The following is a 72,089-nucleotide window of genomic DNA, read 5'->3' as shown; positions in this document are numbered from 1 at the left end:
AGGAAGCTCCCCCTCCCGGCCATCTTAACAAGATGGCCGATGAACCTATACAACCAATGGACGATGACTGTCTGCCTACTGATTGCGGCGGCAGTGCTCGCTCGAAGTCAGGCCCTCAGCGGCCTTTGAGGTGACCCCTTCTTGCAACTTCTTTTTCTTTTTCTTCTCACGATGGCACTTATTCTCTGGAATATTCGCAGCATTCGCTCCAACCGAGAGGATTTGAAGATTCTGCTCCGCTTGCACCGTCCGCTCGTCGTAGCCCTCCAGGAAACGAAGCTACGCCCATGCGATCAAATTGCCTTGGCACACTACACCTCTGTGCGTTTTGACCTACCTCCTGTGGCAGGTATTCCGGCTCATGGAGGGGTTATGTTGCTGGTCCGGGATGATATTTACTACGATCCCATCACATTGCACACCGGCCTGCAGGCAGTTGCCGTTCGAATTACTCTCCCCACTTTTACATTTTCCATTTGTACCATTTACACTCCATCGTTGTCTGCCGTTACCAGCGCAGACATGATGCAAATTTTTGCTCAGCTCCCTGTACCATTTTTGTTAACTGGAGACTTTATTGCCCACCATACCCTTTGGGGTCCTCCAGCCTCCTGCCTGAGGGGCTCCCTGTGAGCAGACCTTTTCAACCAGCTCAATCTTGTCTGCCTCAACCTGGCGTCCCTACTTTTCTTTCAGACACATCTCACACATATTCCCATTTAGACCTCTCTATATGTACTAGCCAGCTTGTACGCCGGTTTGAGTGGTATGCACTTTCTGATACATATTCGAGCGACCTCTTCCCGTGTGTTACCCATCTCCTGCAACATACCCCCTCTCCGTGCTCAACTAGTTGGAACACCTCCAAAGCAAACTGGGGGTGCTTCTCTTCCAGGGCGACCTTTCAGGATCAAACCTTCACAAGCTGCGATAGTCAGGTCGCACACCTCACGGAAGTCATTCTCACTGCTGCTGAATATTCCATCTCTCACACTACTTCTTCTTCTTCTCCACGTCGCGTACCGGTCCCCTGGTGGACCGCAGCATGTAGAGGCGCTTTACGTGCTCGTCGACGTGCTTTACGCACCTTTAAACGCCACCCTATAGTGGCTAATTGTATCAATTATAAACGAATACGTGCACAGTGTCGTCGTATTATTAAAGAAAGCAAGAAAGCCAGCTGGGCTGCTTTCACAAGCACCTTCAACGGTTTTACTCCTTCTTCTGTTGTCTGGGGTAGTCTGCGCCGGCTATCTGGCACTAAGGTCCACTCACCAATTTTTGGCTTGACGGTCGCGAATGACGTCCTTATGGCCCCTGAGGATGTCTCCAATGCCTTCAGCCGCTTTTTCGCAGAGATTTCGAGCTCCGCATATTACCCTGCTTTCCTCCCCCGAAAACAAGCAGAGGAGGCTAGGCCACCTAACTTCCGCTCCTCGAATCGTGAAAGTTATAATGCCCCATTCACCAAGTGGGAACTCGATAATGAACTTGCCCGGTCACGGTCCTCCGCTCCAGGGCCTGATTCTATTCATATTCAGATGCTGAAGAACCTTTCTCCTGCGGGTAAAGATTTGCTTCTTCGTACTTATAATCGCATCTGGATTGAGGGACATGTTCCCGCATGCTGGCGCGAGTCTATTGTTGTACCGATTCCTAAGCCGGGGAAGGACAAGCACTTGCCTTCCAGTTATCGATCCATCTCGCTTACCAGCTGTGTCTGTAAGGTGATGGAGCGAACGGTTAACTCTCGTTTGGTTTGGATGCTCGAATCTCGACGCCTACTTACCAACGTACAATGTGGATTTCGTAGGCGCCACTCTCCTGTTGACCATCTGGTTGCCTTGTCGACCTTCTTTATGAATAACTTCTAGCGGAAGCGCCCGACCGCTGCTGTTTTCTTTGATTTGGAGAAGGCTTACGACACCTGTTGGAGGGCGGGCATTCTCCGCACCATGCGTACATGGGGCCTTCGCGGTCGCCTCCCTCTTTTTATTCGTTCCTTTTTACTGGATCGACAGTTCAGGGTACGTGTGGGTTCTGTCCTGTCAGCCACCTTTCGCCAGGAGAATGGGGTGTCACAGGGCTCAGTTTTGAGCGTCGCTCTCTTCGCCATAGCGATCAATCCAATAATGGATTGCCTCCCAACTGATGTATCAGGCTCCCTTTTCGTGGACGATTTTACCATCTATTGCAGCGCGCAGCGTGCATGTTTCCTGGAGCGCTGTCTTGAGCGTTGTCTTGACAGTCTTTACTCCTGGAGTGTCGCCAATGGCTTCCTTTTTTCTGCCGAGAAGACGGTCTGTATTAACTTCAGGCGCTACAAACAGTATCTCTCACCGACCTTACATCTCGGTCCCGTTGCTCTCCCATTCGTGGAGACAACAAAATTTTCAGGTCTTACATTTGACAGGAAACTTAGCTGGTCTCCACATGTGTCATATTTGGCTGCCGTTGTACCCGTTCTCTAAATGTCCTCCTTGTTCTCAGTGGTATGTCGTGGGGAGCGGATCGAACCGTCCTACTTCGCCTATATCAGTCGATCGTCCGCTCAAAGCTGCACGGCCGTCCATCTTACGCCGCCTCAACTCCATACAACATCGGGGTTTACGTCTTGCGATCGGAGCGTTTTATACTAGTCCCGTCGTGAGTCTTCATGCTGAAGCCGGTGAATTGCCACTCACCTACCGGCGCGATATACTGCTTTGTCGGTATGCCTGTCGGCTGCTGTCAATGCCCGACCACCCGTCTTATCGTTCCTTTTTTGACGACTCTCTCGACCGTCAATACGGGTTGTATGTCTCTGCCATGCTACCCCCTGGGGTTCGCTTCCGTCGCCTCCTTCAACACCTCGATTTTTCACTCCCTGCAACCTTTAGAGTGGGCGAGAGCCACACGCAACCTTGGCTCCAGGCTCAGGTTCGCGTTCACCTTGACCTCAGCTCGCTCCCAAAGGAGGTTACCCCCGGTTCGGTATACCACTCCCGTTTTGTCGAACTTCGTTCGAAGTTCATTAATATGACCTTCATTTATACAGATGACTCTAAGACCAATGACGGGGTGTTCTTTTATTGTCGGGGCACAAAGTCTCAAATACCGGCTCCATGGTCATTGTTCGGTCTTCACAGCAGAGCTCTTTGCCCTCTACCAGGCTGTTCTTTACATCTGCCGCCACCGACATTCTGCTTATGACATCTGCTCCGATTCCCTGAGCGCCATCCAGAGCCTCAGTGATCCGCATCCGGTTCACCCTTTAGTGCACCGGATCCAACGCTCTCTACAGGAGCTGGTGGACGACGGTTCTCCGGTTAGCTTTATGTGGGTTCCTGGCCATGTCGGTACCACTGGGAACGAAGCTGCAGATTCCGCGGCCAAGGCTGCGGTCCTCCAGCCTCGGACAGCTTCTTGTTGTGTCCCTTCATCAGATTGCAGCAGGGTCATTTGTCGGCGCATTTTATCGCTGTGGCATGCCGATTGGGCTGCACTTACGGACAACAAGCTTCGGGCCTTGAAACCTCTTCCCACGGCTTGGACGTCCTCCTCACGCCCTTCTCGGCGGGAGGAGGTCGTTTTGGCCCGGTTACGAATTGGACACTGCCGGTTCAGCCGTCGCCATCTGCTGACGGTTGCGCCGGCGCCGTTCTGCCCATGTGGGCAATTGCTGACGGTCCGCCACATTTTAACGTCCTGTCCGGATGTTAATACACTGCGTCTTGATCTTGGCCTGCCATGTACTCTAGATGCCATTTTAGCGGATGACCCGGGAGCAGCTGCTCGCGTTCTTCGTTTTATCAACTTAACAATCCTGTCTAAGGACATTTGATTATGCTGTTTTTTTTAATCCTATGCCTGTCAATCTGTCTTTTATCGTGTTTTCCCTTTTAGGTGCTGTTTTAAACTTGTGCCTCGCGGTGCATTCCGAACCCAGTCTGGGCGCTAATGACCACTGAAGTTGTGGGCCCTAAAACCACAAAATAAAAGCACAGGCCTCTGCTTGCTTCCCACTGTTTAAGAGCAATTCGGGGACTGCATCTTACAAGACGATCGAACACCTGTTCATAATGCACGGCCTGTGCCGGAGTGGTTACACGACAATAACATCCCCGCAATAATTGCCCTGCACAGAGTCCTGACCTGAATCCTAATGAACACCTTTCGGATGTTTTGGAACGCCGAATTCGTGCCATCCCTCACAGACCGACATCGATATCTCTCCTCACTCCAGCACTCCATGAAGAATTTGGCTACCATTTCCCAAGAAACCTGATCGAACGTATGTCTGCGATAGTGGAAGCTGTCATCAAGGCTAAGGGTGGGCCAACACCATACTGAATTCCAGCATTACCGATGGTGGGCGACACGACCTTGGATATCATTTTCAGTCAGGTGTCCGGATACTTTTGATCACATAGTGTATGTGTCTGGGAGAGGGTTCATCGACCCACGATGATAATAATTCTCTATTATTCCTATAACGTACAGCGCGCAGCAAAAAAAAAAAAAAAAAAAATCTATATCATTCCGTCCGAGCTCGGGTTTCCCTTCTTTTGTTATGATGAAAAAAAATTTCTCATTCAGAAGCGAAATTTTGTGAGTATATTCTGCAGCAAGGAAAAGGTCTTCGTTTAAATTATGTCCGCTGCAAATCCTGTATTATTTCAATGATCCTCCTTCCCCTATTTCGTTGTAACGTACAACGTGCTCCCCTTCGTCGAACTATGTCGATGTACTCCGTTAGCCCTATCTGGTGAAGATCCCTCACCGTGCAGCAGCATTTCAAAAGAGGACGGACAAACATAATGTACGCATTCTCTTTAGTAGGTCTGTTAGATTTTCTAAGCGTCCTGCCAATAAAAAGCAGGCTTTGGTTAGCCTTCCCCACAACATGTTCTATGTCTTTCTTCCAGTTAAAGTTGTTCGTAATTTCTAGGTATTTAGTTTAATTTACGGACTTTATACTGGACTGATTTATCATGTCATCGTAATTCAACGGATTCATCTAGCACTAATGTGGGTGGCCCCATTCTTGCCTTACCACGGCAGCTGTCTCTTTTCATTGTCACCATCTGTCCCTGTCTCGTTGTCACTGCACAGATTCTGTCTCTCATCATCATGGGTCTTCTATTTTCTCCTTCTCTTTCTTCCTGTCACACTGGTGCCGTCTCATTCACTCTCTACTTAGCAATATTCTGTCTCTCTCAACTATGTTCCACTGAGTCCGTCTCTTCCTCTCATATTACCATTGTCTCCTTCGCTCCTTACATACCACTACCGCTGTCTGTCTTCCAATGTTATTTCTATTAATTTTGTGACTCTTTCCAAATATCGCTGTATTCTTCTGTCTCAGTATAGAGAACCACGAATATGTTCACACCTCAAAATGTTTGGAACTTTTTTTTTATAAAGGTGGTAAGGAAGCAGAATGAGAAACCTTATACACCAATATTCAGTCAGGATCTTTTAGAACAGGACATTTTAGTCTTATCTGCGCTCTGGTAGGACCATTTCTCTACTGGTTCTCTTCTTTCTTCCAGTTAAACCATATGAAAACTACTTTGTGTCTTCAAAATTGTGATAGTTTACTTATGTGACACTGAAATGCCACAAAACAAATTTTACACATCAGACCAGATTTTATGTGCACAAAATTATTGCACTTGCTTCAGTGGTACAGCAAGGGGTTGCCAAAATCATTGTGAACATGACAGAGATACTTTACCATGTATTTCTCAGTGCTACGTCACTTTAGAAATCAGATTTTCGCTTCGCGCCTAATATTAAGTCCGTATTTTACTTGTACAAGTAAGGAAACTTTGATACTCTACGAGTATCGACACTTCCAAGAATACAAAGGGGTCCTCTTTGTGCACAGAGATTGAAGAACATGATTCGGAAGTTGAAAGTAATCCTTGATTCGGGAATTGCTCCTGGGAGAAGCCAATGGTCAACTGCGCCGCAAACTGCTGAAGAAGCTATTGAGTTATGATAACATGGCTGAGATGCTGAACGTAATGTACGACCTTCAAGCAGTGCACAGGCTGTGCCACATCTGAACTATCCATAATCCACCGTTCGAACAGTGATGCGAACAATTGTAAAATAGTAGGTTTAGCGTCGTCCGAGGCTGTCGTGTGTCCAGGCGATCGTCACACTTAAAAGTACACAAGATGAGGTATAGCGAGGCTGTAAGAATAATTTCAGCTTACATAAAATTTTTCAGATAAACTTTTAAGTAAACTTCCATTTCGGAAAGTAGCAACACTTCTATGGTTTCACCTATCGTATCTGTGAAAGATGGTTGTACAAAACTCTCAAACTTTTATGTTATGCTGCTTTTCAAAAGACCCTCTCAAATGAGCGAAGTAGAATTTGAGTGAGGCTATTCAGGTAGTGGTCGCGACTGTTTGAATAGGGTTAATTATGGAGAAGTAACAATGTTATTACAAGTATTTTCGTCTGTAAAGAGTGCTACTTTCCATTTAATACTGATTATACCTAATGACACAACAATTATTAACATTAAGAGGAATTAACCTTTAAGAAATGTTGCTATTCTCGTACGAGTTACCTGCAAGGTCGTATGGAACCTAAATGCGACCTTTTGTACAAACACAGTATTCGTGATACCAGGTGGTACACTTTTGACGTTGTATCCATTCAAAAAATGGTTCAAATGGCTCTGAGCACTTTGGGACGTTACTGCTGAGGTCATCAGTCCCCTAGAACTTAGAACTACTTAAAACTAACTAACCTAAGGACATCACACACATCCATGTCCGAGGCAGGATTCGAGCCTGCGACCGTAGCGGCCGCACGGTTCCAGACCGTAGCGCCTAGAACCACTCGGTCACTCCGGCCGGCTGTATCCATTTACTTTAAGTTCTTCTGCAGCACTTGACTGTTTTTCCTGGCCGAACCTATGTTTCAGTCTCCATCCCCTCTACCCCATAATCATTTAGAGGCACAATATCGTCGAAAATGCAATCTGATTTTCTCAAAGAAAGGCTGTTTCTTTTGCAGAATGAAACACACAAATTTTCGCCAGCTGTATCTTTCCAGAACTGTTTGATGTTCTGGACAGCTAGTTTCAAGACAGAAATATGGACATCTTTCTGTATGAGTTGAAATCCTCTCCGAAATACATTACTGCATTGCCAGGAGAGGTTTCCTAATCACTAAAAATATTTTGTGTGTGCAGGAGGGTTACAGATACGTATTTTTGGTCAAATAGGAATAAATCCAATAACGTTATGTCTTTCCTTTTGATAACGTTGGCACAATGTCTTAAATTCGATCACAAACCGTTTGCTGGTTTCTAATACTGGCCTCCAGTTTGCTGTTGTGGTCTTCCGTCCAAAGACTAATTTGATGTAGCTATCCATGCTACCCTATCCTGTGCCAAGGTTCTTCTACTGCAGCCTACATCCTTCTGAATCTGCTTAGTGTATTCATCTCTTGGTCTGCCTCTACGATTTTCACCCTCCACGCTGCCCTCCAATATTAAATTGCTGATCACTTGATGCCTTAGAATATGCCCTACCAACCGATCCCTTCTTTAAGTTGTGCCACAAATTTCTCTTCTCTCCTATTCTATATCTCCTCATTAGTTATGTGATCTACCTATCTAATCTTCAGCATTCTTCTGCAGCACCACGTTTCGAAAGCTTCTATTCTCTTCTTGTCTACACTATTTATCATCCACGTGTCACTTCCATACATGGCTACACTCCATACAAATTCTTGCAGAAACGACTTCCTGACACTTAAATCTATACTTGATGTTAACAAAATTCTCTTATGAGAAATGCTTTCCTTGCCATTGCCAGTCTACATTTTATATCCTCTCTACTTCGACCATCATCAGTTATTTTGCTTCCGAAATAGCTAAAGCTATTTCCTTCCTTGAATCCACGTCGCATTCCATTGTGCCTTCTTTCCCTTTATAGGTCATCACCATCTGAAATGTGTGAAGTAATGTTTACTGTGGTGTTACAATATAGGAAATGTTTTGTAAACCTCAAAATCGACAAGTTTTACACTAGCTATTCTAATAGCCCCATTCTCAGTTGTTCATACAACTCCAAAGTTCTCGTATATTTAAATGCCATCATGGCGTTGTTCCTCAACAGAGTAACAGGCGGTAGCGCCAACCACTAGTATAGAGTAGGAAGGACATTGGCTTCATGTACCTCATTTCATTGTTCATTGGAGAGCAACAAGAAACAATTCTATGAAGCCACAGCCTCTATTTAAAACGTAGAAATAGATGAAAGCCTGCTACTTCTCAATGGAAGGATGCAATTTAAGCAGTATACACAAAAGAAATGTAGACCTTCTGGTACTAAAATTTTCGTTCTTTGTGATGTAAAAAGTAATTAATTTCTATATTACATTGTCACCACTGGTGCCACCATGGAAGACTGACTGGGTAAAATCAGTTGATGTTGTTTTGAATTTATTACCATACACCAACAAACGACATTAAGTTTATTTAGACAAGTGTTATTCGGGCCCCGAATTATTCCTATGGTTCCAAGACAAATGTACTAATGCCGGGGGAACAGTACGCAAAAACAGCACATATTTGCCATCATTGCCTGACAAAATGAAAAACGGAAAATACCATTTAAATCCAGTGGAACATTAAAAAGGCTGGAAAACAAATAAGTCTGGATGCTTTAAACCGTAAATGGACAACAATGCGTTTAAAAAAGGTCAAAATATACTGAAACAGCCTTATATTATGCATTTTGGTTGGAGAACACGGCACCTGTTTCCATGAAATACGCTGTAGGTAGTACTGCAACCAACCACAAGTTTTGCTGAAGTGCTTTTATTAAATCATTACTCGTTTCAGGCCCAGGCCCATCATTGATTGGTAACGTTGACTTCTTTTGTATTTGTGTCCTATGAGGTAACAAAATTTTTATGATAAATAGTTCTATTCGAAAAATCTGAAGGGTTTATTATTTCTCATTCACATTTTTCAAGCAAGGTTCGTCTGAAAAATTTGAATGCAAAATAATGAACCCCTCAGCGCGAAAACTTCGACTGCACCCAAAGATTCTCAAAGAACATTATCCTATAGGTTCGATTGTGACCTCGCAAAATGATAGTAAAAATTTTAATTAGATCCACAACAAAGCCTTTAACTCTGAAAATAGTTTTTGTGTGAACAACGGCTGTGACCTGCCAACTAACTTCAAAGATATTGCCAGACCAAATACAGCCAGATTCGCATCCTTCGATTCGGTTGACCTGTATACAAATATACCAGTAAAAGGAACAATTTCAGTAATTAAAAATAACTTGTTGGGACATACAATGAGCAGTCTACCACAAATTTATGAGCTCGTTGAAATGCTGACCTTTGTGCAGTCACGTAACTATTCGAGTGTTAACAGCAAATTTTATGAAGAAAGTGATGACTTTGCAATTAGCAGTTGCCTAGCTAGCCTGCTAGCCAACATTTACATAAATCATTTAGAAAAACACTTTTTCAGTGCCACTTCGACAATAAAGAAAAAGTAATATATTACAAATGCTATGTGGATATCACACTTTTCTTATAGTGGGTGAAATTGAACAGTTTGCAAATGAGCTTAATAAACTCCAACAGTACATAAAGTTTTTGTTGAACATGAAACAGATGATGCCACAAATTTCTTGGTTCTAAACATTAGTAAATGCAATGCTAAAGATGAACTTAAAATATACGCGAAAACCTCTAAATCAGATACCAAAAAGAACACCTCATCATGTCATCCTGAGGTACACAAAACATCATATTGTAGGACAATACTCAACAAAATGACAAAAGTCCCTTTTGAGTGTGAAAATAAGCTACAGGAACTAAAAAAGCGACTAGCCCACAACAATTGTTACAGCTCTGACACTATCAATAAACGTCATTGCAGAATTAAAAACAAATACAGTAACAAAAGTGGACCTAATTCCAAAACAAACAGCACTTTGGCACAAATAGCTCCTCAAAACTCTATAAAATATGTCTGCATACCATTCACTGATAAAGTGTCATATCAGATTGCAACCCATTTCTGTGCCAAAAATATTTAACTCAGATTTTCCACAAAGAATGAAATGATACGCAACATTGTTCACAGCATAAATTTAAAAACCGAAGTGTACCAGAGTTCTGGGATTCATGAACTTAAACGTTCTGTGTGCTCCAAAATCACATTGACCAAACTGGTATCAGTTTCAACATACGATTCCGTAAGCATGGATACTCGAAGGTTCAACAGCTTAAGTGAGTCAATTTTCGCTATTCATTTGGCCCAACACAGAGGCAAAGACAAGAGCAACGAAGAAAACTTTGAAATATTACATTTTGTCAAAGAAAGTGTATACATGAATTTGTTAAAGGAATTCGAAAATTGAGCTGCATCCGCAATAAACCTGACGGTAGACTGAATGATAGTTACAATTCTGAAACCAAATTTACATTGAAAATTTCGTACAGCTCCCATAATTTGAAACTACAGAAACAATAATAAATTGACAGAGAGGAAATTCTTCATTGGCCTTCGCCAGTTTCTTTGAAACCTAAAATATTAATCTTTTAACCGCATAAAATGATTTGCAATATGTATAAGGATCTTTGAAGTAACTCCTGAACTGCAAGATGTCTGCTGCATATCACGTTCTTTGGCATATTAAATCAGCAGCCGAGGTAATCAAATGTATCTACCATGTTGCTTTTAGTTGAGTCCATTGATCAGCATAGATTGGAAAAGAAAACCAATCCTCTGTCGTATAACTTGTGAAGTGGGTCTTTCAAATATGTAAGGAGAATGTGTAGAACATATAAGAGCAGAAAACTATCTTACCACGAAAAATTTGTTAAATTTTAGGATGCAAATGTAAAATCTTTTGTAAACTATGCACAACAAAAACTTGTTGCATTTTAGGACATAAATGTAAAAGAAGTCAACGATACCATCTGACGATGCGATCAGGCCCGAAACTAGTAGCAGTATAATAAAAGCATTTCAAGGAGACTTGTGGCTGATTGCAGTATTTCCTACAGTGCAATTTGAAATCATCTTGTGTAGTGAGCTACCATAAGGAAATAGATTCTGTTCATAAAAGAGATATGAAGTTAAGTTCTGTACAGCGCATTCCTAAGTCAATGAAGTGGTAGTATAAGGTATTCTTCCATTTGACTGACTCTTGTGTCTGAATGAAAAAGCAGTGTTTGAAATCAAATGGCATTGGTGAATTTTCATTTGGAAGTAAACCACCTGTTTCTGGAAAAAGTTCATCTACAGTCATTTAGAACTGAGTTCTCACGGACAGCAAAGCAAGGAACTCCATTTAGACTGAAAAGAATTATCCAAGGTTCCTTGAAACAATGGCTAAACAGGAGGTTCTCCAGATATGATGTGTAGTACGTGCTGCTAGTATACAGCGAAAATCGACGCGCTTAAGATGCAGAAAGTGCGATGATTCCTTTTTCATGGTGCCCTGTTTTGAAATATATCACAGGCTGAGGGAGTATTAAATGGTTTCAGTACGTATGTATGTTTTAAGGAAAGGAAGCTAAAAATAATTTAATTAAAAAGGAAAAAAAAACAAAAAGAAATTTTTAACTGCGTCAAAAGTGAAGGTGGTAAACCATAGAACTAAATCGGACTCATCGTGACGTACGAAAGAGAAAACAGGGAGAAGGAAACTGGTGGAATCTTAACGTCGAAATTTGATTAGAGCATCGAGTTTAGGTTCTAATTATAAACGAGTCAACAGACTTATTGTAAATTGAGTTATACTAAATTATCCCTTTCTTTCTGCATTAGGCTTTGTGAGACAATTTGCTCTGAAAGTTCATTAATCATTACTTGTTTATGATCAGAGTAAGAATTGTTTGTCAGAGTTTTGGGCGCCTTCGCTACGAACTAGACGCCTTTAAAACTATATACTTTGAAACTCGTTTATCCAATATTAACGAAGCTATACAAGGCTATAGGCAAATGTGTCGGTAGCGCTAATATGCAGTTGCAGAATCTTTCAATAATGAACACAGAAGTTTTTATCGTTTTTGTAAGGTACTATATTCTCAGCTAAGGTTAAACGTATAACAGATTGAGTGTTAGTTTTGATGTTCTTCTTCGTAATTATCAGAATGTGCTTACAGTGTGATACTGATTTTATAAAGTGTACCACTGAAGAGTGGTTGTAAGGGCGATTAAGTGGCAGTGGCGTGTTCCCTGACCGCCCCTTAGATATTTTCCATCTTTTCAAATGAGCTCAGGAACTCTACAGCTGTCTTAACGGGAGGATCTAAACAAGCCATTCTCTTGATTGCTCTGATCTTTTTCTTGGTCGTGTTCTCAAGGCCCTGCTGCTTCGAGAATTTAATTCCTTCGACAATGAACTACATGCAAGCTTGCGGCAGTGGAGTAGATGAGACGTTCTTCAAGTGCTAAATTCCTTGTCTGTCCCGATTCTCTGAGTACCCTTTACTCGACAACGTTTGTAACCAGCAAGTTATGTAGTCCAGAATATCCAGAATTTCCTCCTCCAACTACGACTAGGGAAGAAGGTTGCTTGCTGCTGGGCACCAGGAGACATTGGTATTTAGGGGAACGACAGAGGGGATCCAGGGTCCAAGGAGGGGTGTAGCCACCCTCAGTTATTTCAGGGTACTACCGTTGCCCATGCTCGGTGTTGAAATCCCGAGTCTTGCGCCGGTGGAAGGATGACTGGTCGGAAGTGACAGGCAATGAGCTTCGTCTAGCAAAGCCCACAACGCAGCTGTCACGTGCGCCTTCCAGCCACATCGACGGAAGGAGGTCCTCCTTACTAAAGTTCGCATCATGCTGGAAGGCGTCCAAGATTTCAGCCGTTCTGCGCATGCCCCTCCACTAGCCACTGGCAGCCGATAATATTCATTCACTTTTCGAACGGGTAGCAGCGAGTTACAGCTGGACAGCGACAACCTCGCTCCTGCATGCTGCACTGTTGCGGTACTTGGCGACAGCCGAATAACAAGAGGTGACCGAGACGTGTAACCAATGGCACCCCATACCCTACACCCCTGGTGATACGCCAGTATGGCGATGACGAATACACGCTTCGAATGTGCGTTGACCGCGATGTCTCCAGACGCGGATGCGACCATCATGATGTTGTAAACAGATCCTGAATTCATCCGACAAATGACGATTTGTCATTCGTGCACCCAGGTTCGTAATTGAGTACACCATCGCAGGCGCTCCTGTCTGTGATGCAGCGTCAAGGGTAACGGCCGCCATGGTCTCCGAGCTCATAGTCCATGCTGCTGCAAACGTCATCGAACTGTTCGTGCAGATGGTTGTTGTGTAGCAAACGCCCTCATGTGTTGACTCAGGGATCGAGATATGGCTGCACGATCCGTTACAGCCATGCGGATAAGATGCCTGTCACCTCGACTTCTAGTGATACGAGGCCGTTGGGATCCAGCACGGAGATCCGTATTACCGTCCTGAACCCACCGACTTCATATTCTGCTAACAGTCATTGGATCTCGACCAACGCGAGCAGCAATGTCGCGATACGATAAACCGCAATCGCGATAGGCTACAATCCGACCTTTATCAAAGTCGGAAACACGATGGTACGCCTATCTCCTCCTTACACGAGGCATCACAACAACGTTTCACCAGGCAATGCCGGTCAACTGCTGTTTGTGTATGGGAATTCGGTTGGAAACTTTCCTCTTGTTAGCAGGTTGTAGATGTCGCCAACCTCGTATGAATGTTCTGAAAAGCTAATCATTTGCATATCACCGCATCTTACTCCTGTCGGTTAAATTTCGCGTCTGTAGCACGTCATCTTCGTGGTGTAGCAATTTTAATGGCCAGTAGTGTAATATTTCTCTCGTGACGACTGATCGAAATTCGTTTTCATATTTACTATTTCCCTCATAGATTTGAACGTATAATAAGGTGTACCATAGCCAAATGAGCCCGATTACTGCCTTCAGCAATGCAGTTCGGCAGTGTGGACTTTGTTTGCCCGCCCTCTGCTGCCGCGCATGCGTAGTTCTCCTCCCATCTCCGCACTGCCGGCATGCGCGGAAGCGTTGTCTTATGTGATGGGAGCTTTAGTCCACAGTCCTCTGATTTAACCCTTTTGTTTTCTTCGAAATGACTTCTTTTGTTTATTTTTAATTGACTGCCTTAAATAAATTCTTTTAAGGGAGAAAAAAAGCAGTCCTATGTCACGTAATTTTTTACTTCGGTGAGAGAACTCTGTACGCCACATTTTACTGGACTGTGTTTTGTTTTGCGATCAACGGACCGCGGCGGATTTGCCGACGAGTCTGTCCTCTATTTTAGGTAATGTGTAACGTTCAAACAAATGTGGTCAGCCTGTGACTTTTCCCAGTGCTTTTCTTTTAGCTCCTTTTTCATTTTTCTTTTGCTTTAATCTCATGTATAGTACCTTTTACTCTTTCTCCATTGTCTCGGCGCATCTGAGATAGAGTGGTTGTATGATCAATTCTAGTGGGGTGGGAGAGAGTGTACGAGCGTAATTTTGTAAATTTCCTCCTCCGTGTGTGTAAAATTTTTAGAGATTTTCTTCATATTCGTTTGTTCTAATGAGTGTAAGGACGCCGATAACCTCACAGCTGAGCGCCCACAAGCTCCAAACACACACACACACACACACACACACACACACACAAACACACGCACTCATTCACCTTATGACGGTACTGTGAACAATTGTAACATTGTGTATCTAGTGCTCTACCAGCCTGTCGTGGGCCCTGATGATCAACGTGCGTAGCCTGGAATTTAAACATCGTACGGTACAGCGGGATGTAAGAATATTTTCGGCTTACATAAAATTTTTCAGGAAGATTAAGAACTAAACCATGTTTTAGGTATTTAGTAATACTTCTATGGGCTTACCTTTCCCACTTGTGAAACGTGGTTGTACAAACTATCAAACATATGTTATGCTGCTATTCAATGTACCATCTCGATTGGGCAAAATCGCATTTGCCTGAGGCTTTTTGGGTAGTGGCCGGGATATTTGAATAAGGTTAATTGTGGGAAGGTATACAACTGTATTTCACGTATTTTTCAATTGGAACTAATGTTAATTTCTATTTAATACTGATTAGACATAATGACATAACAATAATTTCACACCAACAAAATGCCCATGATACCAGGTGTTACACTTTTGGCATTGTATCCACTTACTTTATAGTCTCTTGCAACACCTTTCTATTTTCCATGGCTGAACCTACATTTCGATTTCCATGACCTCTTTCTCAGAATCATTTAGGGGCACAAAATCGTCCAAAATGCAACGTGATTTTTTCGAAGCACCTACTGAATATTTAGCAATAGATGCCTGTCTGCAACGTTACAAAGAAAGGGTGCTATTTAAGCAGTATGTAACAAAGGAATACAGAGGTTTTGGTGTTAAAATTTTTATTCTTTGTGACGTACAAAGTGATTATACTCTAGATTGTATTGTTTACACTAGTGCGGCCACGGAAATAGGATCCGGTAATGTTGACACGTGAAAATCAGTTGATGTTGTCGTGAGTTTGTTACTGTCGAACCTCAACAAAGGTTATTTCATTTATTAAACTATACACGTTTAGATGCGGCATGGCTTTAAATTCTTGGACTTCTATCAGTTGTAAGCGTCACTGGTGATAAGAGAAATACTTGTCGATCTAATTAGATCTCGTGATTCATTGCTCTTATTACAGCTATGTAGCCTTCACAGGAATATGATGTATACACAGATTATAATAGTTATTAAATTGAAATCTGTAGTAAAGTTAGATTGTAGCAGAACTCGTTCTCGGAACCGCGTGACTGCAATGGTCGCAGGTTCGAAATGTGCCTCGGGCTTGGATGTGTGTGATGTCCTTAGGTTAGTTACGTTTAAGTAGTTCTAAGTTCTAGGGGACTGATGACCTCAGAACCATTTTTGAGATCTCGTTCTATTAAAATTGTGTTGGTTACCACCTCACGTATTCAAAAAAAAAATTTGGATTGGTTTCGCTCATACGGCTTTTACATGTGTCCTCTTTTCACCTATAGTGATAACTATTAAAATACCATGATACCTAGAAACAATAACCTGACCATCGGTCACGTTGTGATAGCACTTTTGATATTGGCCATCTAAAGAGAATATCACCTGAGAATAGTAATCGGACTATAGTATAAATGTACGAAGGATTAGTAATACGAAAACACAAGTTAATTTTAAGAGCAGTAACAATCCCAGGTGGGTTCATAATTTTGTTACAAACAATCCTGTTGGAAGAACACCAACTGAGCATTATAGCAGATGTTGAAAATACCGCTTCAGCTGTACATTTCTTTATTTCCACAGGACCGGTTTCGGACTGCTATAAACCCATCCTCAGGTGTCGTAGTTGTGCTGTGATCCCCGAGCGCCGCGTGTAGCAGGCGCGGTGTGCTGCCTGTGAGCGCAGAACTCCCTGTTCTGCGCACATTGGCAGCACACCGCGCCTGCTACACGCGGCGCTCGGGGATCAGAGCACCACCACGACACCTGAGGATGGATTTTTAACAGTCCGAAACCGGTCGTGTGAAAATAAAGAAATTTACAACTTAAGCGGTATTTTCAACCTCTGCGCATAACGGAACGAATTTACCTAGACATCGGGAGACGATGCTGTATATGGATGCCGGGTTCCGAGCTATCACCTAGACGTGCCCTCAGGGGCTCAACATCCTCTTGCTGGCTAATAACTTGGCGACGCCGGGGTTACTTAGCTGGCGACTGGTAAGGGTCGTCAGTCCCCTGTCACTGTGAGCTCAGGGCATGCTACTGCGACCATTGTAAGGCGTGGCATTGGAACGTTATGTGTTACAGGGTAAAATTGTAAATTTGTGGTAAAATCATATGGGACAAATTGCTTACGTCATCAGTCCCTATACGTTACAGGGAACAGAGATCTCGGCTTGACCGCCAAAGTGCTGCACCCTGATAAAGCGCATTGCTGTTGAGATGGAACAGTCGTTAGCGGGCAACTTCTGAGGATCCAGCCACAAGTCAGTTGCTTATGGCTTACCTGGCCACGCGGGGTCTGTCTAGGTGGACTTTTATATCCTTAGTTGCTCGTGGGACCGATAGGGCACACTCCAAATTACTTTTTCCTTCTCTCAGAGGTAAGGGTGGGTCGCCGGTAGGTACTAACAGCGAATCATATAAGAGGGCTCTTGTAGCGAGTCCTCCTGACTGAGGAGTAAAACCTAAATATTTCGGTCCTAGTAACAGAACACATCCTGGGAGTCAGAATATGTTTTTGATAGTGAAAAGGTAAGAGAACAGCTTCGAGAAAGTTTCGCCTTTCTATATGCACAAAGGGTTAGAAGGCACTACTGCCACTTTAAAGTCAGTTAACCGATTGCATAATAGGACACCGTTGGTGGAAACGTGTAGTTCGCAACAAGATAAGAAGTTTCAGAAAGCGCAATGCCTTCGATTATATGCCATCGAAACTGAGATAATTACCACCTTGAATTACAGCAAAGGCTTTTGACATGACAGGATCTGACAGACATTTGCAAGGAAGAACTGAAAGATCAGTGGACACCAGACGGTATAGTTGAAGTGGAAAATATCGTGAAGAGGGTGGATGGGAAACTTTTAAAGTCCGACTCCTTTACCCTGATGTTTAATGGCACGAAACTTCCTAAGCGTGTTGGTGTGGCGATTGCACACTCTAACCTTGTATACCAGTAACACAACCAGTTTGTAGTTGCAACACATACACATGAATTCATCAGCAGTAGTAATCAATGAACAAAATTTGCATATCAAGGCCCTATCCACAATTAGTATTTACAATATTAACCGTCACACTTGTGACAACGGCCCCTTTACGTGCCGTTAACAACAACCAAAATAATTGATGAAATAGATAACCAAATGTTTACAATGTCGGCTAACGCCTTTCTCACACAGTTTTACACATACAGAAGAGGTGAAATTAATCTGATGCTATCTGACCTGAAGGGTGCTATTAATTGTTCTGTTACACTTAGCATTCTACTACACTCAACATCTGGAAGATTTTAGACTTTATGCAATCTTAAGGCAAAACGTCAATTTGGTGAACATGTGATGCACTCGAGCAAACGTTAATCTACTACAATTTCACGAACACACGATCCAAAGGGTGAACTTATACTCAACTTTGGGCAGTAGAAAATCTTCTGCCTAAAACAAGCCTCTCGTTGAATGGAATAGAGAAATCGCGCGTTAACGGGGACCGGACGACCCGGAGTTCAAATCCTGAGGTTACCGTCACAATGCAAGCTCGCAGGGCGAGGTTTGCTCGCGTCGACCACTATACACGTTTCTGAAAACAGGAAAACATGAGCGGCAGACACTCTGTGAAACGTCCCCTTAGAACAATTTTAGAATTACTGTGCTGATAAACCTCTTACATTATTTGCTTTTCAAACAGCTGAGCAAAACTGAATGTACTCAAACATTCACTAAAGTGACACAAAATATTTCTTAGCGCAACGCAATCTGACTTTCAATAATCCCTACAAAAGAATGGCCCTGACTAACATTAACCTATACCTTTCACAAATCACTTACCTCACAAAAATCGTCGTTACTCGAACTACTGCAATACAGAGAGCGCCACTACTGCCAGCTAAATAACAGATTCAAACTACGGAAGGCACTAACTACTAGTAGGCATAGTTAGCAAATGAAAGATTTTAATAGAGAACAAACAATGTATTTACCTTAATAGTCATCAAAAGTCATAATATATACAGCAGTTCATGACATCCATTTTTACAAATTTCAAAACTCCGCCATTTCTCTCCCCACATCCGCCACTGCTGGCGGCTCACCTCCAACTGCGCAACGCTACGCGCTGTTTCACATCCAGCTGCCGCTGCCCACACTACAATGGCATACAATAATGCAAACTAGCCACAGACTGCACACAGCACAGCCAGTGATTTTCATACCGAGCGCTACGTAACGTTGCCAATAAGAAAACCCAAACAGCCTAGTTACATAGCCGCCATGCTCCCCACAAAAAATTTTACAAATTGTTTTGGGCAGTGGCCAATAATGATTTGATAAAATTTTTCATAATTACAATAACAAAGAAATCAAATGCACACACTTATTAATACAATGTTGGTCAAAGGCTAAAATTTTCTCACAGTCCATAAAGACAGTCCTGATAATTCATCACATAAAAATTGCAGTGTTTTTCTCAAAGTCTGAGCAGTAAAAGAGAATGCACACGGAAGTAGTTGATTTCCATGCAGTCTTGAAGAAGTAGTGTTGTCCTTCCATCGGAAAGTCAGTGCTGACTCTTGACATGCAATCAGGTAATGCGCCACAACAGAGCAAACCCACAGCAGAGTCAGTCGAAGGTTTGAAGAATATTGGTAGGTAGGTCATCGCAGAGCAGACCCACTGTAGTCCTGGTAGAGAGTATGGTATTGGTGGGCCACCAGAGCTGCAGACCCACTGCAGTCCTTGTAGAAATTGTGGACAGGCCCACTGTAGTCCTGGTAGAGATTGTGGTATTGGTTGGCCACCAGAGGTGCAGACCCACTGTAGTCCTTGTAGAGATAATGGTATTGGTGGGTCATCAAAGAAGCAGACCCACTGTAGTCCTTGTAGAGATAGCTAGCAGCCATCTGTTGCGACTGTGCAGGTGCACAATCACCATCGAAGAGCCTTGCAGAGAATATAGCAAGTCCATAAACCACCACTTGTACACTCACAAAGTTTTTGGAATTGTCCTTAGAACCAGCAATGCTGTTATCCAGTCCCTTGCTGAATTGTTAACACACGTGCAAACACTAACAGTCCCTACTTCTCACATATTGTCCATATAATATGACCAACAGAAATGTGTGCAGTGAAATGGAACTTACAAGTTAATAATATGATGAACTGGTGTCAATTACAATTTTATAACATAAGAATACAGTTACAAAGGTACAAAATACATCATTAAAGAACGTAACAATACAGATAACATTTGTAGTAATAGGGGCTTTACAAAAGAATAGAAATAACATATACATCAGTGTTAAAGGAATTATGACATAAGTACATACATAAAAGAGCAGAATAGCTTTTGAAACATCAACTTTACACATGAGCATTAAAACAAAACAGAATAAATAATGTCTAAGCATATTTACAAGGTAAATAACATATTATTAATGCCAATTATATTTGAGGATAACAGTATTCCTCATCATAGTGAATGTAGCTTAGTATTAGAAGAAGAAAAAATACTATGAAACTACACAGAGACAGGAAGAAAACAAATACACAAGGGTACACAAACACATAGTGGGATAACACAAAAGGAAAGGGCAGGGTATGTTTTCAGTGTAACATTTGGTACTGCAGTCCAACCCAAAACTTCATTCCATAGATTTTTCGTCTTATTTCAACATTTGGTTCCACCAAAAAAAATCCTATCCAAGCATGCTTTCTGTATTTATGTGTTCACACATTTCTTACCTCATTATTTATTTTCCATTATCTTACCTCATCATTTATTTCCAAGAAAAGCCTACCTATACCTGCTTTCTGTAGTATTTTCGTATAACTTCTCAATGCATTTCTTCCAATTCATCCCAACTCATTCTCTTATATAGTATACCCCCTCTAACTTAAATCTACTGAGCTCAGATGCTAAACTAAGGGACGAGGCAATGCGGCAGCACAAAACAAATAACAGAAACAGCAAAGACTACAAAAAAATGGAAAATTTCAAAGCAAGCTACAGTAAATCTAAATTACCAAGCAATGCAACATTACAACTAATATGAGCCAATGTGCAGCAACAAGAAAAATAAATCAGTAGTAAAACTAGCTTAACAGAGTAATACAAAGTGAAATTTAGTAGCCCTATGCCTGGCAAACAGCAGCAGCAAATGCAATAACTTATATCTAAACATGACAAAGCTCAAGAAGAAGAAATATTACATTAAAAATGGCCATGTTTAATACCTATGTCACATCTTAAAACTAGGGTGATTCATCACCTTAAATTATACTACTATATAAGTTACCCAGTCATTGACAAAAATTATGTATGCAATTCCTGTGAAGGGAAATGTCTTTTTGTGCTCCCTCGTTTTTTGATGTAGATTATAAAATGGTTATTTACTGGATCTGTAGGCATAAAATATCTATATTAGTACATCTATTAAATTTTATTTTAACCAATGCTGCAGTGCAGCTAGAAACTAGATATTAAACAAAATAGGCAAAGCATGGCATGAAATGTCATTTACTAGCCATGTGGCATTTCATAACGCAGTAAACAATTTTTCAACTAGCAAGACAATAGACATGAAATGTTTCTCATCGTTTCATTAGGCATTTTAGTAAATATCATAAATTAAGAACTCCACAGTATAATCATATGTTTTCAAGTTTGAGCGTGTCCTATTTGCGATGCTTTCTACAAAGGAATGTCAATAGCGATGATAATGGCCTCCCTTTTTTTTTCTACCTGTGCCTCTGGAAAGGCACCCACTAATGGCTGTTTCTCCAGCCGTCTGACACAGCTGGGTGCCCACGACGCATTACGTGCAGGTGGTCACTTAACTTTCTTATGGAAATATTTATGACAGCAGTTTCTGCTACAGTGACAGTATCATATAAAAATATTTCACAGGCCAAGAATTTGCGTTACAAATCTGTGGAAACAAAATCCTATTGATATAACAGTGTCCAAAAAATTTTCGTTGGCATTGTGATACATTCACGCATTTACATACATTTCATAACTCTTAAAGTACGATTCTTGGTTTCCAACAACCTTTTTCACAAACCAGAGTCCCTAACCACTACTCATTATTCCTTACCTTATTCGTCGACACTTCTTCAATATTTCATCATAACAGATATGTAGCATAATCAAATTCCTCATATAGCATCAGCTTATTTATCATAAACATACCGCAACAGCATAATACACATAGTCATCGTAATAATAACATCATAACACCTCAGTCAAACCTCAAAAACGTCGTAGATTTCTGCAATAATTTCAAAACCTAAAGAAAATTCTCTGCTCATTTCAATAGTGTCATCTACCTCAAACGTACTTTAAAAAATCATGATCTCATACCAAATGCATCATTCAAAGCTCTCATAGTATCACAATGGTTCTGAAAAATTTGAACAGTTCACAAAGTACAGACAAAATACAATTTCATAAGTGTGAAGCTACCCAACTGTGTAATTGCGTAAACATGTGTCACTGATGTAGAAAAGAAATGTTTATCTCTCAGTTAAATGATCAGATAGCTGTCTAATTTGTGTGCTAGAGAAATATGGTACCGATGTGTAAAGTTGTATAAGCAAATACCATATTAGCTAGGGCTCCTTGTGCTTGCCAAACACATGGTACACAAAGTAGGTGTGAACCTCCTGAGGATTAATGTAATTATACCCCCAGGTGTTACAGATTACAACAATGGAATGAAATGTATTACGGAAAACCTTTGTATCATTGTACTTCAAATATCTTTAAAAATAAATGTTTTAAGTAAAAAATTAATCACTCAAATACGTGTATTGTAGCCCTAAACTGTGCGTCTTGTAGTAAGATAATCTCTGTGGAAGTGTCGTCGTTATTGTCCTCCAAAAGCTATGTTCTGCAGAAGCCAATGTACTTACCTCATGATAAACAAAAGTGAACTGCTTTGCGTATAGATATCTTAGTTATTACGCTTATTGCCGTGATGAAGAAAGTACTGTGCTGTAACGTATTGTTGTGCTTCGGAAAAGGCTGTCTCCTTGTAGCTATACCACAAAAGTTACTACTAAATCATGTTTTACTTTCCAGAATAATACAGAAAGACTGTGCAGGTATAAAACAGATACACCACAAAAGCAACAATGTAAATTGTATCACATATTAGTAGCATCGTGATATGATTGTGTAGCTATCAAATAAACTAACCACTGTGTCATCTGGTATCTCACAGAAAGTACTTTAAATCCAGAATGTATTTTCAAGTAAACCCAAATGTTGCATTAAAATCTCATTAGCAGTACTGGTTAATGTTCTAAGTATGTGAGCCTTATAGTTGTTATGTAATCGAGCAACTAACAAGCAAGAATGTACAAATAACAACATTGTGTTGTCTGTTCACTATAACAATGCATTCATAATTTCTGTTGAAATAAGTTCTCTTGGTTCTTGACTGGATATTTAACTTCAAACATTGTTGCATGTTAACAGATTCTAAGTCTGACAAGGCATACTAGCAACGTAAAGTGAAAAGTTATATGGCAAAGACAAAGTTAAAAAGCAGATTATCTCTCAATAAACCGTTTTACATGTGAAATGTACTGTAAACCTTTACTCTTTCTAGTACACAGAGTTTCAACTTGAACGCAATTATAATACGGTATACGTCGGTAAAGAATACTGGAATTTTTCTCAATGTTAGCGTCTATGTTATTTTTCTCTGAGCCAGCTGGCGCACATGGCTGCCTGCGGTGCGAGTCATTGTCTGTCTCTTTGTTGGCGCGCGTCGTTACTGGGATTAGGAGACTTAACTTCTACAAATTCACCTTGCCCAGAGGGCCTAGTCCTGTTTAAATCCCGCCAGTTCTGATGAAATTCATATCTGTCGTTATGTCGGTAGTTGACATAGTTTCTTATTTGTCGGTCATGTGGTGGAGAATTTCTCCCGGAATCGTAACTGTGCGCTGAACTGTTGCGTCTGAAGTTATTCTGTCTCCCTTGATAATAATTGTTTTTGTTCCCATATTGCCTGTTTCTATGGTAATCTCTGTCATATTCATTACTACGGAAATGCGATCTTTCTCTGTAACTATTATTACTCTGCCAGTGGTTGTCATATGGGTGGTGTCTGTTTTGGTCACGATTTGCGTTGTGGGAATAGACTTATTGTGTCCAGTTATTAGTTCTTTCGTCGCGGAATTGTGACGGATGAGACGTGTAATTTTTGTGTTCCTGTTTTCACGTTCCGCGATTGTCAGTGTCAATTTCTAATTCTTGTAAGAGTCCCTGAAAAGCTTCAATGTCGTCTTTGCAACGTCCTGCCAAAATAATATGTCGTAAATGTTCAGGTAATTTGATTAAGCAAATGCGGATGAGTTCTGAGGGGCTGTATGGGTTTGACAGGTACTGATTCTTGTGCAACATGTCTTCAAAATATTTCACAAGACTGGAAAATTCAGATTGTTCGAAATGTTTCATCATTATGATGCTATGTTTTACTCCGTCTTGTGTAGTTTGAGACCAATATGCTGAGAGGAAGGCATGATAAAATTCTCCTTCACTGTGGCAATCGTGAATGACAGATCGCATTCTTACAGCTGGTTTATTCTGTAAATAGCCACACATAAATTCTAATCTGTGCTCTAATGACCAGTTGGGAGGAAAACAATGAGAGAATTTATGGAGCCACGCTTGTGGATGAATGTCGTTGCCAGAATTCTTAAATGTTTTAAATCTATGTGTAGTAATGAACAGCTTATAGTCAAAATCATCATGTCGGCGAGTCGCATATCGGTCATTGTTACGTCGTTTCGGCGGTTCCATTTCAAAATTCGGTGCACCTTGCCAATTTCTTTCATAATTTCCGAAATGTGTTATTATTTTGTGGCTGTTCCGTATTTCTATGTCCCACTTCCCGTATCGGGGCGCGAGTGTCCTCTGAAATACGTAATTCTTGTATTACCTGTGCCAGCCGATCTTGTTCTTCCCGGATTTCTCTTTGGTGTTGCGTATTTATTTGATTCTGATTTTGTTTGAATCTCCTAATTTGTTGGCACTCTCCTGTATCATTAAAGACTACCGGTTTTGTGTCATTCAGTTTATCATCTACCTTCGTAGATAAATTATTTAGCTGATCCGAAAGTTCAACTACTTTCTCTGATAATGAACTAATTTCCTCCATGAGTCTTTCTGAACCAATTTTTAGAGTATCTACTGTGTCCTTTAAGTTTTCCTGAGTTTTTGCAAGTTGCGTAACCGAATCGGTAGATGCAACTGAGTCAATTTTAATTTGCAAGGTCTCATGATTATCATGAACAATAGTTTGCAGTTCTTTTATGGCTGCTTCGTGATTCTGTAATGCATTTTCATGACGCGAAAAAATAGGTTGGAAATGCTCACAAATTTGTGTTTTTACGTCATTACAGACTTTTTGACATTTCGATTCAATGTTATGTAACTCAGAAGTTAAAGCTTCACCAGTTTGTTCGAGAGTTTGTTCCAATGAATCTAACTTTTGAAGCTTTTGCTGAGTTTGTCTCTGATTTTGTTCCATTGTGTCTAACTGTTGCTGTGTTTGTCTCTGATTTTGTTCCATTGTGTCTAACTTTTGAAGCTTTTGCTGTGTTTGTCTCTGATTATGTTCCATTTGTGGCATTAATTACAATAATAATGTATTAGTGTCTGGAATCTGTTTCTCTATGCTTTTTGGCAGTGCATTTTCACCAAAACCTAAGTCTACAGTATTTGCAATATTGTGTTCTGTCATTTCGGATTCCTGAGGCGAGCTGTTGCCGACCGATTGATCGATAATGCAACCCTGTTCACTACCTGTTTCACTGTCTACACCATTATTTGCCACCCGCTCCATTTCCCTATGCACAATTACTACTTGGAATGTCTGTTAATTCACTACACAGTGGTGCTGATAAGCTACGCTCGTCGTCACTATTATTTCTCAGTTTACTTTGGAGCCTAGTGTTACGTTTTTCACACGCCATTATTGTCACAATATTTCACACGATAACACAGAAAAGCACAATTTGAAGAACAAAAATAGTAGAACACATTAACGTAGCACTGAAAATAATATCTTGTTAATTGCAGCTGCGAAATACTTGGTGCAAATCTACATGCATGCCACAACTGTTTTACTGTATCACAATGAAAGACTGCAACTACAAAGGATATTTTCTCTACAATTACGCGCTAGCAATAAACAAAAGCTACACTAGTTACACAAACTACAAGAAAAAATCAAAAGATTCCAGTGAGTTATCCTCGGCTAAGGGTCGACATATGAAACATCCCCTTAGAAAAATTATACATGACTGTGCTTAAACTGACACACAATATTTTTTAGCGCAACGCAATCAGACTTTCAATAATCCCTACAAAAGAGTGGTCCTGACTAACATTAACCTATACCTTTCACAAATCATTTACCTCACAAAAATCTTCGTTACTCCAACTACTGCAATACAGCCAGCGCCACTACTGCCAGCTAAATAACTGATTCAAACTACGGAAGGCACTAACTACTAGTAGGCATAATTAGCAAATGAAAGATTTTAATAGAGAACAATCGATGTATTTACCTTAATAGTCATCAAAAGTCATAATATATACAGCAGTTCATGACATCCATTTTTACAAATTTCAAAACTCCGCCATTTCTCTCCCCACATCCACCACTGCTGGCGGCTCACCTCCAACTGCGCAACGCTACGCGCTGTTTCACATCCAGCTGCCACTGCCCAACACTACAATGGCAGACAACAATGCAAACTAGCCACAGACTGCACACAGCACAGCCAGTGATTTTCATACCGAGCGCTACGTAACGTTGCCAATAAGAAAACATAAACACCCTAGTTACATCTGTAGTATACAAAAGTTACACAAATATATGTACAGGAAAGCAATACCTTAATGTAAACATATTACAAGTTAACCAATGAGGAGAATTAAGTAGCTTAGCTTCCTCTGACCAAAAAAAAAAATCTAGATACTATGTGAAAAGATGTGTCAGTCCACACCCTTACAAGATAATCTGTCTTTGCTGAATGGCTGACATCACATAAATCAAACGTGCAGTCCCTAGCGTGACAATCGACCTTCAGATAGGTATTTGAAATTGCAATAGAAAACTAATGTCATTTCAATAGGTCGCTAATGCAATAAGCATGGCCTCTATGGCCACAGACCAAAATACACACGGCCTCTATCCGACCACAAAACACAATGTGACCTATATTTATCATGGGGGTCAATATAAGTAATAATGACGAGGTAACCACGCTAGCAACAATGACTGATTCGTACTGTCGAGCATCTGGAGCCAATACAAACGAAAAAGAAGTAAGGTGTTAAATCTCAGAGGTTTTGATAATATCAACGTCGAGAAGGCCAAATTAGTCCGAGAACATAAAACACTTGGGATCACCCTGACAGCATGCCCCATGAAAGTGACTGCTTCATATAGGAAAGTTGCAGCAGACAAAGTGCAAGGAGCCATTATAGAGAATTTAACTCGATATATGAACCAAGTTCAAAGAACAAAGTATATTAACTCATGCATCCTTGCTAAAGCTTATTATACTGCGCAGGTGTTCCCAATGCTGAGAGTGATAGCGAGAAGAATAATGTCCTAAATTACCAACTTTTTGTGGAGAGGTGAAGTGTTCAGAGTACCTGCTACAGTAGCAACTTAAGATCCTACTAATGGTGGACTAGGATTAAATGATATAACGGAAAAAGCCTGTGCACTTAGTATCAAACGTCAAATTAATTTAATAAGAGACTCGCGAGAAAGCATAACCAGCCAACTGTTCGAGATCATTGAACCTCGAAGCCTGCCCCCTACTGACGTGCAGAATATCAACAGTCGTTCACAGCATGTAAGGATTTTCTGTGTTAAGTTATGTGAGTGTCGAACTCAGGCAGCCACGACACTTGTTCATGCATGAAAACTTTCTGATTGTCGTTTAATTCCATTACAGCCTTACGGAGTATGTTGAGTCTTGCCTCAAGAGTTTGAAATTTCATATTGGTGTAGATGCGAGCATTTTGTCCATGTAAACCTAACTTGTCAGACTGAGCGGCCGACATGCGTGCGAACTTGTCTATTGTGTAGAGTTTACTGATGCATTCACCTATTTTGTATGACTGTATATGGAGAAACTCCTAGAAGTTCCGACTGTACCTACAATCAATCAGTTTTCGAGTTTTATCAATAACGAGCAACCCGTATTGTTAGTGATTCCACCAATCTCCACCTATCTTTACAAATTCATTGTAGGACACGTCTGTCCCCACATGAGTCTGATAAATGTGTTTTAAATTGAAATTGTCTTGTATGAGTGCTATAACGAGGTTGGCTTTAACTCTGACCAACTTTTTGGGATCCTGGAATATGTTTGACTTAGATAAAATAGGCCAACATATGATGACCAAAGCAGAAATATCTACGGATCTGCACCTGATTTTCGACAGCTACATCGTCAAATATGAAGAACATGTTTGGCTTTACTTCTTCTGATGGAGGGAGGTCTTCGCTTTCACTGAATGCTCTGTATGTTACACCATTTGCGCCATCTAATATTCTCAGCAGTAACTTACACTTGGGCTGAAATAGTTTTTTGAGGCTATGCAGACATGCTTGAAGCGAACTCCACCAATATCTGTTAGCAGAGCGATGAGACGATTTGTCTTGACGCAGTTGGTGGGATCTACAATTATAGCACGTATGCGGTTGGGGAGGAGGACTCCATTCTTCTTAGTCTTCTTCTCCGTATCTTCATCGTCGCAGGACCAGTCTCCGACAACAAAGTCCTTGTGATGAGGATGTTTCAACAACCCTTCCATGATACTAACTACACCAGGTACTGACAAGTAGTTGGCATATATAGAAAGATATACTTGAAGGGAGGATAAGCGCATGTGTAGCCGCTATAGCTGCATAGAGAGTTTACAAGATCATTTTATGAAGAGTCTGTGCTCGGCAATCAACGATTCAGTCTCTCCAATGCAAGATGTACCACACATGGTATACAGTACTCACACACTGTTGTAATAGTGTCACACCAGTAAGGCGAATGTCTGGGGGAGAACTAGATCGATAATACTCTGTACTCATCTGCTGATTGATGTTGCACTCTGCACAACATATTTCGTCCCAGTCGAACTCATAAATTGGCACTTTAACACCCTTCGATGCATTTTCACTTTCCATTCTCCGATGCAACCCCCGGACATGATGTGCCTCTATGCTAATGTTTACATATTTCATTCCACTGGGAGTTAAATTGTATGTGGAACTGAAAAGCATGGGTGCAGTACACGCCTTCTTATCCACAGCGTCTGCTCTCTGTGACTGCACTAGTACAGGGATGTTCTGCTGGGATTGGTCATATGTTGGTGAACAGTACTGTCCTCCATCTTGCTGTTGTTTAGGACACCAGCAGCGTTCGATGTGTTCGGAGCAGATCGCGTGTCCTCATGACATAAATCAATGAGAGGAACAGACCACAACAGCTCCTTGTCCTGATCTAGAAAGTGGGCTATGAGCGCTGCAGGATCCCACGTGGTCGCTACATTTTCAGACGTGGTGGAGGCTGTTGCTGCCGCAGCTATAGACGTCGTTACAGGTCTCGACAAGACGGCAGCCGAGGTTGTTACAGGTCTGGACGTGGCAGAGATAGGCATGTTGGCACTCGACGCAGTGGGCTTGGAGGCGGCGAGGGCTACTGCTGAACAAAGATGAGGAAGCATTACAAATGGACCAAGACGCGAAAAGAATTAATAATAATAATAATTCTAACCACAGAGAAAGATGTGAAATGGGATACTTACTTTTCAACTTCTTCCTGTTCTGCATGGCTGTGCTGCATTTCAACTGCTGTTGACACTTCATGGTTCTTGTTCTTCTTCTGCTGCTGCTGATGCTGGTTACCAGATACCACCATCCTACTGGCTGAAGTCTAACACATGACTGGATTAAGGATTCGTATTGGTTACAACTCCCTGAACCACCATCTTGGATTACGTCACGGGAGGGATAACAGCTCCCTCTCGTCCTAAATTCGAAATTCCTGCCATCTTGGATAACGGTACTCACATCATCCACTGACGTCATGGCAGGTGTCTTGGATAACGGTACTTGCGTCACCAGCTGACGTCTCGTCCACCATCTCGGATAACGGTACTTTGGGGTGGCGCCGCCCTTGGTGTGACGGCCACCATCTAGGATGGCGGAACTTGTGGTGACACATAGGTTGCTCGACAGCAGGACACCAAGTTGAAAGGAGCTTACACAACAGATATAGTAAATTATACGATAATGCTTCTATTCATTCACAGAGTTCTTTGACTCTATATTCTGGCGAGTGATCATAACCCAGTCTTTTGGCAAACCATAGCAATTTATTTACAAACTTGCTGACGAGGGCAAAAGGTGAATAATCTCTCCGGCCTCAATACGTCGATATTGTAATGGCCGCTGAGTAAATTATCCGTTATGAGTCCCAGAGGTGATCCAGTGGCATCCTATATCATGAAGCCAGTTTCTGCGTCCATTTGTTAATGAAGAAAGCAATCTACCGTCGTTTTCTTCACTTCGGAGCCTGAAAACACAGATACACTCAACCATGACTTGTGGACTCTTCTGAAATGATTATGTTGGAAACACAACTATTGGCATAATGGCACAGTTGCCGTCTCAAGCGAAAAGGAATGAAAGTATAAATTTGCGGAGTTACGTTTGGTTTTCAGGGACATGGCCAGTGATGGCATAAGTTGCTAATTACATCTCGAAAGTACTCGGAAACATAGAACTGAAAAACATTAAATTGTCAAAAACCGACATTGAAAACAACAAACTGGATGCTTGAGTTTAATTAGTGGTAAGTTCCTGTAGGATCAAACTGCTGAGATCATCGGTCGGTAGGCTTACAAACTACATACTCTAACTTAAACTAACAGACGCTAAGGACAACACACACACACGCCAGAGGGAGGACTCGAACCTCCGGCGGGGAGAACTGCGCGAACCGTAGCAAGGCGCCCTTGACCACTGGGCTATACTGCGTGGCGCCCTCTGAAACGAAGCCGCAGCAGTGCTGCGCCTACTATTTACATAGAGGACCAAAGATAAGATGCGAGGAACGTGTTAGTGTCGACATTAGGAAAACTTGAATTCAGAATTGGAGCAGGTCGCTGCTAGGCAAGAAATAATGTTATGTCCTCTACAGGAGGCCAAGGGTAAATAGTAAATAGTGTAGTAGCGTAATTCCTCATGGCTGAGCACACTATTCGTTAGTCCCGTCTGGTGCACCTCACGTGGGGCCATGGACGTTGTGAAAGGAGCTGATTAGGGCCCATCACCAGTTTCGCGATACCCTTGGCCTCCTGTAGAGGACATAACATTATTTCTTGCCTAGCAGCGACCTGCTCCAATTCTGAATTCAAGTTTTCCTAATGTCGACAGTAACACGTTCATCGCATCTTATCTTTGGTCCTCTATGTTTCCTGCTTCCTTCAGGCAGTGCGTCGACTATTTTCTTAACCACTCTGTTTATATCTGCCCCACGTTTCGTGGCAACATTGGGAGACACGAACTTGTCAGCTGGAGAAAAGGCGGTATATTGCGGAATAATCAATGATGTAACAGCTGTCGCAATTCCAAAAACCGGCGAAGCTTTAGCAGAATCCATTTATATTACAAAATAAAGTACCTCACCGCGATTTACTGTCCATATGTAAAGTACGAGGGTTACTCCAAAAGAAGTGCACACTATTCTGCATGTGTCAAAGTTTTACAGTGTGTAGATACATCCTTCCCACTTGTTTTAAAACTTAGTTCAACCTGTTTCCGTGAGTGGAGCCGTCACAGCATGTCTTCAAGATGGCTGCCACACTTGACGTTCGTCAGAAGCAACGTGCTGTCATAGAATTCCTGTGCTGTGAAAACGAGACAGTGGGAAACATCCACAAGAGGCTGAAAAATGTGTATGGAGATGGTGCTGTCGATCGCAGTGCAGTTAGTCGATGGGCAAGCAAGTTACGTGATGAAAGCGGGCACGGCAATATTGAGAATTGTCCTTGCAGTGGCAGGCCTCGTACTGCACACACTCCAGACAATGTGGAGAGAGTTAACGAATTGGTGACTGCTGACAGACACATCACAGTGAACGAATTGTCACGCTACATTGGGATAGGGGAAGGAAGTGTTTGGAGAATACTGAAAGTGTTGGCGTTCAAAAAGGTGTGTGCCAGGTGGGTTCCCAGGATGTTGACAGTGGCTCACAAAGAAACAAGAAAAACGTTATGCAGTGAACTTTTGGAACAGTACGAGAATGGTGGAGATGAATTTCTTGGAAGAATTGTGACAGGTAATGAAACATGGGTCCATCATTTTTCACCAGAGATGAAGAGGCAATCAATGGAGTGGCATCATGAAAATTCATCCAAGAAAAAAAATTCAAAACCACACCTTCTGCTGGAAATGTTATGGCTAAGGTGTTTTTCGATTCCGAAGTACTCTTACTTGTAGTCATCATGCCAAGTGGAACCACCATAAATTCTGATGCATATGTGGCGACACTGAAGGAACTTCAAGCTCGACTGTGTCGTGTTCGACCACATCGGCAAAAACAGGGTGTTTTTCTGTTGCATGACAATGCACGGCCACATGTCAGGCAAAAAACCATGGAAGCGATCACAAAACTCGGACGGACGACTCTGAAACAGCCGCCTCACAGTCCTGACATGGCTCCATGTGACTATCATCTCTTTGGGAAACTAAAAGACTCTCTTCGTGGAACAAGGTTTGAAGATGATGACTCCCTCGTGCACGCTGCCAAGCAGTGACTCCCAGAGATCGGTGCAGAATTTTACCGTGCGGGTACACAGGCGCTGGTTCCAAGATGGAGTAAGGCAGTTTAACCGGATGCAAATTATTTGGAGAAATGAAAATATTATTCCTAAAGGATGTATCTACACACTTTAAAACTTTCTAGAATAAAAGATGGATTTAATAAAAATAGTGTGCATTTCTTTTGGAGTGACACTCGTATAACGTCAGAAATTACAGTCCTCGTAAGGAGGCTGCAGACAGTCGTCTACCGTTGCATCCATTTGCGAACGAAATATGAAAGGTAATGGCTAGCAATAATAATACGAGAGGCATTCAACAAGTAATGAAACGCGTTTTTAGCTCGAAGCAAGTACACTCCTGGAAATTGAAATAAGAACACCGTGAATTCATTGTCCCAGGAAGGGGAAACTTTATTGACACATTCCTGGGGTCAGATACATCACATGATCACACTGACAGAACCACAGGCACATAGACACAAACAACAGAGCATGCACAATGTCGGCACTAGTACAGTGTATATCCACCTTTCGCAGCAATGCAGGCTGCTATTCTCCCATGGAGACGATCGTAGAGATGCTGGATGTAGTCCTGTGCAACGGCTTGCCATGCCATTTCCACCAGGCGCCTCAGTTGGACCAGCGTTCGTGCTGGACGTGCAGACCGCGTGAGACGACGCTTCATCCAGTCCCAAACATGCTCAATGGGGGACAGATCCGGAGATCTTGCTGGCCAGGGTAGTTGACTTACACCTTCTAGAGCACGTTGGGTGGCACAGGATACATGCGGACGTGCATTGTCCTGTTGGAACAGCAAGTTCCCTTGCCGGTCTAGGAATGGTAGAACGATGGGTTCGATGACGGTTTGGATGTACCGTGCGTTATTCAGTGTCCCCTCGACGATCACCAGTGGTGTACGGCCAGTGTAGGAGATCGCACCCCACACCATGATGCCGGGTGTTGGCCCTGTGTGCCTCGGTCGTATGCAGTCCTGATTGTGGCGCTCACCTGTACGGCGCCAAACACGCATACGACCATCATCGGCACCAAGGCAGAAGCGACTCTCATCGCTGAAGACGACACGTCTCCATTCGTCCCTCCATTCACGCCTGTCGCGACACCACTGGAGGCGGGCTGCACGATGTTGGGGCGTGAGCGGAAGACCGCCTAACGGTGTGCGGGACCGTAGCCCAGCTTCATGGAGACGGTTGCGAATGGTCCTCGCCGATACCCCAGGAGCAACAGTGTCCCTAATTTGCTGGGAAGTGGCGGTGCGGTCCCATACGGCACTGCGTAGGATCCTACGGTCTTGGCGTGCATCCGTGCGTCGCTGCGGTCCGCTCCCAGGTCGACGGGCACGTGCACCTTCCGCCGACCACTGGCGACAACATCGATGTACTGTGGAGACCTCACGCACCACGTGTTGAGCAATTCGGCGGTACGTCCACCCGGCCTCCCGCACGCCCACTATACGCCCTCGCTCAAAGTCCGTCAACTGCACATACGGTTCATGTCCACGCTGTCGCGGCATGCTACCAGTGTTAAAGACTGCGATGGAGCTCCGTATGCCACGGCAAACTGGCTGACACTGACGGCGGCGGTGCACAAATGCTGCGCAGCTAGCGCCATTCGACGGCCAACACCGCGGTTCCTGGTGTGTCCGCTGTGCCGTGCGTGTGATCATTGCTTGTACAGCCCTCTCGCAGTGTCCGGAGCAAGTATGGTGGGTCTGACACACCGGTGTCAGTGTGCTCTTTTTTCCATTTCCAGGAGTGTATATTTTATTTCGGTTTCCAATTGACCATCTTTCGGATACACAACCCTGCTATTCAACATAATTTCCGTTGACTGTGACGGCTTCACAAATCTTATACGAAGGAACTATGTGCCCGCATGGTACACCTCAACTGGTCAACGCCGTAGCCATCATCTTGCTGCATCAATAACCTCCCAAAAACCCATGTACTGCTTCCCGGGGAGCGCATCGTTCATCGGACCACACTCATGGAAGTAGGAAGTTGCGAGATCCCGGATTTGGGTGTATGAGGAAGAACAGTCCAGTGTAAATTTGTGAGCTCCACCCGGGTAAGCAAACTGTGCGAGTCTTAGCGTTGTCATGGAAAAGGAGAAATTCGTTTCCATTTTGTGGCAACTAATACGCTGAAGTCGTTTCTTCGGTTTCCTGAGGGTAAAATGGTACACTTCAGAGATCATTGTTACATCATGAGGGAGGATAACACTATCACCAAAGAGCAGCGATGTGTTTAATTGTGATTCGTCGATCACGTCGAACGAGAGTGTCTGTACATTCCAGCATTGCGGCAGTCACAGCTGTGTGCGGGTGACGACACACGGGAGATTGGACTGGTTTGCGCGACCTTGTTTCGATAAGGATGCCTCGGTCAACGATTCACCGTGGTTTTCTTGACTTTCAGGTCTCCCTGGACATTCTGCAAACGCCTATGAAAATCTGTGATGCTCTGGTTTTCCGCCAGAAGAATCTCAGTGACAGATGTCTGCTTGGAACGCATCTCCGTTACAGACGTCTCTTTGAAGTCTACGTATAGCACCGCTAGAAACAGGAACTTCAGGAAATTGTAGGGGCTGATGCGGGAATATTCCACGATGTCTCACAGGAAATTCTCCATTTTTTTCAACTACAACTAGCGGAAAAATGTGTAGAGTTTCTTATTGAACGCCCGTTATACATGGTAACCTCCAACACACACGACGTTCCGGTTTGCGGAGTATGTACATGGATGATGGTGTAAATGAAAAAGAGTACATCTTTCACTAGTAGATGAACTGACTCACCAATAATGTGTATGCATCTCTATAGAAATTATAAATTAAAGTCATCCGCAGCCTATCTCTGTTGGTGTGTGGTAGTTCATCTCAGGAACTACTGTGAAAATTTTATGACGTTCGGTAAGAGATAGTCTCACGAAGAATGCTAGTGTACACATTGATGAGCCAAAGCATTATCACCACTGAAATTCCTGGCAGATTTAAACTGTGTGCCGGACCGAGACTCGAACTCGGGACCTTTGCGTTTCGCGGGCAAGAGCTCTACCATCTGAGCTACCCAAGCACGACTCACGCCCCGTCCTCACAGCTCACAGAAGTTTGGAAGATAGGAGACGAGATACTGGCAGAATTGAAGCTTTGAGGACGGGGCGTGAGTCGTTCTTGGGTAGCTCAGACGATAGAGAACTTGCCCGCGAACAGGAAAAGGTCCCGAGTTCGAGTCTCGGTCCGCCACACAGTTTTAATATGCCTGAAAGTTTCATATCAGCGCACACTCCGCTGCAGAGTAAAAACCTCATTCTGGATTATCACCACTGCCCACCGTGGCGTTGAATTCAACCTTGTGGTGTTGCGGGCAAGTGACGTAGCAAGGAAAGACTAAGCCGAAGAGAGTCAAATGATGTGTTGGCAAATTTGCCAACACCTTGTAGATAGAGGAGGCCGAAATGCACGCTATAATCTAACGCAGACGGGCGTGAGGTCTGGAACAGGATACGTAATGAATGCTATAAAGAAAAGTACGTAGCTGCTGGAATACTTAATTTTTAATCCATCATTTGTATACAGCATTCTTGATGATACAAGTGAGACTCTCTATAGAAATGGTTAATGGCGCCTTGCTAGGTCGTAGCCATGGACTTAGCTGAAGGCTATTCTATCTCTCGGCAAATGAGAGAAAGGCTTCGTCATTGTAGTCGCTAGCAAAGTCGTCGTACAACTGGGGCGAGTGCTCGTACGTCTCTCTAAACCTGCCGTGTGGTGGCGCTCGGTCTGCAATTACTGACAGTGGCGACACGCGGGTCCGACATGTACTAATGGACCGCGGCCAATTTAAAGCTACCACCTAGCAAGTGTGGTGTCTGGCGGTGACACCACATTCCTCCCCCGCAAATCGGCGAACGGTCGTGTTATAAGGCTTCCGCCCGCCGTGGGGAGGGCCCCATGTTGACGTATGCGATGAGGTGGGGAGCCTAACAACAGGCGAGGCTGTGCCATCCCCACCCGGCCATTCGGTCCGAGGGGAGCTAGGAAACGCTTGGAAACCTAGTCCAGGGTGCACGTCAACATGCGGTGTATGCGCCCGTAAAGAGACAGGAGGGGCCGAAGGGTCGACCTCCATTGCGTCGGGGTATCCGACGCGCGATGACGCCATGTGGTCCGGAGCGGGCAAGAGTTCCATGGCTGAGGACAGCTGGTCACGGGAAGCGATCAGCGGCGCGCGACCCAGGGAGGCGTCCGGCGGCTGCAGCGAAGCGTCCACTGCGGGCGGCGCCGGCGGGGAACAGGCGGCGGCGGCGGCGGCGCGTCGCCATGGGGCAAAATGGAAGGCATCGTCGGTAACACCTGGGGATGAGGCGAGCCAGTAGATGGGTCCCCAGGGCGCTGACCGGACGGCACCGTCGCTGAAAGCAGACGGGGAGCGGCAGGACCCGTGCGACGACATAGGCGCAGCTGATTGAGATGCCGACGCACCTCACCAGAGGCCCCCAAAACCAAATACATCGCGCGGCCGAGGCAGCGAAGAATGCGCCCTGCGAGCCAACGCCGTGAACCGCGATAGTTTCGATAGAATACAACGTCGCCTGGAGCAAAAGCAGGAGTCTGCCGTTGCACAGGAACCTGACGCGGTGGATGCAGCAAAGACATCAAGGTTCGATGAGGACGACCGTGGAGCAACGCAGCCGGCGAGCGACCATCTCGGGGCTGAGAGCGATACGAAGACAAAAAAAGCAACAACGCGTCCTCCCGAGAATGCGACTCTTTCAATGTCAACATCTGTGACTTGAAATTCTGGACCAATCGTTCAGCGGCACCGTTGGACTGAGGCGAAAACGGCGCGGGCGTCAGATGTTGAATACCATTGGCCCTGCAGAATGACTGAAATTCTACGGACATGAATTGTGGGCCATTGTCGGAAACAATAGCCTGTGGTAGACCTTCAATGCAAAAGATAGCGGACAACGCATGGATTGTGGCAGATGACGTCGTGGAAGACATCCGAACAACAAATGGAAAATTACTGAATGAATCGACAACAACCAACCATCGAGCATTCCAGAATGGACCAGCAAAATCTGTGTGTAAGCGTTGCCAAGGGGAAGTGGCTTTCGGCCATGCAAAGAATTTCCGCGGCGGTGCGGATTGTTATTCGGCACACGCCATGCAAGAAGAGCACATATGCGTAATCGCAGCATCGATTCCGAACCAAGTACAGTGCCGACGAGCAAGTTGTTTCGTTCGCACTATACCCCAATGTCCTTGGTGGAGAAGCTATAAGACACAGGACTGTAACGAACGTGGGACCACGACCCTAGACTGATCATTATCAGAACGCAACAGCAAAACACCACGTCGTACAAAAAGTCTCTCCCTGTGAGAAAAAAATCGGCGAACCAACGGATCCTCGATCCGTGACTTTGACAAGGGCCATTGCGTAGCAACAAAACGCAAAACTGTAGCAAGGACAGGGTCAGCTGCTGTGGCTGCAGCTACACGACGAAAATCAATCGGAAACGATTCGACCACGTCATCGGTTTCCGCATCAATGAACAGTCAAGCAAGTTCGGAAGAATCGAATGCTTTATCCTCAGCAACAGGCAAACGGGACAACGCATCGGCGTTTCCGTGCTTAGCAGTGGACCGATATAAGATATCGTAGCGGTACTGCGAGAGGAAAATAGACCAGCGAATGAATTTCTGCGCTGTACGCGGAGGTACAGGCTTGGTCGGATGAAAAAGCGATGTCAAAGGTTTGTGGTCTGTGATGATGGTAAAGTGACGACCATACAAGAAATCATGAAACTTTGTAACACCAAACACGAGAGCCAAAGCTTCTTTCTCTATCTGGGAATAATTTCTTTGCGCAGACGACAGCAATTTGGACGCAAAGGCAATAGGGTGATCATGCCAACCATCTTTGTGCGCAAGCACAGCACCGATCCCGAAATCCGATGCATCTACCATCAACAAAAGGGGTTTCTGGGGATCGAATGGCGTAAGGCAAGTATTTGAAAGCAACGCCGATTTCAACGGTCGAAAAGCGCGTTCGCATTCCGTCGACCAGACGAACGGAACACCGTTACGGCGTAAGCGATGAAGCGGAGCTGAAATGGAAGAGGCATGCGGTACAAAGTTATGATAGTAGTTAATTTTTCCCAACACACTCTGTAGCCCCCCCTGTGAACCATAGACCTTGCCGTTGGTGGGGAGGCTTGCGTGCCTCAGTGCTACAGATAGCCGTACCGTAGGTACAACCACAACGGAGGGGTATCCCTTGAGAGGCCAGAAAAACGTGTGGTTCCTGAAGAGGGGCAGCAGCCTTTTCAGTAGTTGTAAGGGCAACAGTCTGGATGATTGACTGATCTGGCCTTGTAACAATAACCAAATCGGCCTTGCTGTGCTGGTACTGCGAACGGCTGAAAGCAAGGGGAAACTACGGCCGTTATTTTTCCCGAGGGCATGCAGCTTTACTGTATGATAAAATGATGATGGCGTCCTCTTGGGTAAAATATTCCGGAGGTAAAATAGTCCCCCATTCGGATCTCCGGGCGGGGACTACTCAAGAGGATGTCGTTATCAGGAGAAAGAAAACTGGCGTTCTACGGATCCGAGCGTGGAATGTCAGATCCCTTAATCGGGCAGGTAGGTTAGAAAATTTAAAAAAGGAAATGGATAGGTTAAAGGTAGATATAGTGGGAATTAGTGAAGTTCGGTGGCAGGAGGAACAAGACTTCTGGTCAGGTGACTACAGGGTTATAAACACAAAATCAAATAGGGGTAATGCAGGAGTAGGTTTAATAATGAATAGGAAAACAGGAATGCGGGTAAGCTACTACAAACAGCATAGTGAACGCATTATTGTGGCCAAGATAGATACGAATCCCACACCTACTACAGTAGTACAAGTTTATATGCCAACTAGCTCTGCAGATGACGAAGAAATTGAAGAAATGTATGATGAAATAAAAGAAATTATTCAGATAGTGAAGGTAGACGAAAATTTAATAGTCATGGGTGACTGGCATTCGAGTGTAGGAAAAGGGAGAGAAGGAAACGTAGTAGGTGATTATGGATTGGGGGTAAGAAATGAAAGAGGAAGCCGGCTGGTAGAATTTTGCACAGAGCTCAACATAATCATAGCTAACACTTGGTTTAAGAATCATGATAGAAAGTTGTATACATGGAAGAACCCTGGAGATACTAAAAGGTATCAGATAGATTATATAATGGTAAGACAGAGATTTAGGAACCAGGTTTTAAATTGTAGGACATTTCCAGGGGCAGATGTGGACTCTGACCACAATCTATTGGTTGTGACCTGTAGATTAAAACTGAAGAAACTGCAAAAAGGTGGGAATTTAAGGAGATGGGACCTGGATAAACTGAAAGAACCAGAGGTTGTACAGAGTTTCAGGGAGATCATAAGGGAACACTTGACAGGAATGGGGGAAAGAAATACAGTAGAAGAAGAATGGGTAGCTTTGAGGGATGAAGTAGTGAAGGCAGCAGAGGATCAAGTAGGTAAAAAGACGAGGGCTAGTAGAAATCCTTGGGTAACAGAAGAAATATTGAATTTAATTGATGAAAGGAGAAAATATAAAAATGCAGTAAATGAAGCAGGCAAAAAGGAATACAAACGTCTCAAAAATGAGATAGACAGGAAGTGCAAAATGGCGAAGCAGGGATGGCTAGAGGACAAATGTAAGGATGTAGAGGCTTATCTCACTAGGGGTAAGATGGATACTGCCTGCAGGAAAATTAAAGAGACCTTTGGAGATAAGAGATCCACTTGTATGAACATAAAGAGCTCAGATGGAAACCCAGTTCTAAGCAAAGAAGGGAAAGCAGAAAGGTGGAAGGAGTATTTAGAGGGTCTATACAAGGGCGATGTACTTGACGACAATATTTTGGAAATGGAAGAGGATGTACACTCCTGGAAATGGAAAAAAGAACATATTGACACCGGTGTGTCAGACCCACCACACTTGCTCCTGACACTGCGAGAGGGTTGTACAAGCAATGATTACACGCACGGCACAGCGGACACACCAGGAACCGCGGTGTTGGCCGTCGAATGGCGCTAGCTGCGCAGCATTTGTGCACCGCCGCCGTCAGTGTCAGCCAGATTGCCGTGGCATACGGAGCTCCATCGCAGTCTTTAACACTGGTAGCATGCCGCGACAGCGTGGACGTGAACCGTATGTGCAGTTGACGGACTTTGAGCGAGGGCGTATAGTGGGCATGCGGGAGGCCGGGTGGACGTACCACCGAATTGCTCAACACGTGGGGCGTGAGGTCTCCACAGTACATCGATGTTGTCGCCAGTGGTCGGCGGAAGGTGCACGTGCCCGTCGACCTGGGACCGGACTGCAGCGACGCACGGATGCACGCCAAGACCGTAGGATCCTACGCAGTGCCGTAGGGGACTGCACCGCCACTTCCCAGCAAATTAGGGACACTGTTGCTCCTGGGGTATCGGCGAGGACCATTCGCAACCGTCTCCATGAAGCTGGGCTACGGTCCCGCACACTGTTAGGCCGTCTTCCGCTCACGCCCCAACATCGTGCAGCCCGCCTCCAGTGGTGTCGCGACAGGCGTGAATGGAGGGACGAATGGAGACGTTTCGTCTTCAGCGATGAGAGTCGCTTCTGCCTTGGTGCCAATGATGGTCGTATGCGTGTTTGGCGCCGTGCAGGTGAGCGCCACAATCAGGACTGCATACGACCGAGGCACACAGGGCCAACACCCGGCATCATGGTGTGGAGAGCAATCTCCTACACTGACCGTACACCACTGGTGATCGTCGAGGGGACACTGAATAGTGCACGGTACATCCAAACCGTCATCGAACCCATCGTTCTACCATTCCTAGACCGGCAAGGGAACTTGCTGTTCCAACAGGACAATGCACGTCCGCAAGTATCCTGTGCCACCCAACGTGCTCTAGAAGGTGTAAGTCAACTACCCTGGCCAGCAAGATCTCCGGATCTGTCCCCCATTGAGCATGTTTGGGACTGGATGAAGCGTCGTCTCACGCGGACTGCACGTCCAGCACGAACGCTGGTCCAACTGAGGCGCCAGCTGGAAATGGCATGGCAAGCCGTTCCACAGGACTACATCCAGCATCTCTACGATCGTCTCCATGGGAGAATAGCAGCCTGCATTGCTGCGAAAGGTGGATATACACTGTACTAGTGCCGACATTGTGCATGCTCTGTTGCCTGTGTCTATGTGCCTGTGGTTCTGTCAGTGTGATCATGTGATGTATCTGACCCCAGGAATGTGTCAACAAAGTTTCCCCTTCCTTGACAATGAATTCACAGTGTTCCTTTTTCAATTTCCAGGAGTGTAGATGAAGATGAGAGGGGAGATACGATATTGCGTGAAGAGTTTGACAGAGCACTGAAAGACCTGAGTCGAAACAAGGCCCCCGGAGTAGACAACATTCCATTGGAACTACTGACGGCCTTGGGAGAGCCAGTCCTGACAAAACTCTACCATCTGGTGACGAAGATGTATGAAACAGGCGAAATACCCTCAGACTCCAAGAATAATATAATACTTCCAATCCCAAAGAAAGCAGGTGTGGACAGATGTGAAAATTACCGAACAATCAGTTTAATAAGCCACAGCTGCAAAAGACTAACACGAATTCTTTACAGACGAATGGAAAAACTAGTAGAAGCCGACCTCGGGGAAGATCAGTTTGGATTCCGTAGAAATACTGGAACACGTGAGGCAATACTGACCTTACGACTTATCTTAGAAGAAAGATTAAGGGAAGGCAAAGCTAAGTTTCTAGCATTTGTAGACTTAGAGAAAGCTTTTGACAATGTTGACTGGAATACTCTCTTTCAAATTCTAAAGCTGGCAGGGGTAAAATACAGGGAGCGAAAGGCTATTTACAATTTGTACAGAAACCAGATGACAGTTATAAGAGTCGAGGGACATGAAAGGGAAGCAGTGGTTGGGAAGGGAGTAAGACAGGGCTGTAGCCTCTCCCCGATGTTATTCAATATGTATATTGAGCAAGCAGTAAAGGAAACAAAAGAAAAATTCGGAGTAGGTATTAAAATCCATGGAGAAGAAATAAAAACTTTGAGGTTCGCTGATGACATTGTAATTCTGTCAGAGACAGCAAAGGACTTGGAAGAGCAGTTGAACGGAATGGATGGTGTCTTGAAGGGAGGATATAAGATGAACATCATCAAAAGCAAAACGAGGATAATGGAATGTAGTCGAACTAAATCGGATGATGTTGAGAGTATTAGATTAGGAAATGAGACACTTAAAGTAGTAGAGGAGTTTTGCTATTTGGGGAGCAAAATAACTGATGATGGTCGAAGTAGAGAGGATATAAAATGTAGACTGGCAATGGCGAGGAAAGCGTTTCTGAAGAAGAGAAGTTTGTTAACATCGAGTATAGATTTAAGTGTCAGGAAGTCATTACTGAAAGTATTTGTATGGAGTGTAGCCATGTATGGAAGTGAAACCTGGACGGTAAATAGTTTGGACAAGAAGAGAATAGAAGCTTTCGAAATGTGGTGCTACAGAAGAATGCTGAAGATTAGATGGGTAGATCACATAACTAATGAGGAAGTATTGAATAGGATTGGGGAGAAGAGAAGTTTGTGGCACAACTTGACCAGAAGAAGGGATCGGTTGATAGAACATGTTCTGAGGCATCAAGGGATCACCAATTTAGTATTGGAGGGCAGTGTGGAGGGTAAAAATCGTAGGGGGAGAGCAAGAGATGAATACACTAAGCAGATTCAGATGGATGTAGGTTGCAGTAGGTACTGGGAGATGAAGAAGCTTGTACAGGTTAGAGTAGCATGGAGAGCTGTGTCAAACCAGTCTCAGTACTGAAGACCACAACAACAACAACACTGTAGCTGCTTCAAATTCTGCGGCGAAGACAAGTCCTGTATGGCACGGAGGTGCTCTGGACTAGGATGTATGCCTTGGGCATTGATTACATGTCCCAGAGAAGGTGAGTCACGAGCAAGAAACACACATTTGTCCTTCCTCAAACGAAGACCATTTTGTCGCAAGACCTGAAATAATGTTCGGAGGTTGGCGAAATGGTCTTCTGCTGTCTTGCCAGAGATCACAATATCGTCTAGATAGTTTGCAGCAGTAGGAACCGACGCACAAACAGTTTGCAAATATTGCTGAAACAAGGCAGGGGCGGATGAACACCCGAATGGCAGTCTTTTGAATCGGTACAAATCAAGATGCGTGTTAAACACCAAGAAGTGCTGGGATTCGTCGTCCACCGGTATTTGCAAGTACGCATCTGCTAGGTCCAACTTTGAAAAATATTTTCCCGGGCACAGTTTGTCAAAAAGATCTTCCGGACGGGGCAAAGGAAAAGTAGCAGTCACTAGTTGTGGATTCACTGTGGCCTTGAAGTCTACGCAAAGTCTCAATTTTCCGGAAGGTTTTTGGTAAATTACTAAGGGTGAGGCCCAGAGAGAAGCCTGCACACGTTCAATTACACCTTGTGATTCTAAATCATTTAATGTTCTTGCGACCTCATCACGCAATGCGTGGGGAACATTGCGCGGTCTGAAACATTTCGGTTGCGCGTTCACTTTGAGTTCCAAATGTGCTTCATAGTTTTTAGCGCAACCGAGGCCCGGTGCAAAAATGTCTGCAAAATCTTCACATAGACGAGAAACACTGGCGGAAGGCACAGTCTGGCTCACTGATAGGACCTGATTTACGATAGACAAGTTAAACAACTGAAATAATCTAAACCAAACAAGTTCACTGCAGAAGAAGAACGAAGAACGTAAAATGACACAAGTTTTGTTTGTCCCTTGTATGTGGCAAGAAGGCTGCACTGTCCTAACACAAGGATATGCTGTCCTGAATAACTAGTGAGCTGAACATTTGCGGCACGCAACGGAGGTGCGCCCAGTTGTTTGTACGTGGCGTGATTGAGCAATGAACCTGCAGCTCCGGTATCGAGCTGGAATGGTATCACTTGTCCGGCAAAGTCCAAATCTACAAAAAGTTTATTGTCCTGCTGACGACAAGAGCGACTGTTTTGTGCAACTTGAACAGACACTTGTACAGAATCACTTGCGACGTGACGGGATTTCCGTCGACGTCGACGCACACTTTTTGTGGGACGAACACAGTCACTGTTAGAGAGAGTAGCACAGGGCGGAGTGGCATTAACTACATGAATGTCCATGGGTGAAGGTTCACGAGCCTGAGTGGCCTTGGTTCGATTCCGGCGCGAAGCAAAGGGCCTGGAATGGTTGTGAGTGCCCGATCTAAGCTTCTTCTGGCAAACACTTTGAACATGTCCTTTTTTATTACAGAAAAAGCAAATAGCTTGGCGTGACGGGCAATTTTCACGCGAATGTCTAGTTGCATACCGCAGGCATGATTTCAGCACTGCATTGGCTTGCTTGCGCGACACACGTGGTGGTGCGGACGTGCGCGAAGGCTGTTTACAGTTCCGTGCAGCGCGCCTGGCGGGCCGGTTAATGTGACACACAGCTGGCGAAGTTTCAAATGATTCCTGAGCAAAGTCAAGTGTGTCTTCCCTATCCAATATGTCTATCACTTGTTGAAGGGAGGGAGTGACTAGTTTCAAAATCTGTTCCCGTATGCGAACATCAGAAACGTTCTGTGCTATTACATCACGCACCATAGTATCTGAATAAGGGAGTCCACATTCACACTCAAAAGCACAATCCCTTGTAAGGCCTTGCAATGTTGCAACCCACTCCCGATTAGTTTGACCGGCCGTACGTTTTGTACAAAAGAACATATATCTTTTTGCAACGACATTGACTGTTTCTTTGAAATAGGCATCTAAAGCAGACAAAATTTCTTCGTATGACAGAGTTGCTGCGTCGCGTCGGGGAAACAATTTCACTATCACACGGTACGTCTGCACTCCGACGGATGCTAACAAAAAAGGCTGCCGCTCGTTACCTTGAATTCTGTAGGCGGCGAGATGGAATCCAAATTGGCGTGACCACTCCGTCCAGCTTACTACATCCGGGGCAAATGGCCAGAACGAGGGTGCAACAGCATGTTGTGGCTGCAGTAGCGGTGAAGCGGCGGCTGCCGCATCGTTTTGCATTGCACGTTGATCCTGAACGAGCTGTCCAAGGGCATCCAATAACGCCTGCGTCTGCTGACTCTGCAAGCGATAAAATTCGGACAGTACATCTGGAGATTGTGGCGAAGCCATGACTCAAGCAATTTAGGGCAAGTTACTATCAAAATGAATGAAACGTGGGCGCATCACCAATCCTCGTCGCCAATGATGTGTTGGCAAATGTGCCAACACCTTGTAGATAGAGGAGGCCGAAATGCACGCTATAATCTAACGCAGACGGGCGTGAGGTCTGGAACAGGATACGTAATGAATGCTATAAAGAAAAGTACGTAGCTGCTGGAATACTTAATTTTTAATCCATCATTTGTATACAGCAATCTTGATGATACAAGTGAGACTCTCTATAGAAATGGTTAATGGCGCCTTGCTAGGTCGTAGCCATGGACTTAGCTGAAGGATATTCTAACTATCTCTCGGCAAATGAGAGAAAGGCTTCGTCATTGTAGTCGCTAACAAAGTCGTCGTACAACTGGGGCGAGTACTAGTACGTCTCTCTAGACCTGCCGTGTGGTGGCGCTCGGTCTGCAATTACTGACAGTGGCGACACGCGGGTCCGACATGTACTATTGGACCGAGGCCGATTTAAAGCTACCACCTAGCAAGTGTGGTGTCTGGCGGTGATACCACATCAAATGGGCAGTCATTGTAGCGAAGATACGGGCCGCAATTACGGAAATCCACTGATATAAGGGGTTTTGACAGAAACCATGTTGTTGAGGCGCTGCTGCTGGAAACGAGAATCTGTTGAAACGGTGAAGATGGTCTCTTGTTGGCATACTACTGTCGTGAGCACCTATGAAAAATGGTGCAATAACGAATTGGTCGTATGGTATTGGACGATCCCGTCTCATTTCGAAACGAAGAGGTCTAAGTATCCCCCACTGTGTAATCCAGAATAGGCAGCGAACTGGGGCAGATGGACGACAGAGTACAATGCTGGTGCAGGCACAAGGGTTTCATAGCACACCGCTGTATATCCATTGTTGAACATGGTGCACCACATTGCACGGCCCCTAATTGTTCCTGTCTTGACCCAACGACATCATTAGTTATGATTGCAGTGAGCACAATATCACTGAGTTTTCACCATGGATCAAAGGAAACGTGTCACCTGCCGAATGTGTCGCATTTCTTGTTACACCACGTCGATGGGTGGGTGTTTATACGGCGTCATCCAGGTGAATGGTTCAAATGGCTCTGAGCACTATGGGACTTAACTTCTGAGGTCATCAGTCCCCTAGATCTTAGAACTACTTAAACCTAACTACCCTAAGAACGTCACACACATCCATGCCCGAGGCAGGATTCGAACCTGTGACCGTAGCGGTCGCGCGGTTCCAGACTGTAGCGCCTAGAACCGCTCGGCCACTCTGGCCGGCGCCAGGCGAATGGCTGCTCGAAACATTCACCGTGCCACAGGTGCAGGCCGGTGAGGGAAGAATTATGCTATGGGGTACAATATGTTGGGCTCCCGTAGCATCTGTGGTGGTAATCGAAAGCATCGTAACAGCAGTGAACTGCTCCGAACCACCTGCGTCACTTTACGGTAGACGTGTCCCTCTACGGTGGTGACATCTGGCAGCAAGGTAAATGTCCGTGTTGCAAGGTGGGAATCGGGTTACCGTGGTTTGAGGGACATTATACTGAACTCACATTGATGTCTGCACCACCAAATGGGCCTGATCTGCACCAACTGGAACACATATTGGAAGCCAGCTGCATACCCGTAAACCACCATCCCGTAATTTGTGAGCCGGCCGCTGTGGCCGAGCGGTTCTAGGCGCTTCAGTCTGGAACCGTGCGAACGCTACGGTCGCAGGTTCAAATCCTGCCTCGGGCATGGATGTGTGTGATGTCCTCAGGGTAGTTCGTTTTACGTAGTTCTAAGTTCTAGGGGGCTGATGACCTCAGATGTTAAGTCCCATAGTGCTCAGAGCCATTTGAACCATTTGAACCGTAATTTGTGGAAACTGATTGACCTGTGGGCAGACATCTGGCGCCACATTCTTCTGGAGTCCTGTCAGGGACTTTTAGAATCCATGCCAAACATGAGGCGTACTGTGTGTGAAAAATGGAACAACACACTATTAAACAGGTGGTCATAATGTTTTGAATGAAGACGATGTCGTGTGGCTAGGGCCTCCCGACGGGTACACCGTTCGCTGGGTGCAAGTCTTTCGATTTGACGCCACTTCGGCGACTTGCGCGTCAATGGGTATGAAATGATGATGATTAGGACAACACAACACCCAGGCCCTGAGCGGAGAAAATCTCCGATCCACCCGGGAATCAAACCCGGGCCCTTACGATTGACATTCTGTCGCGCTGACCATTCAGCTACCGGGGGCGGACAATTATTTTGGATCACCTGTGTATAACTACAAAAAAATGCTTCAAATGGCTCTGAGCACTATGGGACTTAACATCTGAGGTCATCAGTCCCCTAGAACTTAGAACTACTTAAACCTAACTAACCTAAGGACATCACACACATCCATGCCCGAGGCAGGATTCGTACCTGCGACCGAAGCGGTCGAGCGGTTCCAGACTGAAGAGCCTTTAACCGCGTGGCCACAGTGGCCGGCGTATAACTACATTTAACCAACAAATCGTCCAGAAAGATGGGCGAGTTCCTAGCGTTATGTATGTCATAGTTGAATCTTCTCGTCCTAACACCATAGTCATCCACTGACCCAAGATCTGGTCTCAGTATCATTCTTTCAAGTTTGCCCAGTTGCTTTCCATGGAAATTTGTGAAGGTCAGTGTTTTAGAGCTGTATCTTAGTATCATCTTTATTATTGTAAACTTCGTTTTTCTTAAGAGCGGCATAGATTTCGTACATTTGCTGAAGCTGAGGCAATGGTGTAGATGGAGGGGGGTGGACAAAAATATGGAATAACTATAAACAATAAACATCTCAACACCTAATACAAGCCAGCCTCCGTGGCCGAGCGGTTGTAGGCACTTCAGTCCGGAACCGCGCTGCTGCTACGGTCGTAGGTTCGAATCCTGCCTCAGGCATGGATGTGTGTGATGTTCTTAGGTTAGTTAGGTTTAAATAGGTCTACGTCTAGAGGACTGATGACCTCAGCTGTTAAGTCCCACAGTGCTCAGAGCCATTTGAACCATTTGAACTTAATACAAAGTAGAAAAATTCGTAGCCATGAATACAGCTCCCAGTCTTTTCATAATGGATAAATACAGTTTCTATAAGATTTTCCCGTCTTATACAACTCCTTGTGCAAAAATGGGCTAGATGTCGTGATGACGATGGATGTGGATAGCAACCACACACCCTTCTCTCTAATACCGAGACCTTGTGACTGGTGACCAAGGGAGAGGAGACAATCCTTTTACTGACAAAACCAGTCCCTTGCGACGAGAGCAATGGGCCTAATCGTCTTGGAACACAGCATCACCATAGGGGAACAAACGTTATACCATGGACGGACCTGACAGCGCAAAAGGTAACATCTTCCTTAGGCGTAAAGCGATCTTGCAGAGTAAGCATTGCACCCATGGAGTACTACGACATGGCTTCTGAAAAGTTCATCTAATGTACTCAAATCATCTCATCTCCCATAAGCGGCCACTTTACCTTTTTGTGTTCAACAGGCTTGCAAAACTGCAACTTAATGACGTGGCTATTAGAAAAAATATTTAATTTATCGTTCAATCTAGAATGAATATTGGATGTGCCTAAGGCCATTTCCGTGCAATGGGAGATAAAATTCTGAACAGATCAACACGGCCTGCTGTACCGTTTATTGCGAAGACCAAATTTGCTTCGATATGGTACTGTGGCGCTGTCTATATAGAAATAGGCTGTAACTCATATGATAATAGTTTGTGGTGAGTTTAATTTACCCTCGATATGTTGGTGAAAATACATCTTTAATTATTCCAGAGGTTTGCATAAAATATCATCCGAAATTGAGCTAAACGCATTCTCTGAAAATTATTTCGAGCAGTTAGTTCATGATCCCACGTGAATAGGAAACGGTTGTCAAAACACACTTGACCTCTTAGCAACAAATAATCCTGAGTTATTAACGAGCATCAAAACCGATTCAGGGATTAGTAAACACAGATTGGTCGTAGGGAGACGGAATATTGTAATCCCCAGACTCTTGAAAAATAAGCGAAAAATACGCCTATACAAAAAAAAGATTAAAATTCATTTGCGCCTTCCTAAGAGACAATCTCCACTGATTCCAAATTAATAATATAAATGTAGACCAGATGTGCCTTGGATTCAAAGAAATAGTATCAATGGCAATTGAGAGATTTATACCAAATAAATTAACAAACGACGGAGCTGATCCTCCTTGGTACACAAAACGGGTAGGAACACTGTTGTAGAAACAACGAAACAAACACGCCAAATTTAAACAAACGCTAAATCCTTAAGATTGGCGTTCTCTTACAGAAGCTCGAAATTAAGCGCGGACTTCAGGGCGAGATGCTTGTAACAGTTTCCACAACGAAACTTTGTCTCGGAACCTGGCAGAAAATCCAAAGTGATTCTGGTCGTATGTGAAGTATGTCAGCAGCAAGAAACAATCAATGCCTTCTCTGCCCGATAGCAGTGGAGGTACTATCGAAGACAGTGTTTTCAAAGCAGAGTTACTAAACACAGCCTTCCGAAATGCCTTCACAAAAGAAGACGAAGTAAATATTCCAGAATTCGAATCGAGAACAGCTGCCAGCATGCGTAACGTAGAAGTAAATATCCTAGGAGTAGTGAAGCAACTTAAATCTCTTAATAAAAGCAAGTCTTCTGGACCAGACTGTATAATAATTAGGTTCCTTTCGGAGTATGCTGATGCATTAGCTCCATACTTAACAATCATATACAACCGTTCGTTCGACGAAAGATCCATACCCAAAGACTGGAAAGTTACACAGATCACACCAATATTCAAGAAAGGTAGTGGGAGTAAACCACTAAATTACAGGCCCATATCGTTAACGTCGATAGGCAGAAGAATCTTAGAACATATCTTGAGTTCGAACATTATGAATTACCACGAATGGAACGGTCTACTGACACACAGCCAACGTGGGTTTAGGAAACATCGTTCCTGTGAAACGCAACAAGCTCTTATTCACATGAACTGCTCAGTGAAATTGACAAGGGATTTGAGATCGATTTCGTATTCCTGGATTTACTGGTATCCTTACCAGATATGAATGACGGACTACATCGAAAAAGCTCAAAGAAAGGCAGCACGTTTTGTAATATCGCGAAATATGGGAGAGAGTGTCCCAAAAATGATGTAGGATTTGGGCTGGAAAGCATTAACAGAAAGGCGTTTTTCGTTGCGACGGAAGCTTCTCACGAAATTCCAATCACCATCTTTCTCCTCCGAATGCGAAAATATTTGTTTTACACCGACCAACATAGGGAGGAACGATCACCACGATAAAATAAGGGAAATCAGAGCTCGTATGGAACGATATAGGTGTTCATTCTTTCCTTCCGCTATACCTCATTGAAATAATAGAGAATTGTGAAGGTGGTTCGATGAACCCTCTGTCAAGCATTTGAACGTGATTTGCAGAGTATCCATGTAGATGTAGATGTAGAATTTCAAGAAGGCCATTGAAGAAATAGGTCTTCGGTCCCAAAAAAATGTTGAGTTATTTTTGCATCATTACCTTGATAGCATGACAGACAAATTTTAAAATTCTGGAGTATACTCGTATTAAATGAACTGTGACTCATGTGACAGCGTTAACATAGGGCAGACAGAATGGGATTTTGCCACAAGTTTTAGAGAACACGCGTACAAATACAGCAGCACTCGCGGGTCACATTTACATGATGAAGGCCACGTTCTATCGTCGGCTATTTGCAAATGTGAAATCCCGCATATTGAACCCAAAGGACACGATTTGGGGATTATGAGGAGCTTGAAACTCATATTCATCGTTCTCATAGATCTTCTGCTGTTGTTAAAGAACAAACAGGATCGGCTCATCGATGTACAACGTTTGATGGCCTCTTGGTTACGTAGATTATTCCCAGGTTCCATTACGTGCCCCGCTTGTTATGTTTCCTGCATACGTGGTTCTTGTGCACCTTGTGGTCCTCCCCTTTCCCTGCATTTTTAGTATGATGTGCGATACGCTTTAGTTTTCATTTACATTTTTCCGGTTAATTTCTTAACTTTATGGGTGTTCATTTGTTGTCCTATGACACCGATTTCCTTATTTCCTACCCATGTTGTTCTTCCCTCTAGTTTTCCTAGAAGAAAATTTTATGCCCCTATCCGCCTCCCCCCTCCTTCTTTAATTCTCCATCCCCCTACTCCCAGTTTTTATGTTTAATCTGTACTGAGATAAATATCACTGAAAAATTATATACTCAGCCTATGTCAAACCTGTCTGAACATATCATTTTGCTATTGTGCATACATTTTCAAAGGTGTCTTTCAAGCAGCACTTTGACAGTAGTTTGCCCTCACTCAAAATTTGGCATTATATTATTCCTAATGTAAAAAGTTTTTCTCATGAAGCTCGGAAATATAGTTACGTACACATTTCTTATGTTTTCCATAATTGGTATTTATTATTAAAATTATGATACTATACTAATATGTTAGTCACCGTTTATGAGTAAATGTAATAAGTAAGGATTATCAGTCTTCTCCTCTTCACATTGTAAAGTTTGCCCATCCGATCTTTATTTCAGCAGTGCAGCTTATTATGAATCTGTCTTTTGTAAAATGTAATGAACACGTAATTCCTCTTTTAGTGCAACGCGACACATAACTATTTCACCACCTAGCTTTCATTTGCTTTTATCCCACCCTCGCCCCTTACCTTAGATTCAGGTATTATTTTTTGTTGTAATTCTCTTCTTTTCGATGTATTCTAAAGATGTATTTATGGTCTTTGCTGTATAACATCCCAATTGATATTCTTGACTTTGAGTACTTTTCCTCCTGTATTGCGGATTGCTGAATGTGTTCATCGCTGCGTTGTGCTACTAACCACGCCACCAGGTGATTATGTTTGTTAATTGTACGTAATACCATATTTTCTCAGTCAGTTGTGTTCTGAAGTTTGAATTTGTACATGACGCCATACATTGTGTATGAAGCTTCCTACCTACTTTGGTATATTCATTTTAATTTATGTTGCTTTTTAACATTTGTCAGTTTTATTATTTTGTAATTACTTCAAATATCTTTGTTATCTGTGACTTCTGTAACCTTTCTCCACATATTCTGAAGGTGAGTGTACTCGAAACGTGTCAATAAAATCGAGTTGCTGAACATCAAGTGTCCAAATTGTCCTCTAGCACCCATAACAGGAATGTATAAATATAGCTCCATATCCATGCTATTTCGTCTCGAGATCCATAAGACATTCTTTTTGTCTTCCTTTTCACAAAACCAGTGAACAAGTGATCCTTCTTTGGCCACGTTTAAAATATCCAGTGATCTTTCTTCTCTATCGCTCCCTGTCTTAACCATATCAAATCTTGATCGGCTGTAATATGCAACCACTACTGACCCAGTAGAGAATTACGGGATCAGAATCTCAAATCCGTCAGACGTCTGCTACTTCGTCATAAACAGGTCAGGTTGGCTACTCCTTCATTACATTTAATACTTCCTGAATTTTGTGGGCTGGGTTGACAGTGCAACGCAAACGCCAGAGGCCCTGGGGCATGTTTTCTGCTGGGATTGATTCCCTTAGCTGGCTGGCACCATTTCAAGCGACAGGAATGCGTTGTCTCTCCCCTGCAGGACCTAACCCTGTGCCCGTGGCCCAGAGGCCATAGCGTGGACGTGTATGCATCAGACTAGAAAGGAACGCGTGACATTTCCTGTGCTTTATTGGCACTTCCCACTAGCAGCGTATGCACCCACAGTGGCACATATCTCCCTTTGATCTCCTGGCCATTGAATCTCTCGGATCCATATTAGCGTTACAGTCGTGGAGTACAGACAATACCGCGGAGCCCTGAATTTAATTCAAAGGGGAAATTCTGGTGATGTTGAATGCTTCTTCCCTGCTCTTTTAAGTTTACGAAAACACGGTAAATTCTTTGCATCACAACGAATAGTGCAACGCAAGTGATAAATTTAAAGCAGGAGTTAGTTCGTCTAGTAAATATCTGTTCAATGAATTCTCAGAAATATCTCAGATATGAATACTGATGAGAAATTAAAATGGAAAACGTAGTTATTTTAGAGCTTCTTAACCATTTGTGAAGGGACATCCTCCTCTAGCATTAATTTTCCTTAACGGTAGTGGTCGATACCAGTAATATTTTATGTATTTTGGACAGGTTAGTATTATCTAAGCTGCTTTTCTGAGAAGTTTCATCTAATTATATACAGGATGAAATGGGATTACTTTATTTTCGCTGTTAACAATTGGTATGTGCTAGCTCTGAATGTACAGTTAATATTTTTAAGAAACATTTGAAATTACGAAATATTTAGCACACTTAAAATTTCTATTATTAATTACGCAACTTTTGTACTGTTTATTTTGTTTATTTCTGGATTAATTTACAAAATAATAATGTGAACTAATAGAAATTCATCCGTCAAGAAAAAACTGTAAACCGTTTGGAATATTGTTATTTCCATTGAGGAGTAGTAAGCATACTGCGGATATGATCCGACGCATTCTTGTACCTGTATTTTAGACGAACAATGTTATTTCGGCTTTGAAAATATGAAAATTCAAAAGACAGTGTAATATGGAACAATGTGAGACAGTAAATTATCGTACAAACAAAAATTCTGCAGCGACATTCTTCAAAATTATTTAGATCAATTGAACCATGAAAATCTACAATGTGAGAATTGCAGCTTCTAGAATTAGACTCCTAGACATGAAGAACTGGAGCTAACTGTACGAGAAAAGATAGGTAAAAAGGTTATTTTAAATCTTACTCCTCTCGAAACTTCTGAAATTACTTTACCATAGTGCACAGTAACAACATTACAGTATACTTTCGCGCTTCTTATCATTGCAAATCAGTGTCTCAACTTACTTTTTTGTTTTAATTAATTTATGCAACACTTAAGAGTGTTGTGGCGTAACTCCTCTTTAGTAAAGAATGTCTTTATGCCACAAAAACCTGCCATGATAATGATATCTTGTCCTCTCTCTTGTTGATCTAGTAAATATCTGTTCAGTGAATTAGGTGTACGAACTGCTGCATCATATAAGCAAATTCTAGATTAAAGTCCCTTGTCACGTTCTTCTGTCTGGATGAAAACGCTAATCTCAAGGACAACTGCAGAGATTTTTATACGGTTTTCGGTAACAAATAGACTAATTCACGAGAAGGGTTTGTTTAAACAATTTATTATTGCTATGCCAGACAAGCCGTCTCGCTGTAGGTACTTACAAGGCATAACTTGAGTGTGAGGACGCAAATTCAGTCTTTAGTAAAGCTCATTTAAAATGACGACAAAAAATATTAGCTGCTAACGACACACCATATGCATTAAGAGAGTGACAGAAAATGTTCAAATGGTTAAAATGGCTCTGAGCACTATGGGACTTAACTTCTGAGGTCATCAGTCCCCTAGAACTTTGAACTACTTAAACCTAACTAAACTAAGGACATCACACACATCCATGTCCGAGGCAGGATTCGAACCTGCGACCGTAACGGTGGCGCGGTTCCAGACTGTAGCACCTAGAACCGCTCGTCCACCCCGGCCGGCACAGAAAATGTGTGCCAGGGGGGGTCCTGATGTATGTATTACACTTCACAATGAGGACATTGTCGACATTAAAGAAATTTTCAAAACAAGCCATTAACATGCACCATAAACACCAAATGAAAAGTGGCGTACCACATTAATCACAATGGTTCGCAGCATCGAGATCGAAGGCGAACTGCTTGGGAGTTACAAACTTTTGTAAACCCTCGCTGCTAGTTTTGTAAAGGCCTCGTCGCTACAGCTGTGGAGGCCGAGTTACCATTGGTGTTACGGTAGGCTGAGTTTGTTTAAACAATTTCGAGAAACCGCTTCTGGTGCAGTACACCGCTAAGACAATTTCATCCTGCTACTATTACACAGCTATGCCCCAGGGCTAGGTAACAAGATAGGAGAACGATGGTTCTACAACACTCTAACAAATTAGTAACAAAATCACACAAATGAGTTAAAAATGTTTGCTTATCCCTGTGGCTAGTCGAATAATAAAATCTGCAATACTGCATGTAGTATAACACAAAAAGGCTCTCAGTCCCTAAGTGCAAAACTTCATGGTACATAGGAAACGCAACTTACAGCAACTGTCGGTTCACTTCCAAAAGTTCACTAAACGATGTTCCCTGTCTAAGTCAGCCCTGGACAATGCCGTATAACCAAGTAAGCCAAAGCTGCTCTTCTATTTTTCGAGTAGGCTTCTGTCCGTTTGTGTCCGGTTATTATCGGATTCTACTCGGCCGGCAATTGGCCCAGGCGAAGTCTATATCTTCATTTTCAGCACGGCCCGTGGCGCTGGTGTAATTTGCGCAAGTGGAGAGTCTCTATGGCACTGGCACCAGTTCGCATCTTTGCGCCAGTGATGCTTTTACCCTGGCTGCGTCTTGTTCGGACGACACAGCAGAGAGCGAGCACGACATTCAGTTAGGCAACCAGAATTAAGGAATGCATATAGAATCATATTTATGTAACTGCGTGATGAGAGCTGATGGAATGTTATGGCATGCGACTGAATGTGGAAAAGTGTTGGGGAATTTATTATCAAACTGGCTGCAGACAATCCGATAATACGTTTCATAGTCACGTAAAAAACAAACATTTTGTGGGTGAACTTGTCAAATGGTTGCAGGTGTTATGAACTGCAATGTCACATACTTTTCACCAGTCGGCTGGGGTGGCCGAGCGGTTCTAGGCGCTACAGTCTGGAACCGCGCGACCGCTACTGTCGCAAGTTCGAATCCTGCCTCGGACATGGATGTGTGTGATGTCCTTAGGTTAGTTAGGTTTCAGTGGTTGTGAGTTCTGGGGGACTGATGACATCAGAAGTTAAGTCCCATGCTGCTCAGAGCCATTTGAACTTTTCACGAAGGATAGTTGCCTCGAAAGGCGTACGATTTTTATATGCAGACCAGGAATCAAGCACAAGCAAGTTACTTTCACCAGTTCTTGGTCAAAAGCATTTCTCATACCTGTAGTTCTCTTACGCCCATTTTCCCACTCTTGCTTGCTTTGACGTAAATGTTCCCTGCTACCCTTGCAAGATCACGCTTACGAGAAGGGTTGAAGGGGCCAGAGCACCTCTTTCTTGCTGCACGATAAATAATTCCAGCCCGTGTACTGTCTAGTTGATCAGCCGGCATAATTGTGTATGAATGCATTAAGACATTCATGCTAGATGCTCTTAATAGAGCTCTTGAAACGTGCAATCACCAGTTATTGTCAGATGAGCACTTTCATTATCTGTAATTTCTCTTATGCGCTGCACACACGTATTGCTGTGAACTGTTCGTCGCCTAAGCTGTTGAACTAGGTTTCGAAATGTGTGTGAAATCTTATGGGACTTAACTGTTAAGGTCATCAGTCCCTAAGATTACGCACTACTTAACCTAAATTAGCCTAAGGACAAACACACACACCCATGCCCGAGGGAAGACTCGAACCTCCGCCGGGACCAGCCGCACAGTCCATGACTGCAGCGCCCTAGGCCGCTCTTGTAATCCCGCGCGAAGAACTAGGTTCCGTAGCCTCATGCTGTATTCACTACAGATGGGCGATCCACTCTTGAAATGCTTCTGAAAGCCAGATGCTTCGAAGGACTGAGTGATAAGTGACTCAGAAGAAAGGAGCGTTTGCTCCTATGATCAGAAATGTCTCTGTGGACACATTACTTAGCGTAACGAATATTCTTCGGCAGGCTCTTACAACAGTGCTCCACATCATATGCGGAAGGAAACGTTTCTGAAGCTGCAATAAGAAAAAGGAGTCGATGTAGACCATCTGCATGTACAGATTTTGATGGCTTACTAAACTGTCTCAATACAAAATACTGCATTGACACAGAAAACACTTTGCACCTTGTACTGGGTGTACGAGATAACAATTTACAACGTACCACAGTGGTGTTGAGGAAGTTGAGATGCAGCAGTTTTATAATCTCATACTGGCATACAAAAATTTTCTAATATACAGCACATGCACATCACGCAGCTCACTCTGTCTGCGAAAAATTACCTTCTTTATAGTAATTTAGTGTAGTTTAATTTTGTTCTGGGACACTTTTCCGCTAGAGGCGACATTTGTCATGTTATTCAAGAAATATGTAAAAAAGTTACTTTTAAAAGGACCTCAACCCCAACTGTCATTCCTCAACGGTCAGTGTTTATAGTACTTTGTTGGTGGCACTCCCTCATACAAGTGTACAAAACTAGATGATTTATTTCCAATATTCGACCGTTTTTGTCTTCATGGACTGGGCTGATACACCACCAGCTTAACCATACATTTTCAAATTGTACACTGGACCTTTGTGTACATTGTACCTCACACTTTTGTGATTAGACAGCATAACATTAACAATTAAATCGTTTTGCCTGCCATAAGCATCACTGGTATTTTGCGATTTCGTACCGATAGGGTTCCCTGTTAGTGATACACTTGTAAGGCCTGGGCAGGTAGCTAGTGGTTCATGATTTCACTTATGAAATATGTTGTAAATAATACATAGGAACTCAGGAGGAATAATGACACCTATTAATACAGTACTAGAAATGACAGCCATTACTCTTCTTTCTTGCTTTAGTTCAGAGAGCGGTGAATAGTCCTACTATTTCTAGAACGATATTCAATGCCTAACAAAAAGAAAGGCTGAATTAGAAGGTAAACAGAGAACATTTGCTCCTATTCCATAGAAGAATACTTTGTTACAAGCTTGTACTTTATTTAGTGTAAAATTGTAACATATTTACTTGTGTTATGAAACTATATATTCTTTATGGTGTGGCAGTGTCTGCATTTTAAACTGTCCGTTTGGTTCGGACATGCATGAATGTCCGAAGGAATAGAAATGCTGTCGACTGACAGCCGTATTAAGTTACGAAGTATGAGGAGAACATAAAATTTGTATAAGAGCACAGTAACATGTTGACAACGCCATGTAGACGCTGGAACATATCGGGGTGTGGTCTTAAGTCACACACGGACGACTAAAGCAGTTAAGGCGAGTGCTTGCGTAAAGCCGGAAATTCTGCTTCGAGTCCCGGATCAGCACAAACTTTTACATGTTGCTAGTAAATCATTCATCAGCCGTACAAACGTATTTGCAATTTGTGAATACATTTAATAATACTATGTATTGTTATCTGTGATGTGAACTCGTCTGCAAATGCTGAGCATGCAGATATGTTTACTTGCCTGTTAAGTAAATATTCTGTAAACTGACCTACCACGATATTACCATATAACATGCAAAGTTGCCCACGAAAGATATAAATTACGAGGTACAAATTTCGCATTCAGAACTGCAGCGGATGGATGACCATCTAATAAAAATGTTCAGATGTGTTTGAAATCTTATGGGACTTATCTCCTAAGGTCATGAGTCCCTAGGCTTACACACTACTTAACCTAAATTACCCTAAGGACAAACACACACACCCATGCCCGAGGGAGGACTCGAACCTCCGCCGGGACCAGCCGCGATCATTTAATATTTGTAAACTGTCTTACGCAGATGAGATTGTTGGAAAATGTATGACTGGTGTGTTTGCAATGAAGTTAAAAATTTATAGATCTCTGTGTAGGCGTTTACATACAATCTAACCCCGCCCGCCAACTTCATCCAGCCCCTCAGACCCACAGAACACAGATTAAATCTTTATATGGACTACTGCACTTATATGTAGTACATACATTTAATATATGTTTCTTGACCACTTCATTTATCAATAACCATTAATTATACACCTGTAAAACACTAGTTTAAACTATCTGCGACTTTCATCCACAGTAACCCTGAAAGTATCAGTCCCAAAAAAAATTTGTGACTTTTCCTGTAGGATATTTAGTGTAGTTTAAACTTACACTGGGAAACGTTTTCGCCACAAACCGTGATTTACGAGATATGAAAGAAAAACAGAAAACTGAGTTTTAAACATCCCTCCCGCCCAACGATGTAGCGCAAACGGTCAGGAAATTAAGTATGTTGTTCATGAAACTCTACCCAGCTACTACTCTACAAAAATTCGCGATTGTTCGAATCTTTCCCTCCAGTCTACCTTTTTATTCATGAGGACGACGGTTCAATCTCCCGTTCGATCATCCTGATTTAAGTTTTCCGTAAATTTCCCTAAATAGTCCCAGGCAAATTCTGGGATGTTTCCTTTGAAAGGGCACGGCCGACTTCCTTCCCTAATCAGAAGAGACTGATGACCTAGCTGTTTTGTCACTTCCCCAAATCAACCCAACCTCTTCGTTGATTGGAATATTGCATTCGCTCCTGTTCTTCAGTGTTCCGCTGGTTGTTGAACTTTTAGTGAATTATTAAAGGTAGTTCGCTTCAAATTCGCTTCAGAGCTAGCATTGAAAAAAGGTATGGTCATCTTATCCACTTTTGTTACTGTAGACATGAGCCGCAGAAGCAGTGGAATGGTATGAATAAAATGCAATGTTGATAATAAAAGAATGTAGGTGTCGGACGTGCTTCTGGGATGAAACAGGCTCACAACCCAAAATTCCGAAGGAAATGTAGTCGACAGAAGGAAATGTAGTTGACAGAAAATTTACGAAGCTATTTGAGTTCCTTCACGGGACGCAAGAAAGACGATCATTTCATTAGATGCTTGCATTACGAGGAAACTGAGTGAATAAAGACTATCTTGGTATTACTGTTTGTTGAAAAAGGACATGACAAATATCCTTGAAAGCAAAAAGTGTGAATGTCTACTATAAAGCTAATTGAAATTGAAAGTATTTCAAATAACTTATCATTTTGGTTCCTTAAGTGTATGGCATTCGTCTTTATGTTGATGGTCACCTAGGATCACGCTCTCTACCCACTAACAATCCATATAGCACATTTTATCAACTTGATCATGTGACAGGTAGCATGTACATTTCACATTTTATTAATGATATATTCCTGACGTTATCTTCCTCATAAATATTTTAGTACAATCGTCCAAATGGCTCGTGTATGTTATCAGAAACCATCTGATGTACAGCAACTACTGAAATACAAAAGAATCACTAACGTAAATATCACTGAGTGCTAATGAACGCTAACTTTTCTTCTGATTAATTCAACTATCCATAATTAGTATACCTTTTTTTTTAATTTCCTGCACACTTGCAGTGAGAATGTGCACAGTTTTGGGCTAATGGAGAACCATCAGGTCAGCGTTAAGGTGAGTTAGAAAGGGGAATTTTTTTTAATATTTTCGGATTTTTATCTCATTATCAAGTTTGCAATTTTCTTAATAAATTGATTACTATATCCCTTATAAACCCACATGGGAAGTATTTTATTTTATTTTTTAAATATAATATACACTGCTTGAGAATGGTAAAATTTTTACGTGCATTACTTCAAGATCTAACAAAATTGATAATTTCGTATATACACTACTGGAAATTGAAATAAGAACACCGTGAATTCATTGTCCCAGGAAGGGGAAACTTTATTGACCCATTCCTGGGGTCAGATACATCACATGATCACACTGACAGAACCACAGGCACATAGACACAGGCAACAGAGCATGCACAATGTCGGCACTAGTACAGTGTATATCCACCTTTCGCAGCAATGCAGGCTGCTATTCTCCCATGGAGACGATCGTAGAGATGCTGGATGTAGTCCTGTGGAACGGCTTGCCATGCCATTTCCACCTGGCGCCTCAGTTGGACCAGCGTTCGTGCTGGACGTGCAGACCGCGTGAGACGACGCTTCACCCAGTCCCAAACATGCTCAATGGGGGACAGATCCGGAGATCTTGCTGGCCAGGGTAGTTGACTTACACCTTCTAGAGCACGTTGGGTGGCACGGGATACATGCGGACGTGCATTGTCCTGTTGGAACAGCAAGTTCCCTTGCCGGTCTAGGAATGGTAGAACGATGGGTTCGATGACGGTTTGGATGTACCGTGCACTATTCAGTGTCCCCTCGACGATCACCAGTGGTGTACGGCCAGTGTAGGAGATCGCTCCCCACACCATGATGCCGGGTGTTGGCCCTGTGTGCCTCGGTCGTATGCAGTCCTGATTGTGGCGCTCACCTGCACGGCGCCAAACACGCATACGACCATCATTGGCACCAAGGCAGAAGCGACTCTCATCGCTGAAGACGACACGTCTCCATTCGTCCCTCCATTCACGCCTGTCGCGACACCACTGGAGGCGGGCTGCACGATGTTGGGGCGTGAGCGGAAGACGGCGTAACGGTGTGCGGGACCGTAACCCAGCTTCATGGAGACGGTTGCGAATGGTCCTCGCCGATACCCCAGGAGCAACAGTGTCCCTAATTTGCTGGGAAGTGGCGGTGCGGTCCCCTACGGCACTGCGTAGGATCCTACAGTCTTGGCGTGCATCCGTGCGTCGCTGCGGTCCGGTCCCAGGTCGACGGGCACGTGCACCTTCCGCCGACCACTGGCGACAACATCGATGTACTGTGGAGATCTCACGCCCCACGTGTTGAGCAATTCGGCGGTACGTCCACCCGGCCTCCCGCATGCCCACTATACGCCCTCGCTCAAAGTCCGTCAACTGCACATACGGTTCACGTCCACGCTGTCGCGGCATGCTACCAGTGTTAAAGACTGCGATGGAGCTCCGTATGCCACGGCAAACTGGCTGACACTGACGGCGGCGGTGCACAAATGCTGCGCAGCTAGCGCCATTCGACGGCCAACACCGCGGTTCCTGGTGTGTCCGCTGTGCCGTGCGTGTGATCATTGCTTGTACAGCCCTCTCGCAGTGTCCGGAGCAAGTATGGTGGGTCTGACACACCGGTGTCAATGTGTTCTTTTTTCTATTTCCAGCAGTGTAGAAGTCTGTGGATTGCTGTGTTATAAAGGTTAAATGTCATGTCATGTCCACAAGAGGATGGGCACCAGGTTGAAAAGGTGAAACAATGAGAGAGAATAAACTTTCTGATAGTAAAACCAGAGGCAGGCTCACAGAGCCGGCCGGTGTGGTCGTACGGTCCTAGGCGCTTTAGTCTGGATTCGCGTGACCGCTACGGTCGCAGGTTCGAATCCTGCTTCGGGCATGGATGCGTGTGATGTCCTTAGGTTAGTTAGGTTTAAGTAGTTCTAAGTACTACGGGACTGATGACCACAGATGTTAAGTCACATAGTGCTTAGAGCCATTTGAACCATTTTCAACCAGGCTTACAGACAAAATGATTGACGAGCTACAGCAGGGTAATGGGACAGACATTAGAAATAATACTGACGATTTGTTGAAAATGAAGCAGGCAGTATGGGCTACCTTCTACCACAAACAGTCAACTGACGAAAAACCAGTACACCACCTTTTCCCTCCTAGACATTCACTGTGCAATTACTGCAATGCCAGTACTCAAACAGCTCATACAGACATAAACATTCCATCCCTGCAGTAGTAATGGATATCATAAAACCTGTTTACAGAGACATGGAAAATCCTGAGTTACTGAAGAAATGTCTGCATGGTCAGACTCAAAACCCCAATGAGTCGTTCATTAACCTTATTTGGACTCACTTACCAAAAAATGTTTTTGTTGGAATGAAGACACTAAAGTGGTGGGTCAGTGATGCTGTCACTGTTATTAATGATGGCAACATTGGTAGGGTGTTACTGCTGCAGCATTTGGGTATTAATCCGGGAGCAAACTGCATCAGAGAAATTGAACCAATGGACAAGGTTTGCAATGATAAAGCAGAGCATGCAGAACAATTGGCCACTAAGGAGTCTAGAAAGAAGAAAAACCTTGGAAAAAGATCAAAAGGATCATATACATTATGGTTAAGGGTGCTTCTGAGTGACTAAAACTAAAAAATTAAGCATATATTGAGTTACAGTCTTTTGCAACTTTAGAAGCCGTTTACATTTCCTGTTGCATTTTTCCCTAGTGGTTACTGAAATACAGGGAAGCCAAGTCACTAAACTTAACATTGACGGGATAGGGCGTTCCGATTCCCCTTAAGTGCACAATTTTCACGCATTTCCTTGTTTCGCAGGTACTGAGGCACCTAATTTCTTCTTTTCTTGCACCATTTTCTTACTTGGCCAAACATTTTGCTCTCTCCATGCCTAATAATCCTGTCTGAATATCACAGTTCTGCATCGTGGCCCCACCTGAACAGGACAGTACCTTGTGTGCTGGTTTTAGCGCCTCAAAACAATGACATGGCGTTGAGAGACAGTGTACGTCATCTCGTGTAGCCTTCCGTTCCCTCTGGCGCAAAGGCATGTTCGCAGATACAGACAAATAGCAGTGGAGACTGGTGTATTGTCCGCCAACGCAGATACTCTTCCTTTCGCTGGTATTTGCTCTGGCATAAAGAGGGTTTCGGCGCAGTTGAGGTCACAGCTACTGGCGTATGAGACTTCATCACCAGAACCGTGTTAACGGAAACTCAGTATCGTCTGTATTCCCGTGGCGTGGCGTCCATTTTCGCTGCGGCTCTGATGGAGAAGTGATTTGAAGTTGAAAATGTAGATGACTGTGAGAGCATATTCGGCGCTTCTTTTGTCAAAGCCTGACCCAGTGAAACGTAAGGCGACTATAGACGTACGGAAAGCTATTACAGACGTTTTTAGTAATGGTATCAAACGTACATCACGATGCTTTTGTAGAGCCGTCTCGGTGATATCCAATCTGTATGAGTGCTGGAGAGAAGCATCAGTTGAGCGGTAAACAGTCGGGGCTCCACGGTGTGCGAGCTGAGGATGGAGCAGCTTCAACAGATATAATCGTTTTTTGTTTGGAATTTAGCAGAATGTGTCTGAGGTACGCTACTCGTGTGACGAACAGCGAAGTTATCGGCAACATTCATGTTTCGAAAATGTTAAGATTATCTAAAATTAATGTAACTGTGAAAGTGAAATACGAAACTAGAGAACCGTCCAATACCATACCAAAACATTCTCACTCTCGCAAATTTTTGTGTGGATGTCCGTCCACGTACGCACTCGCACTCATAAACACCATTAATTACAGTTACCTCAGAGGCTCGTACATGGCACGAAATCCTATACTAAAAAAAATGAATTAATAAATAAGCAATCTGAAAATCTTTTTTTCCAGGTCAGTGGATTCTGTTACGGACTGTCTGTTCCAGACTGGTGACAGAGAAGTTCTGGATTCCCTCAGAATGGTACGAAGGATTCCACATTATATCAAAGCAGGAACAACGTTAGCTTACAACTACGAGTGACATTGAGAAGCTACTTTACGAAATTGCATGAGTTATTTCCTGCGTGGCAATTGCGAGATATATACCTCAGTGCTAAAGATTCTTTTAGATTCCATCGGGATTTTAACTAACTGAAAGCTATAGGAAACGTCAGGTAGTGAGATCACCATAATTGTTCTGCGCAGATCGATAAATGGGCCTACAAAGAAGATACGTGTATTCATGGAACAAACAGTCGCTTTCGTTCTGCTGATAACAATCAAGTCTTTATGTGCGGTTCACACGACCTTTTACATAAATTGAGCAGCCAGTTAGATACTAGTCCCGAAAAACCGTTTACGATCTGGTTCAAACAAAGCTCAGTTCATAACTTGAACGAAGTTCTACAAACTATAGCAGAGTCATAATGATAGTTGACATGCTTTTGTATTTAGGACGGTTGAATACCGGGAATAGACGAACACGTACTGAAGCAGAGAAAAGAGTAAAAATCACCCGACTGCTTTTAGTAAACAAAAGACACACGTAAAAAGTAAGTTTTATAAGTTTTCGATGTGCCTGAGAGAGAAAATAACATAATTTCTTTCTCCATAATTGATGCTCTCGAAAAGTTTCAACTTTATGATTCGTAATTTAAATAATGAAAAACTGTACCAGATACTTATTTTTTTCAAGCTTAGCACAACGCATTTCGACAGTTTAGTCTTTCTTTCAATGGCATTTATTTGTTTTAATATATTTTGTGCACTTTGCTTGTGTGATTTTCTGCCACGCTGGAATTGTAGTTGTCTTTCTGGGGTTATATAGCAATGGGAAAACTGCTCGTACAATGTACGTGATAGTTTGCCTGTGTGTCACATTCTTTGTAATGCAGGTGGAACAATACTTTTAAGCGGACAATCAAAAATACCATCTGTACCTTATGCATATAAAAACATTCCAAGATTTACTTTGATTTTGCGATTGCAGTGTAACTCCAAAAACATATTACTAATCGGGTTGCCCCTGTTTATCTGCCTAGTTCTGTAGATGCGCTGCACCCACTGCTGTCCCATCTCTTGGGTGTTTGTCTGTGTCCCTTACGCTCGTCCTTCTTTACAAATTTTAGATAGTCTTGAAAGGTCCAACGTTTCCACATGACCCTTCCTATTAATTTTTTTTGTCTTCATCAATTTATTTATGTTTCGTATTCCACACTACTACCTTATCGAAACGCACGTTCTTTTGTCCCACGTGGTTACTACTTGGGTCTCTCCTTGTACCTTCATTTCAATGGTCGTTAACAATTGCTTTATCTTTTTCGTCCCTGCTCTAGCCTCCGCTGCGTATGTTGTGTTGGCTACTGTTGGAACCATCACCGACACAAACAAGGAAGGAGATAAGCTACGATGGCCGGTAGCGGGAATCCAAAATCATCAGTATAAAACCCTTTCAGATTAATAGAACACTTTCTCCTATTAAGGGAAGAAACAATACTTAATTCCCTGTGCTACCGGGGTCCCCTACGTGAAATTACATTGATAATCAGAAAATCTGTGTAAGAATCATGCAAGGGACAAGCCCGTATCTGATTCTGTTAGCGGCGCAGCATCGCAGCAGAACCTTGTGTTAAATAGATACAACCCCCAAATTTCGATGAATCGTTTCTCTCCCTTGGATAATGGTGCCACCATGAACTCCGAAAAGAATAGAATCATTAGGCGCAAAGCAGTACTTGCAGAGCGCAGGATGCGCCTTGCACTGTGGTAAGTGCAGCAACTGAAGAAGCGTTCGGTGGCACCGGCCATGTAGAACCTGTAACGGAACATATTAAAGGCTTTACTGTACCGAAGTATGCGATACCCTCCAAATTCAACCAGTTTAACGAGTATTTATTATTATAGAAAAGTTATTGTGTATGTTAACAATGATTGCATAACATGTCTCCATAAACAGTCAACCCATTAAATTATACTGAATAACTGACCCATACAAAAGTTTATATCACTTGATCACTGATACAGCAAATGTCATCATGTAAAAACACTAAGTTCATCTTAAATAATTAATATGAAGTACGAAAAATAGTGGCCAACTTAGGTATTTTGGATCTCCTTAAATAAAAATCACCCAGTGAAACCTATTTGTTCACTAGGAGCGTTTTCACTCAGTATTCACGAAATCAATCCTATTTTAGACGAAAACCAATGTAATTCTTAATAATTCATGTTACTTACTTATTTATGCAAATTAGAGAAGTCAATTGACAAACTTCTAAAAAACGGCCTTTTTGTAACAAAGAATTAATCTGTCTGTCTGTCTGTCTGTCATTTTAATAACATGTTAAATTATGACACTCGATGCAAATTAATAACTTTTCTGCACAAATTATGACAACAGATGTACATGTGACTTGTAAACTATATCTCTTTTTAGTAGTTCTTTGACAATGTTATAAATACAAGCAGCAAGAACGGACGGGAGGCAGTCGGAATGTCACTTTGGTAAAGTGTGTTTGTGTGTTATTGTTTGAGGTGGATAAACAATGCAAAGAACATGTAACGGAAGTACTACTTGGTGTTGAGTCATGGTCTCTGGTGGACAGTGGAATTAAGATGGCCACCAGAATAATAAATACTTGAAGTTTACATATTTGTTGGTTTCGCTCGTTCTTTATCATCAAAAGCACATAAAAAACACGGGACCTCATGTTTTTAACCCTAGACAACCAGATGTAGAGCCAGCATCAGCATCGAGAGACAGCAGCGATCCAGCAAGTAGCAGCGATTACTACAACACAATGCATTTTAATGGCGCCAACCTAACATCAAGTGCTAACAAGCTCCGTAAATGGGAGTGAAATAGTGCGATTATAGCAATTAGCAATATCTACGACCAGGCGGCCATTACAAACCTCCGCTCGTAAAAGACTGTGGCGGGGCTGGGAACGGTACGTTACGAGTAAGAGCACCAGCGCTTTATCCTCTGTATGGAAAGCACGTAGTTTGTTCGTCTGTTGCTTGAACGTACGTACAAATCGTTCAGCGTCTTCGTTCGACCGAGCATGAAATGGAGCACTAGTAAGGTGAATGATACCACTGGCTACACAAAACATTTAAAAGTCTTGGGCCGTAACTGTTGCCCGTTTGCGTAACCAACACTGCAGTCAAACCTTCCAAGCAAGAAAGAAATGACCGAACCTAAATCGTACTACGCGACGTAGTCGAGTTAATGGGCATTGAAAATGGATATTTCCTAAACGAGTCCACAACAATAAGCCAACGAGTGTTCCCAAAGAGACCGGCAAAGCCAATATACATTCGTTGCCGCGGAGATCGAGGTCTTTGTCAAGATGGAAACATTTGCGGTGTGGCCGACAGACATTCAGGAAAAGCGCGACACTGTGACGTCATCTGTTGAATCTGGACGTCTATGCCCGGCCATATACAGTGCCGACGCGCTAACTGTTTTGTACGTATAATTCCTTAATGTCCGTGGTGGAGTAATCGCAACTCATCTTTTTGCAAAACTTTAGGAAAAAGCACACACGGAAGCCCGGAGTAATTTTGCAATAAAATCACATCGTGATGGACGGAGAGGCGGCAAAAAGGAACACTGAATGTTTCTGACTGAACGACGCCATGCTGGACGGATGTAGCGCAACACAAGGTTCAAGTCATTGTCTGCTTCCGTGGACTGTGCAATTTTCCTATAGTGCAGTGGAAAAGTTGGTGAAAGTTCAATGTTGTGCTCATCGAGCCGGCCGGTGTTGCCGTGCGGTTCTAGGCGCTTCAGTCTGGAACCGCGTGACCGTTACGGTCGCAGGTTCGAATCCTGCCTCGGGCATGTATGTGTGTGATGTCCTTAGGTTAGTTAGGTTTAAGTAGTTCTAAGTTCTAGGGGACTGATGACCACAGATGTTAAGTCCCATAGTGCTCAAAGCCATTTGAACCATTTTTCTGCTCATCGATCTGATAACAACGTATGGCGTAGCATCGAATTCAGATTCAGGTCCAACAGGAAGGCGAGAAAGGGCCTCAGAATTTGCATGATTCGACGTGGGCCGGTACAATATTTCCTACTGATACTTTGACAACAACAAAGCTCAGCGTTGCAGCTTCTGAGCTCAGCGTGGCCGAGCAGTACTGGGCGGTTAAGACAAAGACTGAACTGGCTTATGGTAAAACTTCCAACCAAACAGATAATGGTGAAACATTGTCACGCCATAGGTAATAGCGAGCGCTTCCTTCTCGATTTCAAAACAGTTCAATTCAGTCTTGGTGAATCACTTGCAAACGGAAGCAGTCGGCCAGTGTTGTGAACCAAATCTGTGAGAGAGCACGGCTCCGGTTTCGTGCGAAGACCCGTTCACAGCGAAAACCACAGGGTTTTTGGGATGAAAATGGGCAAGACATATGTCACTCAGTAAGGCATTTTTAAATTTCTGGAATATGTCCTGACCGTCTTTGGTCCAAAGAAAAAGGCACATCCTGAGGGCCCAAAGGATGTATCACAACCGCGAACTGGGTTGCGTTCGCTACAAGCAGGATATAATACGTCAGCCTCTCGGGAAGTGACTGAAATCCCATCAAGTTCCACGAGGCGTGGACGTCCAGCATGGCCAGGAAATGTGAGTGAAGGGGATGAACAATTTTGCTAATAAGAACATACCCTAATTACTGAATAAGTCTTAAAAAAGGCACGTTTATGCAGGAGAACCCTTAGACCAGCAATTGATCGTACTTGAAAGAGAGTACGTTCTGACACCACAACGTCGTCCAAATAATTTGAGCAGAATTGAACTTTTGAATTAAGCTGTACTAAGCAGCATTGAAATATGGCAGGCGCGGAAGCTCTGCCAACGGGTAAGGGCAAATATTTGAGCAACCCTAAATGTATGATGACTAACACTTTCTGCGACACCTCATCTAGAGGAATTTCCTAACACGCATCACGTAAAGCAGTTTTGGAAAATCAGCAGCCTGTACGAAGCCTGTCCTTTAGTTCTTCAAGGCGAGGCAATTGGGGAGTATCAATTATTGATTGTGGATTCACAGTGGATCTTAAGTTGACAGACAGACGAAGGCTTCCAGAAGACTTTGGTAAGGCATAAGCCCATGGACTACCCTGGATAGAAGCAACAACATCATTTTCTCGCCATTCTTTAAGTTCACTTGCAGATTTCTCTCTGAAAGCATAAGGGACGATACACGCCCGAAAAAATTTGGTTACGCATTGTACTTCATTGTAACGTGCGCTACAAAACTATTTGCTCTGCCAGTTCCTTCAGAAAATAAACCAGAAAATTCCTCAATCAAATGAGTATCACTGTCTTTTGAGGTGAAAGCAGAACGTACATGGTCCTAAATGCGAAAACCCAGCAAATCGAAAGAGTTTAACCCAATAATATTTTCCCAGTCCCGCGAACACAAACACAAAATTGTAAATGTCACTCTTCTGGTGTGAGACTGGAATGTGGCAGGCTAACAACATGTCCAAGCACTGGAATGTCCTGACCGTTACACGCAGTAAGTTGTGTGCAAAATTTTGTCAACTGTGGCGAGTTCAGCTGCTCATAAGTAGCACGATTAAGCAATATAACGAAAGCACCAATGTCTAATTGAAATCGCACGCAGTATCTAAGTTCGAAAACATTTTCTTTGACTGTCGTTGCAGAGAATTTGGACGGATGAAGGCCCATCCTCGATCTGGTCTTTTCTAGTACAGGTAGCGGGTTGGAAAAAAACTACTCTGCGTTTACTTGAGTGAATGTGTGTAGAGTTCATTTTCTCGTGCAAGCACACAGACTGTACATTACCTGGCTTTGCCCAAGAAAAGCAAGTCATGGTCCGCGAAGGGCATTATGAGTGGTAATGCAGCTGCGATACGATTTCACAGCCGACACACTCGTTGACCCTTTTTTACTTTGTCACGCCGCAGTGGCCTGTTTGCATGCGAGGTTGGGCGCAGGGTCATTCCTGTTTGCCACTGTACATTACAATGCAGATGTTAGCTACCTGAAATTCCTCCACGGCACTATCACATGATTCCTGATGTCCATAATTTCTAACAATTGTTTCAAAGTTGGATCAGAAAGTTTGTTGATTTGTTCACTGCCGGCCACTGTGACCGAGCGGTTCTGGGCGCTACAGTCCGGAACCACGCTGCTGCTACGGTCGCAGGTTCGAATCCTGCCTCGGGAATGGCTGTGTGTGATGGCCTTAGGTTAGTTAGGTTTAAGTAGTTCTAAGTCTAGGGGTTGATGACCTCAGATGTTGAGTCCCAAAGTGATTAGAGGCATTTGAATAATTTTTTATTGGTTCACGAATTCTACTGCCTGCACGGTGTAAGTAATTGCATCACAAATCATTGCGTCACTATAGTACTGTCCACAGCTACACTGAAAAATTCATTGTCGTGGCAAACAATGACGTTCAGTCACGTGGCCGTGGCTGGTCGTTGTGGCGGAGTCATGCAGCAATGGCTTGTGTAATAATGAGCAGCTGGACTGACGTCATCAACTGCTACATTTGGTGGTTTTGGAACTGAATAAGCTGCGCTAGACCAATTCCAGCAGGAACAGGAGGCGTAGGCGCAGGTGGTGTAAGAGGCGGGTCAGGGCCATGTTAATGAAAGGAGCGCCGCAACAAATTATAAGCAAAGCATATTCACAATAGAGAAAGCTTTGCGGCTAGTTTGCAAAAAGAACACAATTACTAGCGATGATATTCTGAAATAAAAGGAGAGAAATATTAGTGAAGCACTGTGACGGAGCGACGAAGGTCGAAGGCAGCGTTGGTTCTGGAATCCGCGGCGCCTGATTTTCTGTCGGGTACTGTGGGAGTCAGCACAGACCTAAACAAGGAAGGAGAGGAGTTGCGATGGCCGTTGGCAGAAGTCCAAGATAATCTGTGCA

The sequence above is a fragment of the Schistocerca cancellata genome, chromosome 6 (assembly GCF_023864275.1).
Source record: "Schistocerca cancellata isolate TAMUIC-IGC-003103 chromosome 6, iqSchCanc2.1, whole genome shotgun sequence".
Classification (NCBI taxonomy): Eukaryota; Metazoa; Arthropoda; class Insecta; order Orthoptera; family Acrididae; genus Schistocerca; species Schistocerca cancellata.
The sequence above is the reverse complement of the archived record's forward strand: the minus strand, read 5'-3'. Positions refer to the sequence as shown.